The 72,089-nt window shown below is 38.1% G+C and overlaps 3 protein-coding genes across 3 annotated transcripts; all 3 read left to right on the plus strand.

The window, feature by feature from the left end:
• The first annotated feature begins 1,684 nt into the window (after positions 1 to 1,684).
• On the plus strand, positions 1,685 to 2,185 carry LOC113099753 (gamma-glutamylaminecyclotransferase C-like). The gene has a single exon (XM_026264699.1). It carries the CDS (start codon positions 1,703 to 1,705, stop codon positions 2,165 to 2,167), a length of 465 nt encoding a protein of 154 aa, XP_026120484.1. The 5' UTR covers positions 1,685 to 1,702; the 3' UTR covers positions 2,168 to 2,185.
• A 4,431-nt stretch (positions 2,186 to 6,616) lies between these two features.
• LOC113099746 (NACHT, LRR and PYD domains-containing protein 12-like) lies at positions 6,617 to 39,165 on the plus strand. The gene is made up of 8 exons (XM_026264679.1): positions 6,617 to 6,725; positions 27,704 to 27,884; positions 28,627 to 28,743; positions 34,038 to 35,858; positions 35,973 to 36,146; positions 37,415 to 37,588; positions 38,060 to 38,106; positions 38,190 to 39,165. Exons 2-8 carry the CDS (start codon positions 27,868 to 27,870, stop codon positions 38,717 to 38,719), a joined length of 2,880 nt encoding a protein of 959 aa, XP_026120464.1. The 5' UTR covers positions 6,617 to 6,725; positions 27,704 to 27,867; the 3' UTR covers positions 38,720 to 39,165.
• Positions 39,166 to 41,367: 2,202 nt separating this feature from the next.
• LOC113099755 (NLR family CARD domain-containing protein 3-like) lies at positions 41,368 to 54,752 on the plus strand. The gene is made up of 7 exons (XM_026264700.1): positions 41,368 to 41,447; positions 41,978 to 42,140; positions 46,052 to 47,914; positions 48,008 to 48,181; positions 48,271 to 48,444; positions 52,942 to 52,988; positions 53,125 to 54,752. Exons 2-7 carry the CDS (start codon positions 42,007 to 42,009, stop codon positions 53,652 to 53,654), a joined length of 2,922 nt encoding a protein of 973 aa, XP_026120485.1. The 5' UTR covers positions 41,368 to 41,447; positions 41,978 to 42,006; the 3' UTR covers positions 53,655 to 54,752.
• The last annotated feature ends 17,337 nt before the right edge of the window (positions 54,753 to 72,089 follow it).

Consider the following 72,089-nt stretch of genomic DNA (forward strand, 5'->3'; position numbering starts at 1 on the left):
TGGCTGAGCTGCCGCCTATAGGCCAGCCCTGTGTGTGCATCATAATGAAGGCTTTGTAAAACTGCACAGCGTTTTTAGCTTTTAAACAACATACACTGTCCTACACCAACTAAGCACACATTTCCTATCATGTATGTCTATGAAAGACGATCTAACCAATCAGAGTACAGTAGGTATGGGACTGGGCTGCACGTGCAGCTCCTCCCCAGGTGCAGCCCCGCCTCGAGCTGCAGACACTACTGCAATCGGGTGCTCCTCGGAAGCTTGTTTGAGCTTGTTTCAACAGTTTGTTAATGTTTCCTCTCAAACTCACGGTTTAATCTTTGGATAATGAAAGTATTCACTTTATTATCGGTAAGAGAAACAGTTTTCTTCTGGTTTAAATGTTTATTAGAATAATGTGTGTGTCTACGTGTGTTTATGTGAGATACATATTCAACACTAATTTAATATCATTTAGCAACTAATACATCATATCATCAGTGTTTTCATTTAAATTGATATAATATTTGATCATTTGCAGTTTTAAATGAACATATGACAGCGTGGCTTGAATAGAATAAAGATCTCTTGAAGCTTCACCATCTGAAAACATGAACGGCAAAACTCGTTTGATCATTAATATGCACATTTATATTTTACTTGCTTTTGTGATCAACAACGAATTGTCAGATCTATATATTAACATATCTGATATAGAATTAACTTTTTTTATATATAAATGTAAATATTTATACAAAATGTACATGTAAACACTAAAAATAATGTGTAAAAGATATGAACATTTGTGATGCTGTAATTTTACTTTTAGATAAAGTTTTTTGAGAGTGTGTTTATACACCTTACTTGACCTCAACATCTGACCCTGTAAAGACCTTTTTCAGAAATTACACTTTCATCATCAAAAATGTTTCACATATGAAATGTTTTGTTTGGCATGAGAGCAAAATGAAAAATAGCTTTTTAAATAGTACCTATTTCTGTTTTTATGACAGTTAAGTTATTTAGCTGTTTTATTTGCTTGTATATAAGTGACAAATGCATGAAAGCCTAGAAGGCCTTTTTTATTTTATTTATTTTTATTTATTTTCTTTGAAGTGCTGAGCTTCCTACAGCTTAATTTCTGCTGTGTGAAAATGAAAATGTCTGAAATGCATGTTTATTTCATAAAAAATTTGACACGGAATGTTTGTAATGTCTGCTAAGTTTGCAGATGGTTTGTCAATAGGGTTGCAAAGGAGTGGAATTTCTACTTGTCATTGTAATGAAATAGGAGTTATAATCGTGCCGATCAGTCAAGTTCATAAGGAATCATATAACTGGAAGTTTGTCCAGTACAATCACTATTATTTTTGAACAAAGACGTTCATCACAACCCTAAACAGTGCTGTATAAATACATGTATATTTGTACAGCATATTTATCTGTTACATGTAGACTGAACATTCTCAGTTGCTTTAAAAGAGCAAGAGGGAGTAATGTACGAATGTGTGGTGGTGGTGTTAGAAGAAGACAATAAAGTGCTTGTAAAAATGAACAAGCAATGGTGAATTAACTGTCAGTTTACACATTTCTGCAAAACAATATTGTTCTGTAGAAATAAAAGACCTGTAAATGTCAGTGAGTTATTTTTGAATGCTAATGAAGCATCTCGTCTCTTTCTCCATAGTTCATTATCAACGTGGTGTGTCCCGCAGTTCACATGTATCATGTCTTCATCTATGGCACGCTGAAGAAAGGCCAGCCCAACCACTCCTTAATAAACAACACTACCATCGGTCAGGCCGAGTTCCTCGCTCATGCTCGAACCGTAGAGAGATACCCTCTTGTGATCGCCACCAAAAACAACTACCCCTTCCTGCTCAACGTGCCTGGTAAGGGCAAGCGCGTCCACGGTGAGATCTACTCTGTAGACCAGAAGATGCTGGACTTCCTGGACGAGTTTGAAGAATGTCCTGAGTTGTACCAGCGCACCAAGGTCCAGCTGGAGGTGCAGGACGTGGACGGTGAAGGAGAAAACACACTGAAGCCTGGAAGCATTGAGGAAGCGTTGGTGTACAGCACAAATAAATATGAACCTGAGTGGCTCCTGAAACAAACATACGAGAGTTATGATATGAACAGTGATCACAAACTGCAATATCATGAGGACACAAGCTCTGAGTAATGACTGTGCAAAGTACGACTTACCAGAGTCCAAAATTGACATTTGAACAACCTGTCAGTGTCACATCAATTTACCATTTAGATTTTCTTATGATTATGTGATTGACACTCCAGTATCGTATATCTAGATAACAGGTGTATTTGTACATGTGTTCATTATTATGAGTTTTCTAAACTACACTTTACAAAAAAATCATTAATTCAGTGTTTTCTTTCTTTTTTATCTGTTAATATGGATTTGTTTATTCTGAACATAGTCGTGCACTCAAACATGCATTTCTTCCAACATATAATCCATATTGTGTGTGTATATATATATATGTATATATATATAGAGAGAGAGAGAGAGAACTTTGATGTATGAATTAAAAATTACAATGTTTTTTGGACCCCAGTTGATGCATTTGCACTTGGCTTCCTGTCTGTTGCTTGGCTTTGACCCACATCCTGTTACTGAGCACTGAGTCAGACGGAAACTGCTGCTGTTTCCAAACCACATCATCATTTGTATAGCTTAGTGAACACAGCATTATGTGTAGAAAACAAAGACCAAGGAGACTCCACTGATTCATCAAGATACATTAAATTACACAAATGTTGTGCATTGTTAATTATACTATATAACCAAAGATAAGGAAAAAGGCATGGCACCTAACATCTCCTTTCTGCTGTCACAAGGTAAACTGACATCAATAGGGTCACTGTAAAACACTGATAAAGTGTGTGCCAGAAGCCTGTGTCATTATTAATTTTCTTCTATCCCAATATTTTTTTATACGGTAAATTATTTGTGTTCAACCTTTTTTGCTGTCCTTGTTGATCATACTACCCACTGCTTGACTTCTCGTTTAATTTACAGCAGTAGACATGAGTGCACCTTCACCAGGGGTACATGGATTTCTTGGCTGTCTTCACCATTGTAGTGCAACACATGCTCACACACTTGTATTTAATGTTCTGTCTGCAAAACTCCATATCACTTGGGGGCAGTCGTGAGCAAAAACTGAACTCCCAACTGCTCCCCGGACATGAGGAAAATTGCGTGTAGTCCTGTTAATGCTACCGCAAGTCTGAGCCTTGTCACAAGCATTTCAATGCCTAGTTCAAAAGTGTAGCTGTGCAAATGACAAATAAAGCCTCTTGACTCTTTTTAAGTACTGATCATCATAATGGTGACATCAAACTAAACTATTATTTTAAATTAACCATCAACACCTCTGTTAATCTCAAGAAGAACTTTTTACATTCATGACAGAAATAAAGTCAATCTTGTTTATAATAAGTGAAGTTGGTAATACTGTTTTTGGAGTTATTTAGGCTAGAGTTTGACAGCAATGACACCAGAAGTTGGGTTTTCACTTTCAACCAGAATTTGACTTCTGAGCAATGTCAGTCCACATCTAATGTCATGGGAAGCTTTATTAGAATGTTAGAGAATAATGTTCTAACAATGTTATCAATAGACATTTTTAGAATGTTTTTAGAGATTGTTATCCTAAATTTTAGTAGAACATTCTGGGAACTAAAATAGAACATGCCGCTGAAAACATTCCTAGAACATTAAACGTTTCCAGGGGATACTGCTCACATCACTCCATTAAACGTTCTTCCAGAGCTTCACAGGTATACACAAATGAATTTTAGCTAGTTATTGTCTGCCTTTTGTTCTTCTTGTTCGAGAGTGGTATTCATCAAGATGTCTCAACATGAAGGCCGTACTCATCTAGTGTTCTTCTTAAACACTGCATTGAAAGGGTTTTCCTCCTTTCCTCGGGTCATCTTGCAAGTCTTTTGCTTTACATTGAAGGTTTTTCTCAGTTGCTCTGATTAAACATTTTATGATATTGTGTTTTTTCTTCAACAACCTCAAAGGTTTTCTGTTACAACACACTTTAAGCTAAGGAATAAGACTTTTAATGTCTTTGAAATCTTCATAAAGCTTTAGATTTTCTAAAGTGATGCAGTTATTTATTCTCTACAGCTTTTGCAAGATCTCCATTGACTTTGACATTTTTGTTATTCAACTTCAGCACATGCATAAACTAACTGTGTAAGCTGATTCTGTTTTCAATAAGAGTTTCTAAAGGCTTAATTGTGTTTTGAGACTGTTTTATTCCCCACCATGCAAATAAGTGACTTAAAAACAGCAATGTTGAATAGGGGTTAAATATTTATGAGATAACTATGTTGTTAAAAAATCGTATAACTAAAAGTTATTACATTATATATTGACATTATTACTTGTAATATGCCAGTGAACTGTTATAGATGCAATTTTTATTTTATCCTGGGTCTTCAGAAAAGCTTGTATTTGTAAAATACTGCAGTCTCTGAGTGGTTGAGTAATTTTAATTGCAACTGTATATACATTAGAATGGATAAACAAAAGTGCTTGACCTTTGTATTAAATAGTTGTTGTTTTTTCAGTATGTTCTGAACATGGTCCCAGAGATGCCCTTTGATTTCTCAGCTGTCAGTTGTTGTTTGAAAAGATAATTGGTACTTAATTCAGTTTGATGATATATTAATATTTGCTTTTTCTTATTTGTCAGTTTGATTTTTGTCTAATACTAAAATGCTGGTTCCTCATTCTCTTGAAAATTTTGTAAAAAAAAATAAATAATAATAAATAAATAAAAAGATTCAAAACTTGATAATGCTTGCTAAATCTTGACTAAAGCCTATGACGTTTTAGTATTATGTGATACTGAATGCAAAGTATTATTAAATGCATTTCCAGCACTTGTTTGTCCTCTTCATTCAGGAACCAAGAATAACAAAAGACCTCCACACAGTGTGATGGCTGCAGAAAAATCTCTTTGTCTTCAGGGGTTTGGTGAGAGAGCTGAGGTTCCTCCAACTGAAAGAGGAAGACCAGAAGAAAGCTCTTCTTCAGCTTTCACAGACCAAAACCAACATTTGGCCAAAGAACCTTTTGTTTCCAATTCCAACATAATACAGACAGTTTCCTCAATGAGTGCATGGACAAAAGCGGACTCAAATAAATTGCATGTTTCTTTTATCAGTTTTGATAATTATTGATAAAAGTGAGCCTGCTTTCCTTTAACATTTGTTGGTTTTATTTTATTTACTTTTTTTTTTTTTTTGCTTTTGTTACTTATGTATGATGATGCGTATTTTGTAACTGTAAAAATAAATAAATAAATATTTTTTTTTAACTAAAATTAAAGAGATAAAAAATATTCCGGCTTGATGCTGATGGCGTTGCGCTGCTGTCCTTAGACTGTTGTGACTGGGTTGTTCTCTTTCGCTCCGCCATATCACGATATTTAAAAAAATAATAATAATAATTAAAAAAAAACTTGCATGCCGTAGTTTACACGGGACTGGTGGAAAATGTATATTGATACACCTTTATCATATATGTTACATGGTTTATTTTAATAGGTTAACTGTTTTTGTGGTGGTAAGAGAAAGCACCGGCGCAGCACTTTCTTAAGAGAAAGACAGTCTTTGCTACTTTGCTACAAAAAAAAAAAAAAGTAATAATAAAATAAAATAAAATAATTCCATTCGACCTATTTTTCGAATTTCCTGAAAACATCCCAGCACGACATCTGTTGGGTTTTTTCAGATCGCATCACATATACTTTACTGTAAGATCAGTTAAAAAAGATAGACAAGTCAGCACCATGCTCTTTGCGATGGCAGAATAAAGGAGTAGTATGAAGGTGCAGACTCGGAGCATGCTGCATCTACAGTTCTGCACCCAGAGTCCCATGTACTCAGACTCCTTGCAACTCGATCTCATGGCAATTTGTACATATTTTAGGAGTTGTCTGATTCGTACGTATTGTACGAGTTGCACAATTCATATGAATTTGGACGAATTATCTAAATCTAACCCCGCCCCTAAACCTAACCGACACAGGGGTTAGACAAATTGACCAATTCGTTCGTATTTTATGAGGTGGCTAAGAATGCGGGCCTGTAGATGCAGCAGGCTCAGGCTCAGAGTCTGCAGCTTCATAATATTGGAATAAAGTGACGACTGCTTTTAGAGGGCAAATAAGTCTGAAGTAGTGCATTTAGGTAATGTTACACACTGTAAATGAACCATAATTTACACATAAAAACTTAATTATATGTTGTGATTAAAGGGGATCTTTTGCTGGGATAAATTGCTGGGATAAAGTTCTTATACACCTATGCCTCTCTTAAACTGATCTTCATTTTTCAAATGAAATGTACATAAAATCTGAAAGACTGCATTTAATGCTTTATATATTTTGCTATAGAATACCACCAATAGGCTAAGATTTGATAAGATCAGAATTTAAAGCTAGCAGTTTATATAACAGAGAGTGAAAATTGTATGCACAACAGAGTGGGTCTACTATTTCAAGAAAGCGAAACATAACTACAAAGGCCACCTACTTATCATCATAGCAAGCACAAACAGGAAGCAGGAAGCTGTACTACCAGTGGCCCAGTGGTTACCTTGTGAAATATTTACCCGTCTGATATCTGACAAATATAACATCTAATCCACTGCACTACCACTGGAAAGACTTTCCTCAACTTCTCCTCCGATTACGGTAATATATTTAATATTTTCTTAATTAACTGTATTACTTTTTAATTTGTCTTATAACCTTTTGGAAAGACGACTCCAAATCCAGAAAAGAATGAAAAACAATAAAATAAAATAAAATAAAATAACAATCTTTAATAGAACTCAAGGCTTGCTTTTAGTTACATATTGCAGTACTCCAGCACAAATTAAAGGTATAGATGTGCCAGTAGTGAAACTTCTCATCATTACTTTCTATCTTGATGTTTTAAACCTCTGTAGTGTTCTTTTTCCTCTGTGGAACTTAACCCTCTTGGCGCCACGGTCGAGTTTACTCGACAAGATGCGGCACTGAATAAAACGGCCGATTTTGTCAAATAGGGTGTCAAATTTCATGCAACCTCCCCTGCACCAGATAGCAGACATGTAATACTTCATCTCTGACTGAAAAAAACGTCATGGTCCTATACAAAATCTCCGAGATAGAGCGCATTGAATCAGTGGGAAAAAAAGCGGAGCTTGTGTGAGAGTGAGCCATTTTATCTGACCAATATTGTCAACGTCAGCGAGTATTGGCATTAGAATATTATTATTATCATTATTATTATTATCTAATGGCATCAATAAAGCTTCAATAAAGCCGCAATGAGGTGTTGGGATTTCTATTCGCGGACACTGATTCTGAAGGGGAATATCTGTATTCAGAAGATGACGGTGATACTGAAAGTGAAAGTATAGCCACCAAGCACAGACGGTGAATCCTTTGCCCAATGTAAATAAATGGTCCTTTGCCAAATGTCAGAGGTGTGAACAATGTTTGCCGGGGTCGGAGTGTTCATCGCAAAATTAGCAGGCGTGTTATTGTTGCGGGGACGAGGCGGGAGATTTTTACCGCGCTAGACATGTATATTTGTCTTCTGACCGCACCTCTCTGCAATCGCGGCGACAGTATTGTAGTGGAGACTTTGTCTAATGCCACTGGGTATGTTAGACGAGGTCGAAGTATTCATAGGACAGTTAGGAGGCAAGGTGGAGAGTAGCAATGACACTGACAGTAGTCCGAGCTGTGCACACTCGGCGCGTGCGCGAGGCAGATCTGGCCGCGCTGCTCATAGCAGAAGCAGAGGCGATGTGACACGGGGCATAGATTTTGAACTAAACAGGTCTTGTCTACTTGTGTTTGTGTGTCATATGAATAATATATATGTACCCCATATATGGAATCAGAGTGCCTGCATGTAGTAAACTGAAAATCCCAACCGCTACATACATTCGGTTTGTTTCTACCATTTATTAGTAGATGATTTACACAGTTTGTTTACTACTTACTATTTACCTGAGCATTCAGTATTGTGCAATATAGCACACAGAAGGTGAGGGACATTTTTTGGGGGAAAGAAGTGATGCATTTTATCATTTAAACATGTGACTTTCCATGAAAATTCTATAATTCAAGATGACCACCCCCATATGACGTCATAATATGCAAATTAGATGGGAAAATAAAATCCCTACATAAACATTGGGTCATCCTTAATATTTTTATAATTTACAGAAGTTCTCTATCTTTTATAAATTTTAACATATAGCCTTTTGAAATTAAGATGTCAAAATCGAACGTTTTAGGAAAAAACCTCTGGCGCCTAAAGGGTTAAAAGATAGAGATTTTCAGTAATTATTATTATTTATTTTTTTAAACATACTGAAAATAAATTATACTTTAAGATGCATACCAGACTTATACCACAGTGTTTTATTTATTGATTGATTTATTTTAAAGAGTTTCTTCAAACTGGTGGAAAGGGGCAGTTCTGTTATGGGTTGTCTCACCTGTAAGATGAAACATGTACATGTATACACACATACTCACAAATAACATTGTTCAAGGCACGCTGCATTATGATATTACATAGTCAAGTACACCTTTATTTATGTATTGCTTTATACAATACTGATTGTGTCAAAGCAGCTTTACAGTGTCAAACAGGGAAATTGTTTTTTCAATAATGCAAGAGGACAATAACAAACAGTATTTTTCAGTTAAAGTCAGTTCATCGTTGATTCAGTGATGTAAATAGCCAGCTCGAGTCTACTTGATAAGTGTTGTTATGTTAATGTTTCATAGGTGAATAAATGCAGAAATTAATGAACACAGTGCAAAAAAAATTCTGACAGTTATGAGTCTGCATGGAAGGAGATTATTTTTTACAGCATATGTTGATTTAATTTATTAGTATTATTTTCATTAGTCTTAAATGTTCTTCTATTCTATTGTCATATATATATGATTATCTATGTATGTACTAAGAGCTCCTGAAAAAATATATTAATATTAATGTATTGTTAATTTAGATAATATAAATTAACATATTTGATGCTGAACTGAGTTTGTTGCAATGTTTAATATTAAAATAAACATATGCTTATATATCTACATATGTTTTATCTAATTCAAACATAATCCTGATAGCCTAGTACCACTGTAACTGTCACGTCTCCAGTCACTTCCCTGCGTGCTTTATTCAAAATAACTTGCAGTAGACTGTGTTACTGCACGATGGCAGGTGGTAAATGTTCCTCTCCACTACAGATGAAGTGATGTATCGACACTTACTGCCGCGAGCAGTGTTCTTCGAGTTCGCACTGAACATGTTCGCTCACTTCGGATTGAATCTCACTCCAGCTGGTGGAATACACCGTGAAGTCCACTTCGCAGAGCACTGTCGAGTGGGACACGCCCCGAAGTCAGACACGGAAGAGAGACGCATCCGGAGATCTGAAACGAAACTGGCCGGTAACACACTGGATGTGTGGCGTAAGCGTCTCAGCTGCGTGGCGTGTCCGTTTTTAATTCGGCTCCCATGTTAAAAGGTTAGAGCAGTGGTTCTCAACATGCGGCCCGTCACGAATTCAAATACGGCCCACCATATGCTGAATTTAAAAAAAAAAAAAAAAAAACAACAACAACACAGTTTTACTTTCAGTTTTACTATATATATATATATATATATATATATATATATATATATATATATATATAGTATATATACATATATATATATATATATATATATATATATATATATATTTTTTTTTTTTTTTTTTTTTTTTTTACTTTAATTTAAAAAAAATAGGGCTACTAATGAAATATAAGCTATATCCTAATATTTTGTTTTTCAGACATGAGCAGACCTACTCACATAACGTTATGCATTTAACGAACACATGCTGTACCAGCGCACATTGGCAGAATTCAATTCAAATAGTCATCAACACCCATTAGTTAACGTAAAATTGAGCATGAGAATGGAAAAATGTGTTTTTAAGATAGAAAAAAAGGAAATGTGAAAAATGCCTGCGAATGAACACGTACAAACAAGAATAGTCACAGCATCAGTAGTGAAGGAGAAGTGCTGGATTTTAGGTTTGCCCCGCAACTCACTTGAAGAAGTTCAGGCAAATAGAAACACCATACACTACGAAGCAATCCTTAATTGAAGAAATGTGGCAAAACATCTCTGGAGAGAACCTCATATTATAAAAAAAAAAAAAAAAGCATGATGGGAGCCATAAATTAAATTTGATTGGTGGCACCCAGAACGCAGTGCAACATGCTTTTTGATGGTCACCATTGTTGAGGTTCTCAGGCTGATTCTTGATGTCTGTGTGCCTAAATGAATTTATTTGTTTGTTTTGACAAGGTTTTGATCAGAGGTGCTTCTAAGAATTTCTAGGATGATGCTGAAAACACCTAAACTTATATTGTACAACCACAAGACACCTGTCATTGATAAGACACACTCAACTAAGAAACCCAGAGCAAATGATGATGCAAAAACAAATAACACCATGTGATCTCATTTCCTTCTTGGCTTGTCTAGCTGCTGTATCACAACTAGCAACCAAACAAAACAAGATTAAAATTTTAAGGGTCAAGAGTCCAACTAAAGCAAACATTGACCACTACAATGGTAAGCAAATTAATTATTTATTTTTTCCTTCAGTGATACTGTTCGTGAACTTTAGGTGTCTTCAATAACTGTTTTGGGGGCCTTACAACCTTTTGAACATGCTGCCTTTATCATATCTATGTAAGCAACAAAAATGTGAATTTGTAAAAAGGCTGATGTCATGTGCATGCGTATAATGTTTTCACATAATAGAAGTGCATACACTTCTGAATCCTTGACATTCATATATAAATATTAAATTGTGAAATGTATGATTGCCTGATTGAATTTTATAAGAGTACTAATAGTAATTTGTTTTTATTAACATGTTTAGAATGTGTAAAATTACTGTGTAGATTTTATCAAGAATTACTTTTTGTATTTATTTTCATTACATTTAAATAAAATATGTTGCCATTTTTAATGTGCCCCTCTGGTTAAACACTGGCCCCTCCTTGGCCCCCCTAGTAAAATTTGTCAGAGCCGCCACTGGCGGTTCCTGTTGTGATTCAAAAGCAGCTGAGCGCTGTAGTGTATTTTTGTCTGCCATGCATCTGAAGAATCACGCAGTCTCGGGGTTTTGTTTCCAGAAGATAGACTTTATTTCAGAGAGAAACAAAGCCGAGATCCTCTGTGAAAAGATCTCCTGAATGCTAGGTTGCATCTCATTATATACCCTCTACAGGGCGGTTCCACATGGTAAAAACTTTTCCTTTAAATTACACTTTACCTAAGTCCCTAGGGAGGGGAGGTCGAGGTCCTTAATGTATGTCTAACCATATGTTATTCATTAGCCCTTTACATTCCAGCACGTAGGCAACTTAATGTATGTCTAACCATATGTTATTCATTAGATTTTAGACCCATAGGTTTATAATGGAGAAACAACCAACAATAAAAATGTCTAGATTCACATTGATTATTCTTGATTGATTAAAATCTTACTAATAAAAATCTTCCACATTCTCCCCTTTGAGACTTAATAAGTCTCACATTTGATTATTCTTATCCAGAGTGCTACTCCACAATCCAGTCATATTAGTTACACTACCTAGTGACTAAATAAGTCACATTATATTATCACCAGTGACTAGATTATGAAATTCCACTCTGAGGGATTACTGGACCAAACATCTCTCTCCTAATTTGACAAGGAGTGAGTAAAAGATCCAGTCTCCCTAACCCCTCTTTAATAGTACACAATGTTAAAAGCATGAATGTGCAAATGGTTCAGCATTTGCCTGGTTATTCCAGTTATGTATAAAAGGCATACAAATACATACATCACATCACACATTGAATATCACAAGATTATAAGAGTTGATCTTCAGCTTAGATACCTTATGTATCCATTTCCCATTATCTTGACATCTTTGAATTTAATTTGCTTAGTTGTGACTTTGTCTAGTGACCTCAGTATGGGAAGTATACAGTATAATAGTAAATCTCCTGTCATTCATGCAATTCCTAAAAACTTTCCCAATTTAGTTATAAACTATGCTCCCCATGCTCCTAACTGTAAATCAAACCATTCTTACATTTTATCATCTTTTCCAACATCTTTTCTTTATCTACCATTCTTAGCCTTTTCAATTTAATCAGTTATTCATTAAATGCTCCCTTCTATAAATACAGCATTGTCCCCCAAACATAACACATACTTTTCCTTCTTCAGTTTACAAATCTTGAGCTTTTCTATTTTGCTCCTTTCATTCTATTCTCCCTTCAAATCTTCCTACATCTATATTTCCCTTCTAATAACCTCCAAATTCTTGATCTGACATTACTTGACATTATCTTTCCACTTTTTCTTGTCTATTTGTTGACTCATATCTGCTCCAGAGTATTTTGATCTCAGTAGCAATCCCATCACTCTCTCATTCCATCTTCACCAGGGAGACTCTTTGCGAGTCGTTGCAATGGTCTTTCCCTCGTTGGCAAGGGTGGGTCGTTACCAGCACGCCCTTCATCCCTCACTTCATGCTGTGTTGAGTTGTTGAAGCTGGTTGGCATATTTTAAGGTTAGAGATGTGAACTCAGGTGTCACTCTGTAACCGTTTTGCTGATTAATGCAAGGCTCTCTTGAGATCATTACTGCACCCCTCACTGGTTCTCTTTGACGGAGCGAAGCATTCCTTGGCCTTACTAGAACTGCTGTCATCTGTAAATGGAAAACTTAAGAATTTTTTGTTAGTGTTATCAAGCATGCTTATTTGTTCATCTGCTAGTCGTCCTTCTTGGTGTGACCTGTGGAAATGTAATGTGGGTTGAGGGCTGTCTTGGCCCCTTTTTGAGTTTTCACAATTTCAGTGCTGTCTTTACTATTTTTTAATTCCTTTCAATTTTATTCTCAGCAATTTGCTTATTTAGTTATCTTCTTTGTTTTGTAAACTGAGTTCCATTATATCACTGGATATTTTCCTATTTTGCTCAGTAGTATATGCCTTTTGACCTGGAAAACACTCAACCCACTTTATTTTAACATTTAGAAAGACGATATTTCATCCTTTTGACACAATCAGCTCCATCATGATATGCTGAAAAGAAAGTTAGATGTGGGGTGGACAGAGCAAGCTTGCTTTGCTCTGCTCTGTCTTCCCATGTTATACGCTGCGCATGTGTGGCACTGTTTTTCTTTCTGCCACAACAAAGACCTAGGTACTGACCAGGAAACTTAACCAAATTCATCCATGGTCATTATTTTTCTGGGCATAAGTTTGCCCTGTGGGCCCACATTCATATTTGTATACAGCTGTTTGGGCAAATTGATTGAATTGCCTCAGTGTCTCGTCAGACACTCTCTTTCATGCCATACAACACCATCATTCATACTTTTTCACACTTTTCACACATACTTTTTCACACTTTCACACCCCTTTTTTGCCAAAAACTTTTCTTTTCTTTCTTTCTTTTTTTCAAAATCTAATAGATTGATTTGTTTAGAATATTAGGCCTAGGCATTGGGCATTTGAGGGAGCCAATTATAATTTCTCAAATGTCACGTGTTTGTCTAATTAAAGTTTAGTCAAATACTTTTTTGTTATTGCTCATGAGCAGCTCTGAGAAGAGGATTGGAGATCTCTGTAAATCTTGGATCCATGGCCATCAACATTTCCATCTTGTTATCCCCAGTGATGACAGTATATGTGATTTCATGATTTTGGATCTTTGGAATAACTTTTTAGTCATTATTATTTTAGTTCGGTTTTACCTTAGAAAATTACCTTTAAACAAAATGGAGTGACCAATATTTCTATTTTTTCAACCATATATATTTTTCTATTGTTCATCAAGATACCTTTTTTTTTTTTTTTTTCAAAGCACTCAGAATTGTTGTCAAGTATTAATTTATGCCCTTTCCCCTAGTTGTTTAATGAAACAGCCTTACTATGCCAAATCCAGCTCCATGTTTATCTGATTGGTGAGTAAAGTACTCACTTCTGTCTGTCAAAATTATTATTTCTTTAAGACATAAGGCTGGACTGGAACCTATTGAAAAGCAGATTGAGAGAGTTAGTTAAAACACAGAATTTAAAGAAATGCTGTGAGACCAGTGAATAATCAAGATTAAAACATAGTAAATAAGATAATGAAATAAAATAATTAACATTTGAAGCAGTCTCTATAGTGTTCATTGAATATGCAGGACCTGTGCACTGAAGGCATGGAAGTCCTTCTGGTTACAGCATCAGCCTGGGCTGTTGTACTGGGTCGTCAGTCTGTGATGGCACTCAAAGACCTGATGTTGTGGCGTAACGGTCTCCGTTGTTTTTCTGCTTCTTCTCAGTCTGGCTTCTGGTTGCTTTCTGCCAGAGTTTTGCATTTCATAATGTTCTTTTCACCCTCAGGAAAAGTCTCAAGTGAAAGATTCACCTTTTCCTGCTTTAATTTCAGTCTTCTCCTTGCTGAAGTGTGTTCTCCTCTTTCAGGAGGGGAGGGGAACATCCGTCAGCCCGTCCCTCTTCTTCTCTCTGCAGCTGTGTTTGCTGCTTTGCCATTTCTCCAGACTCCAGTTCATTGCTCTCCTTTGTCAAGGCACTGTTCCAGAAATCATCTGAAAGTTTAACACTCAGAGACTGCATTAATCAAATGAACCTATGTGACTTCTGACCAAACTGTGTCTGAGCAATCAGCTTTTTTCTAATTTTCACTCTTCAACCTCTTTCAGTAGTCCCTTAATAAAAACAAAATCATCTGGTTGATAACAGCAGTTCTCTTATTCTTTGTTAGTAAAGCAAGTTCTTCATTGCAGGAAAAAGCAAGCATTTTTTTCTTCGTTGCAAGATGCAGAAATCAGCTACCTTTATTATCTAAGTATACTGCAGTAAAATAAAATAAACCTTCCTTTTATAACAGCATGACATGCGTATGGTAAAATAAAGACTTCAATCATAATTTTTCTTCTATATTTGCATACATGATTCAGAATAATTTGGTATTGATGAATTAATGTTTCCTAACCAGCATAAAATAATCCCTATTATTGTAAATAAAATAATTAAATTTAATTCTTTAAGCAGCTAGTTCCCTTCCTATTATAAAATGCCTATGGCTTTTAAATCAAAATGTCTATTAATTTGGTCACCCAATCTTGCTTTCATTCCACATTGCACAAGTTATTTCTTTTATTTTTTACATTTACACAAGCCCAATTTCTGAAACTCTGTAATGGATTAACTTTCATACTGTCTCCCAGGGATAAAAATTTTAGATGTCTTCATATTAGATATAAAGTTTTAAGCACGTGCATCTTTTAAATTCATCTATTAATATAAGTTATTAAATAATAAATGCATATCTTATTTTAATTAATTTATTATTATATCTATATTCCACCATATCTGCCATCTCTATATTAGTCAATTTCTTGGAACATTTGTATTTATTTTTCTCTAAAACAACCTTCCTTCATTTAATTTCATTGTTTTAGGGCTCCTGCACTTATCCTTTCTCAACACCAGTCTCTGTAACCTGATCACTTCCCATGTGATGGTCCAGGAGGGGAGAGCACCTCTTGCTCCACCCATGTAATACAACTTTACTGTGGAAACGTCCTCCTTTGTTCTCACTCCCACGGCACTGGGCTCAGAAAATTTTCTCCCCTTTGCCCCAGACATCCTAAATGCAAAAATCTATTATAGATCTTGGTTCAAACTTTATTGATGCTATTTTCCTAAATTCATTCACACTTGCTACACTCTTTATTGAGCCAGAGTGCTTATTCTTGCATACTTTTTCCCTTTATCTAAGGGATAATCACACATTAATTGTCCTTTTATTATCAAGGCTCATAATACATTCATCCCTCTCAAGTGGATACTAGTTGCGTCCAACTCCACCCAGCCACCCTGAAGTGACGGTCCAAGAATGGTGCGCAACCTTTTACCCACCCAGCACGGAATTTCTTTGTTCACACATTCATTCAGTCCGGACACAAATACATCCACACAACAAAACACAGCTCACCTAGAGCTCCTTAAGGGCCCACCTATTCTGACCTTCGAAAATTTCACTTATACATTCTCAAAGCGGTATCCGTGGGACTTTTCCTCGCGATTCCTTAATCTGCTTATCCGTTTATCACTGTCCTAAACCGGCACAGCTATCCAATAAACACAGACCATTGCATACAATGTCTTTCTGCCTACACTATCCAGATTAAAATCAGGCCTTTTCTAAAAGACCTTTCAGTAAACCAAACATGTGTATGCAGTTTTCTTCTGGAAACAAAACCCCCCATTTTTATTTATTTAATTAGTTCTAAATTTGGTAGAGCAGATTTTAAGTGACCTTACCGCTCAGAACTGACCAGTCAACAACACACACTAATTATATAAGCAAAAATGCTTACCTTATTCTATGGTGGCCACCACTGTGTGTGTGTGTTGCTCATCAGTCAGCTCAAAAGCAGTCGTCCACTCTGCTCCTTTCCAGTCCCATCTGGGGTGCCAAATGTAGTGTATTTTTGTCTGCCATGCATCTGAAGAATCACGCAGTCTCGGGGTTTTGTTTCCAGAAGATAGACTTTATTTCAGAGAGAAACAAAGCCGAGATCCTCTGTGAAAAGATCTCCTGAATGCTAGGTTGCATCTCATTATATACCCTCTACAGGGCGGTTCCACATGGTAAAACTTTTCCTTTAAATTACACTTTACCTAAGTCCCTAGGGAGGGGAGGTCGAGGTCCTTAATGTATGTCTAACCATATGTTATTCATTAGCCCTTTACATTCCAGCACGTAGGCAACTTAATGTATGTCTAACCATATGTTATTCATTAGATTTTAGACCCATAGGTTTATAATGGAGAAACAACCAACAATAAAAATGTCTAGATTCACATTGATTATTCTTGATTGATTAAAATCTTACTAATAAAAATCTTCCACAGCGCACGCTGCCCTCCTGGAAACACGATTGGTATAGTTTTGAGAAGCAAGTGGGCAGGACAATGTGCTGGAGATATACTTATAATCACAGGAGCATTTTTACTGACGAGATGTGCATGGAAATCGCATTTGTTATTTATTGCACAGCCATAACATCTAGTTAACAAAGCTAAACAGCCTTGCCCTTTGTGTAATAAGTTACATAAACTGTTAAATACACCAACTTAAATAATAAAATACACTTACCGGTTGTGGTCCATAAACAACGCCTTCTCCAGACAAAGAGGGAACTGCTCCATCTTTCAAGAATAATCTTTGTGCGAATCCAGCATTAAACTGATTGAGATTGAGGAAGTTGTCCTCAGCAAAATGTGCTGCACGTAGTTTTACATGTGGATTATAATTTTCGGGAACCGAGTTAAACATAAATTGTAACCATTAATCTCCAAGTACAGCGTCCCTGGGAAGCCCAAACAAAGATGATTGGACTCCGAGATGAAAATAACAGTGTTTCAACGACATGGCGACAAACACAAACGCAACTCTTCCTTCTTACGTCGGAGTGCAACAAGACCAAGCCCCCCTTTTTGTGTATTCATGTGGGTGGAGGTTAGTCAAAAAACTGTTTTAGTGACGTCATTACTGCAGGAACTAGAGGGGTGTAGTCCAAATGGGTCGTTTTTTGTAGGCGAATTCTGTTAAATAAAATATCTCGCTTGGCATTGAACTTTGAGCTTTAGAATTTTACAGATATTATTTATACCCTAACAACAAAATTACACACTAACTAACGTTTAAAACATGGAATCACGAAGAAAAGTTAATGAGATAATTAAGAGACTAATTAAATGAAGATTGTGCATTAGTGATGAACACATACTGTTAACAATCAACATCACTGAAGAAAAGAGAAACACAAGAACTACAACTGACTTTAAGCACAGCTTTGGATGGAATCAGTTGGAAGGAAAAAAATAACTGTGTCACCATAATTGTGGCCAGTATTTGCTTCATTTGGGCTCTTGAGTCTTTTAACAGTTATAATGTTTCACAACAAACATTTGTGCAATGCAAAAACAAACTAGCAGATAACTTATGCTTTTGATGACTGTATGATCTTGATTCAAATATATTATTTAAAGAAATAAAACAGTGATATTTTATTATATATTACCAACATAGTACTTAAATATTAAGAGGACCAAACAAAAACTGTTTAGGATTATGCATTTAGTCAAGATCATTTATCTTATGATCCTCAACAGGTTGTGACAAATAATTATTCATACTGCAGTGCATTATGGGAGTTTTTCATGTATTAAACCATGAAGCATTTTGTTGATTGTCACCATTCATAGATTCATATGCTGGTTCTTGATATCTGTGTGTGTCTAAAAAGCAGTTCAAGAGTTCAAGTATGTGTTACGCAGATATAAAATATATTCCCTGTAAATGCTGTAGTACCTTTTTTGCATGCTATAGTTTCACTGGGACAATTATTCAAAATTTAAACATGAAAAAACACATTATTTTGAATATAATCGCCAGCTCATTGTGCCTATATGTTTATTGCATACCACTGATCTCTCGTGTCTACAACACCACATATAGGGCTACAGAGAAAGACCTAGCACAACAAATCAAGGGTCATAAGCACAACTAAATCAAACATCATAAGTTCATGAGTGGAGCAAAAATATGGCAGCACTTTTACTCTTTAGCCCATGGATTACCCACCTCTGTTGTTAAGTGATGTTTTCTAATTAAAATCATAAAATTTCCTATTAATTCAATAGAATGTTTACGCACAATAGGGATTACCAATATGGGGGCGCGGCGGCTTCACTTTCATGACGTCATGAGCAATACAGTTCTATATTACAAGTTCTATATTATAGATCAGTGATCTCAACTGAAAAAAAACACAGCCTACTAAAAGCGCTCTCAAGTGCTCACAGCTGGGCGTTTTCAGCAGAGCGCCTGGCATTTTCAGCTGGCTAAAAAAACGCTTTGGTGGACAAAAACACACTGCTCAAAAACAGTGTTAATTTAATTAAGGACATTATTACTGATGAAAATGTTCATCAAGTGAAGGTTTTTTTTGTGTCAATTATGACAAAGCAGGGTTGCTAACTCTCACAAATTGTGCGTGAGACACACATGCATTGATTATTATGCTGAAGACAAACACTCACATCAACTGTTTTTGTTATGAATTGTATCCTATTTTCCATTATACCATATAGCCTAATACAATTAGTGTAGTATTTAAGGTTACATAGAGAAAAGGGTTTTAAATTCAATGCAAAGAGGCAAATTAAATTCATTTTGTGGCCAGAAAAATAATAATTTCCATTTGCAACGCCACTGTTTACCCACTCTAATATATATATTTTTTTTTTTCACCTTTATTTAACCAGGAAAGTACTCGTTGAGATTAAAAATCTCTTTTTCAAGAGTGTCCTGGCCAAGATAGGCAGCAGTACAACCATACATACAACACAGAATACACAATAACATAAGACAACTAAAATACAGATACAACAACCACAAATCCTTAGCATATCATGCAGAACAACTACAGTCAGATGTGGCTGTTTCCAAGTCAGTTAATATCCTCTTAAAAGTAACCAATGAGACAAGCTTATTAAGTTTCAAATTTTTCTGTAACTTGTTCCATGCAAAGGGAGCAGCAAAGTTAAATGCCTTTTTCCCCAGCTCAGTTCTAACACTTGGTACAGACAAAAGAACAAGATCCTGGGACCGAAGATTGTAAGTCCCTATATCATTTACACTGATGTAGGTCAGAAGGTAGGATGGAAGAAGACCTAAAATAGCCTTATATATAAAAACATACCAGTGTTGAAGTCTCCGTGTTGACAGAGAAGACCATCCAACACGTTCATACAGTTCACAGTGGTGAGTGAGGACTTTAAGACTAGTGATGAACCTCAAAGCTCCATGGTATATAGTATCCAGTGCATGTAAACTTTGAGACGAAGCGTGCATATATAAAACATCACCATAGTCAATAATAGACATAAAAGTACCAGCAACTAACCTCTTTTTAGATTTGAACGAGAGACAGGATATGATTCTAAAATAAAACCCTAGTTTAAGTTTTAATCTTTTTGCCAGCTGCTGAATATGAGAAGTAAAAGAAAGAGATTAATCTATTAAAATACAGAGATATCTGTATTTAGAAACACATTCAATCTTCTTACCCTGAGAAGTAATGATTGAAGGCAGATTTAATTTAGATTTTGAATTTGAAAAAAACATTACTTTTGTTTTTTCAGCATTTAAAACAAGTTTCAGATCATAAATGTTTTTTTGAAGCATATTAAAATCAAATTGTAATTGAGAGAGGGCCTGGACTGCTGTAGGTGCTGAGCAATACAGTACAGTGTCATCCGCATAAAAATGAAAATTTCCTTTCAATATGTTATGATTCATGTCATTTATATATAGAATGAAAAGCAGTGGACCCAGCACTGATCCCTGTGGCACGCCTCTTGTTATTTTGAGATAGCTAGAGGTATTTCCCTCTGCCTGCACACACTGAGTTCTGTCTGTAAGGTAATTACCAAACCAACTTACAGTTTGTTCAAAAAGTCCTGCCCTCCACAGTCTGTGCTTAAGCACTGTGTGGTCCACTGTATCAAAAGCCTTAGAAAGGTCAATAAAAAGGGCTGCACAATGCTGCTTTTTATCTATGGATTCAATGAAGTCATTTAAAACCTTAAGAGCTGCAGATGTTGTACTATGCCTTTTTCTAAAACCGGATTGAAAGTCAGATAGAACATTTTTGCTGTCTAAAAAATTCTTTAATTGATCACTGACAAGAGACTCTAAAACCTTGGCCAGGACAGACAATTTAGAAATCGGTCTATAGTTATTTAATATAGCAGGGTCACCACCTTTTAACAGGGGAACCACAAAAGCTGTTTTCCAGATGGACGGAATGACATTTGTGTTCAAGCACCGATTAAAAATATTAGTTAAAGGCATTGAAATAAAATTAGCTGCTAACTTTAAAAAGTAAGGATCCAATTTGTCAGGGCCTGCAGATTTTGTTGTGTCCAAGTGTTTGAGGGCTTTATCTACGTCTGAAACTGCAATAGGACTAAAACTAAAACACTGAGTAGAAGGTTCGGAACCAACAGTCTCCACTATAGGGGAACACTTATGTTGGGTATTTAGTGACTCAAATAAAAATCTGGAGGCTATGAAATGTTCATTGAAACAATCAAGAATTTTGGTTTTGTCAGTAATTGTTTTAGAGTCTATCACAACGCTTGAAGGAAGCTCCTGACCTTTACTGTTTTCTGATAGTGATTTGATAGTTTTCCAAAATTTTGATGGGTTATTCAGGTTATGAGTAGTGTGAGAAAGAAAATAATCGGCTTTGGCTTTTCTAATTTTGAGAGTACATGCATTGCGCAGCTGCCTAAAAACCAGCCAGTCAGAGTTCTCATTAGATTTTCTGGCTTTTGCCCATGCCACATTGCGGTCATGGAGGATCTTTACTAAATCCAGAGAAAACCAAGCATTGTTTCGGCCTTTAACTCTGTATTTCTTTAAAGGAGCGTACTTATTAATTATATTTACAAAGCCTTCATGAAAGAGATTCCAGGCACTATCAACATCTGCACTGTTATAAATTTTTTCCCAGTCAAAATTAGATAAATCATGAAGAAAGTCTTGTTCTGAGAAGTGCTTCATATTACGCTTGACTATAATACATGGTTTGGTTTTTGATATTTTAGTATTTCTAACTGTAGCTATGACACAGTGGTCACTGATGTCGTTTGCAAATATGGAAGCAGTTGAATACTTATGAGGAACGTTAGTTAAAATTACATCTAATAGAGATGATTTTTCCGGGTTTTTAAAATTTGGCCGTGTGGGACTGTCAATAATCTGGAAGAGATTTAGTGAATCACAATTAGCTCTAAAGTCATCAGATATTGGTTGTAACCAATTCCAATTTAGGTCTCCGAAGGCTACTAATTCCTTAGAGTTAAAATCCGAAAGGAGTTGCATTAAGGAGGGCAGAGCACCGTTAACAGCTGAAGGAGTCCTGTAACAACCAATGACCGTTATACGAAGTGATTTAGAGATTTCAAGCTCCAATGCTAAAAATTCAAACTGTTTAACTAATGATATTGACCGCAATACATTAACATGATACTGATTTTTGATATAGATTGCTACACCCCCACCTCTATTAGGGCGGTCAGTCCTAAAAACATTATAACCGCTTATATTGATTACTTTATCTGAAACCGATTTACTTAACCAGGTTTCAGACAAGACAATTACATCGGAATCTGTAGAATGAGCCCAGATACGCAACATGTCCATTTTAGGAACAAGACTGTGTACATTCAAGTGAAAGAAACCAAGACCTGATCTTTCTTTAAATTCTGCCGGGGTGTTAAAGCCTATAGGGGTGTCTGGGCCTGGGTTTGGCTGCACATTTCCTGACATCAACAGTAATAAAGCAATTAGACATTTTATCTTAACTGATTTCTTGTACGATTCATTGCTTCTACTTTTAAAATGGGAGTCATCATGGAGCACACAAGAGACAGTGGTAAAATTGTCATATAACGTCATGAGACTAGACAAACAAACCAAGTCAACGGTGTCAGAAGGGAAGAATAGGCAACATGTGACATTTAGTGAACAGTCAAATGCACACGTTCCCTTTTGTGATTTACATGACATTGGGAACGCTGGACTGGAATATCCATTCCAGTAATAGGTATCCCCAGAGATAAATAAGGACAATGAAAAAATAAAACCGAGAGAGGCAAGGAGCAACCACTTCTTTCTCTCCATATCCGTAGCACCACTCAGACGTATAAAAGACAAAATATTGCTTAAGAAACAGAACAAAAATAATAAAACAGTTCAGGTCAGCAATGAAGAAGTCCAATATGGGTTATCTGTTTTCTCTGCAGCGACCAATGATGTTACATTTTGTCACTTGTAAACAGGAAGCCCAGTGAATGAAGCAATGCTGCGGGTAAAAGAGTTTAATCAAAACCAGACGTCTCTATAACATCAAGCTATATCTGAAAAACCAGCAGTAAGAACAAAGAAGCACTTTCCTTCATTGTAGGGAGATCAAGCCCATCAAACTCAGTGACACGTCTGCACTCGAGCTCCAGTAGATAAGTAGGCTCCCGGCACCGACCAGTCAGCATGAAACAGATCCTCCAAAAGCAGTGCAGTTCTAGGTAGATTTCCGTGCCAGCTTGGTGGTTCAGACTGGGGTTTTATGGGTACCGTGTGTTTGCAGACAGCACTGCTAGCGTTAGCACAATGCCAGTACACTGAGGATATCAGACCCGATCGAAACTATACGGATTTGTGTCATCAAACAACCGTCGAGTATGACCAATACCGACTCTACATTATAGTTTATTGTAAAAAAAGCTCATAAAATGATCAATTTGCTATTTTCCCATAAACAAACAAATATCTATCACAGACAGAGAGACATGCTGCCATCTTGGAAGTAGTTTTGGAGTTCAATATATATGTATCTTGTCCAGTTGCTCAAAAGAGTATTGCAGGTCATAACTGCTTATTTATTTTTTAAGTTTTGCATTTGAATAAATATTTAGACATGATCAAACACTAGATTTTCAAATGATACATTTAAAAAAGGCATACTTGTATAAGCACACACAAGTGAATATTAATTCATGCAAGAAAATAGTGAATTTAACCCAAGAAAAGTAAGTACACTAGGTCTATTCATATGAATTGATAGTGAATCAAGAGATCGAAATTTATAAATGGTCATCATCACCGTAATTGTATCAAATTCTTTCAAATTTTTCCCTCTTGTAGAAACACTATTGTGACAAAACATATATTTAATGTAGTCTCTCATTTACCACTATAGAAGTTTATCCAGCTATGACAACTTCCGCTAGAAAATATGAAAGGGTTATGTAACTACATTCAAGATAAATTCGTTTTTTAATTAAATAAAATGCATACATGTGCACTGTTCAATGTATACAGATTTTAATTTAATTTTACATATAGTAAATGCTCAGCTACAAAAACATGTTCTGAAACAAACAAAGTAAATATGAAATTATATAATTGTATGAAATAAATAAATACAATTATGTATTATTAGTTGTTGTTTTTTGGGGTGGGGAGGGTTGGGGGTCCCCAAGAGCTTTGACACAATTCGAACACTGTATGCATGCGTAACACTGTCGATATCCTTGTTTCCTCAACACACAAGAGAACTGAGGTTGATTCAACACACTCCTAAAACTAAAATTAATTATTATGCTGTGCATAATATCACCAAATAAAAATAAAAATTACAACTATTCTCAGTCACGTTGTGTTCTCCATGCGTTTTCCGTGTGCGTTTGCGATCACGTAAGGTGACTGCAAACACAACTGGGTTTGATACGATTGAGAGAGTTTTACACTGGGCTTGTTTGCTGTGGTCCGAGCCTGAGCCCGATTGTTCCCGGAGCTGCCTGTAATGTTGGTCTGCACACTCAATAATTGTATCAAGTCCAGGTACGTTTACAGTCACCTTACGTAATCGCAAACACACATGGAAAATGCAACTGACTGAGCATAGTTATAATTTTTTTATAATTGCATTTTTGGTGCTATTACACACAGCATAATATTTAATTTTAATTATTAAATTAATTAATTAAATTTTTACTTTTAGGAGTGTATGGAATCAACCTCGGCTCTCTCGTGTGTTGAGGAAACAAGGATATCGACAGTGTTACACATGCGCGGGATACTTTACTTTCTGAACAAGTTTGCACCCGTGTCCGTGTTGCTTGCACATTCACGCGAACTGCAACACAGTTCGGGAGCAACCAAACTCAGACCACCTTCTCCAGGTAGTCTCGGGTCGGTTCACACCAGGGTCTAATGACAGTGTTCTAGTGGTGGAAATTATGATTCTTTCTAGAGATTCGTTCATTTTCAGTTCGTTCACCAAAATGATTCGTTCAGAATCGTTCACTGATTCGTTCAGTTATCATTTCTTCGTATTACACAAAATATGCCAGCAGGTGGCAAAAAAAGAATGTATTACATGTTATGTATTTAGTCAACGAACGTATTCACTTGTTACAAAAACTGATCTGGCTTTATTAAAATGTGTGTATAATCGCATTCAATATATAAAGTCTAATTAAGTTGTTTAGATGATCAAAGCACAAGGTTTTCTTGCCTAATTAGCATTTTAATTGTTTGGTCAGACAGTTTGTATATTATATATTCACATTCATAAATCGGGGATTAAACGTGGAGTTGCTAAATATCAAAACAAGCGTATGTGCACAGTACTGTACCTTTGAATTTTCAGAGATTGACATGCTAAATGGCAGACTAACCCAGTTTACTCTCATTCATTACGTTCACGAACGAGATAAGCTATGTAACAGTTCATTTCATTCACGAACGACATGTATCCGTTCATTCAGCTCGTTCACAAATGACATGTGTTTCAGTTCAGTCATTTCATTCACGAATGATAAGATCTCTAGATCTAGTTCAGACTCATATGAAACTCGTTCATTGAAGGGCGTATTCGTTCACTACATTCAACAAATCACATGCTCTGTCACATCTCATACTCGAAGGCTATTGGCTCGAGGTTGAGTAATTCTTTGACAGGATGAAATGGTTAAGTTACCCGGTTCACCGAGCTGCGCATGCGCTGCTTATAGCGCCGCGCTGCTGTGGAGGGAGGAACTTCACTGAACGAGAAATATGAGTCAGTGGATTACTTGAACGAGAACGATTCGTTCACCTAAAAGATTCTTTCAAAAAGAACGATTCGTTCACGAATGACACATCACTACAGTGTTCACATTAGCAATTTTTCATGCAAATTGTGCCCTGTTCCACACTAAACTGCCAGTGTGAATGCCCCCTCAGTGTGAACGCAGACCAACGTTGCGGGCGGCGCCTGGAACAATTGCGGTCGGGATCGGACTGCAGCAAACGAGCCCAGTGTAAAAGCCCTCTTTGTCACTTTATCATCTCATTGACTAACTCTTTGAGGACTTTGGATTTGACTCAAGACCCGTTTGTGACTTCCTCCTCTGGTGAAATCAGCTGCTGAGTTCATGGGTAGAGCAAAAATATGGCAGGACTTTTACTTTCTGACCCCTGGACTTTACACCTCTGCTCATCACCGACAGAGATAGATAAACTGTACATGTGGCAAGAGGTGCAAATAACAATAGCAGCAGAAGCCATCACTCACCGTGCTTGAAAAGAAAACTGCTATAGGCACTAATGGAAACGCTAATGACATGCTAACGAGTGCTAACGCAATGCAGGTGCACTACACTCACGGATTTAAAATGAAAGTGAACGGTCAAATTAATTTTATTAATTCAGATTTGATTGATAGATAATATCAGAAATATGGTGGGAATTAAGTTATAGTTTATCACTTTAAACAACAGAGAGTGAAAGTAAGATAAAGATCTCTCTGTGGTCATTAAAAATACCAGTATGTCTTTCGAAAAAGAGTAGAGGTGTAACCCCAGCATCCTGACAAATTTCGCCCATTGGCCTCTGATCATCCACATATCTGCTGATTGGCTTAATCACTGTGTCTTCTCTCCACCAGTAAGATGGTGTGTGGTAGGCGTTCTGGTGCAATATGGCTGCCGTTGTATCATCCAAGTGATTGCTGCACACTGGTGTTGCTTGAGGTAAATCCCCCTTCTATGTAAAGTGCTTTGAGCATCCAGAAAAGTGCTGTGTAAATGTAAAGAGTTATTATTATGGTTTGTGATGGTTTTTGTAGTGGAAACCAATAACAATTTCTGTGATGAGTCAAAGTTTTTTGTTTTTGTTTTTCAGTAGGGCTGTCACCTACATCACAGCTGCTCTAGTGTGATGAACGAAGTGTGATGATGCTCTATGCCCAATATATTCAGTGTTGATTCTGGAAACATAAAAATGTCTAGTTTTCTTGACATTAGAGAAACGTTTTTAAAGGGTATGATTTTCCTCAAACATTCTATATTTGTAATGTACAGTGGCATGTGAAAGTTTGGGAGCCCCTTGCAGAATATGTGAAAATGTGAATAATTTTAACAAAATAAGAGAGATTATACTAAATGCATGTTATTTTCATGTAGTACTGTCCTAAGTAAGATATTGTACATAACAGATATTATATTTATGCATTTAAAAGGCACTTTTATCCTTATTAAGTGACTTACAGTGCATTCAGGCTACAACCCACAACTTTTTGCATTGTTAACACAATGCTCTACCACTGAGCCACAGGAACACTATTGTGTTAAGTGTACATTTAGTCCATGACACAAATAAATTGCGGAAATTATTGAAATAACCTCATTCAAATGTTTGGGAACCCTTGGTTCTTAATGCTGTGTGTGGTAACCTGGATGATCACAGACTGTCTTTCTGTTTTGTGATGATTGTGCATGAGTCCCTTGTTTGGGCGTCTTCATTGTGTTCAAAAGCTCTTAATGCATCTTGTTTCCTTCTGGAGCATCAGTGAATGTTTGAAACTTTTATAATAGTTGTGTTTGAGTGCCTCAATTGTCCTCAGTGTGAAAAGATGTATCTCAAAATCCTACAGTCACTGCTATATCTTTTAAACTAGGTTTCCAACACTCTTTGACAGATGAAAGGACATGAAGAGACAGAAGATTAGGACATTTCCCTTTAAAATTTGTCAACAATTTAAGAGAGAGGAGGACATTTCCTCTAAAATAAGCTGTGATCAACCCACAAAGAGTCAGCCCCCTGCCTTCAGGCGAAGTAGAAATGACCTCTGACCCCAAGTAAGACATTCACAATTGTAGCATTTGGCAGACATTTTTATTCACGTCTTAGCAACAAAGATGCCTGAACATCTATCTATCTATCTATCTATCTATCTATCTATCTATCTATCTATCTATCTATCTATCTATGTTTTTCTCAAAATAATATTGGAATTGTGTTTTATAGCACTTTGCTACGGCTTGCTTAGAATACAATTCTGAATTTGAATAAAAACATCTGTTGAATTAATAAATGTCAGATTCAATGCAGGTTGGTCTAAAATGACGTTGTATTTGTCTAGTGTCAGTAGCAGGAAGAAAAGACAGCAATCAGAGTCTCCAGAACCCAGCAGTGTCTGTGAAAAGTAACATCCATGAGGCACTTTTACATTTGTCACTAGTCAAAAGACACTAGCCCCTTTCACATTTGTCAGATGCTTTTATCCTAAAGTGTGCTTCAGTTTTGGCTCAAATGGATGTTTATTCTTATAGCCTTGCAAAGTAACTCCTAAACTTCATCCCAAGTTAATACATGTAAATATAACTTTGTAGTGCATTAAACTATACAGTATGTTTGTGAAAAATTTAAGTAGTTCACTTTCAGAATGAAAATTATGTCATCATTTACTCACTCCCCATGTGTTCCAAACCCTTATGAGTTTGGGATCTGAACAGTTAATGAGCACCACTGACTTCCATAGTATTTTTTTCCTATTATGAATGTGGACTACTCCTTTAAGTTTTGTTTGTTGTTTATCAGCATCACAGGGAGGAAGAAACAGAGATCTCCAGAACCCAGCAGTGTATCTTTGAAGAGTGACACATCTATGGAAACCCCCCCAGTATTCGATGATTCAGGAGTGACTTCTGACTCTCTGTTAGTATAAACATTTACTTGCTACTTTATATTGTGCATCTCAGATTTAGTTAATAAAAATGGGTTAATCAAATTAAAATAGGTTAATCAAAATATGTACTGTGACGAGCACTCCCAGAGGAATCAGCGTCGCCCTGGAAACCAAAACAAAACACCTGCACGTCCTCGTCACCGGCTGATCGGTCACAGCTGCTCCCCATCAGCCAGCTCATTTAAAAGGAGCACGTTTCACTCAGAAGAGGTTCTCGAACCGAATGCAACACTGGTCTAATCCCCCTCTCCTTCCTTCACAGAAAGCAGCGAGTGACCGACAGCCCACACACTTTGGAGCATGTCAGGACACCCACTTTCACCTTGATTGCCACAGAAGAGCACGGAGAGCACACGGGAAGCACCAACCAGCAGAAAGCGGATCAGGACACTTCACCAGTCACCCTTCACTTATCAATAAACCCACCCTCCGGGGCATTTAATTCACACACCTCTTGTCGAGTGATTCTTCACCCCGTGACAGTGGTGGAGAATGCAGGCAGAACAGTGAGGAATCACCGACAAGATCACCGCCCCAACGCCTAATTTTTTTTCCTTTCACCAAGGAAGGCGGCACGCGCGCCCCCGCGATGGAGGACGTCTTACAACGCCTCGCTGAAGTAAGCATCCGCCAGCAGCAAATAGCGGAACACCTCGCCACTCGCCTGGGCAGGACGGAGAATGAACTCGCCGCCGTCCGGGCAGCCGCGGCCCAGCGCGTTCTGCTACCTGAGCCTCGGGCACAAGCCACCCGTCTGTTACCTAAGATGACGGCCGATGACGATGTGGAAGCCTTCCTTCAGGTCTTTGAAAACACCGCCCACCGAGAGGGATGGCCAGAGGACGAGTGGGCACGGGCGCTGGCACCCCTCCTCACCGGTGAAGCACAGAGGGCTTACTTCTCGCTCCCCCTGACGAGTGCCGACAGTTATATCGAAGTGAAGCGAGAGATCCTGGCGAGGCTGGGCCTCTCCCCCGTGAGCGCCGCCCAGCAGTTCCACGAGTGGGAATACAAGCCCCGGGTGCCAGCCCGTGCCCAGGCGGCCGAACTCAGCCGCATCGCCCAGCACTGGCTGTCGGCAGGAAACCCCACCCCAACGCAGGTAGCGGAATGAGTGGTGGTCGATCGCTGGCGGATGCTGTCCATCACAGCGGGGCAGGGGACCGGCTGCCGCCATTCCCCCGGAGGGTGGTGCAGGAGCGACGCCCGCTCGAAGGCACTGCGCGACCAGTCAGCAGGCCGACGGTTCCCCCACCGCAAGATGAGCCCATGCCCAGTGCAGAACCACCGTCGCCTCCGCGAGCCTGGCTGGCAGGCTGCATCCTTCACCAACGGGTGCCGGCGGGAGCCCCCGAAGCAGAGGTGAAGGTGGATGGAAGACGGTTCCGGGCCCTATTGGACTCAGGCAGTGCGGTCACCCTCATCCAGTCGCGACTGTGCGCCCCTTGAAGTGGACGGAAAAACTTCCTACCGATAACCTGTGTGCACGGAGACACTCGCCAAGTACCGGCCCGTGAGATGGTCATTTCTTCCCCCCAGGGCACCTGGCCGGTGGAGGTAGGCCTGGTGAAGGACCTGCCGGTGGCCGTACTGCTCGGAAGGGATTGGCCCGGCTTCGAGAAGCTGCTGTCCGCCGCCACTCAGCCTGCCAGTCCCAACCGTCGAAGACCAAGGCGGCCGCCTGGACCCTGCCGCCGACCGGCCCTGCTCGTCTCCGACAGTGGGAGAGAAGGTGAGGCCCCCTCCCAGTCCACTAATCTGTTTTATGATGTCTACCAACAGGCCGCTGGAGGGGGCTCTTTCGCCAAGGAACAGCGGGAGGACGACCGACTCAAGCACTGTTGGAGCCAGGTGCGAGTCGTGGATGGAGAGGACGTCCTCCCCCAGCCCCACCCTCTCCCACATTTTGTTGTAGAGAATGGCCTGCTGTATTGTGTCGCCCAGCGTAGGGGGGAGGAGAAAAAGTTACTAGTTGTGCCTCGAGCCAAGACCGAGACCATTCTAGAGCTGGCCCATTCCCACCCCATGGCAGGACACCTCGCGGCAGCCAATACTGCTCAACACATCCGCGACCGCTTCCATTGGCCGGGCCTGGACGCCGAGGTAAAGCGGTTCTGCCAAGCCTGCCCGACCTGTCAGGCTACGTCGCCCAGGACTCCTCCCCCCAGCCCGCTCATCCCGCTGCCTATCATCGAGGTGCCCTTCGAGCGGATTGGAATGGACATAGTGGGGCCGTTGCCGAAGTCTGCCCGAGGGCATGAGCACATCCTGGTCATCATCGACTATGCCACCCGGTACCCAGAAGCAGTCCCCCTGCGGAAGGCCACCGCGAAGTCCATCGCCCAGGAGCTGTTTCTGCTGGCCAGCCGAGTCGGCCTCCCCTTGGAGATCCTGACTGACCAGGGAACCCCCTTCATGTCCCGGCTAATGGCTGACCTCTGCCGGCTGCTGCGGGTGAAGCAGTTGAGGACCACTGTTTATCACCCCCAAACTGATGGCCTCGTAGAGAGATTTAACCAAACTCTCAAGCAAATGCTCAGACGTGTGGCGGCGGAGGACAAGCGGGATTGGGACCTCATGATCCCCTACGTGCTCTTTGGGATCCGCGAAGTTCCCCAGGCCTCAACTGGCTTCACCCCCTTCGAGCTCCTGTTTGGCCGTCAACCCCGGGGCCTCTTGGACGTGGCCCGGGAAGCGTGGGAGCAGCAGCCGGCCCCGCATCGTACCGTCATCGAACATGTCCGGCAAATGAGGGAACGGATCGACCGAGTGATGCCGTTAGTCCGGGAACACCTCACCAGGGCCCGACAGGCGCAGCAACGTCATTATGACCGGGCAGCCCAACCACGGGAGTTCCAACCGGGAGACCGCGTCATGGTCCTGGTCCCCAGCTCCGCCTGCAAATTTCTGGCCTCCTGGAAGGGACCCTACTCGGTCGTGGAGAGGATTGGACCGGTCACTTACCGCCTGAGACAGCCGGGACGACGGCAGGCGGAGCAACTCTACCACATCAACCTCCTAAAGAAATGGGTGGGGACCCGGGACCAAGTAGCTGCCCTGAGCTTTACCGAGCCCGTGGTTGTGGATGTCAACCCCCACCTTTCGGCTGCCCAGAAGACGGAGCTGCAGCACCTGGTCAGTCAGTTCCAGGATGTGTTCTCCTCTCAGCCCGGGCAGACCAACGTGATTCAACATCATATCCGGACGCCCCCAGGAGTCATTGTTAGGCAACGGCCCTACCGAGTCCCGGAGGCTCGTCGGCAGGCTATTGAGGAAGAGGTCCAACAGATGCTAAAGTTGGGGGTAATAGAACCATCCCGGAGTCCATGGTCCAGCCCCATTGTGATGGTCCCAAAGCCGGATGGCACCCTCAGCTTTTGTAACGACTTCCGCCGCCTGAACGAAGTCTCCGAATTCGACGGGTACCCCATGCCTCGGGTGGACGAACTGCTGGACCGGCTAGGAAGGGCCCGGTATATCAGCACCCTAGACCTCACCTATTGGCAGGTACCGCACTCCAAGGCCGCCAAGCCGAAAACCGCCTTCTCCACCCCCAGTGGCCACTGGCAGTACCGGACCCTTCCCTTCGGCCTACATGGGGCCCCCGCGACGTTCCAGCGGATGATGGACATCCTCCTGCTGCCTCACCAAGCTTACGCGGCCGCCTACCTGGATGACGTCGTGGTCCACTCCGAGGCGTGGTACGAACATCTGGATCGTCTGCGGAGGGTGCTTTCGGAGCTCCGGCGGGCTGGACTTACCGCCAACCCCCGCAAATGCCACCTAGCGCTCTCTGAGGCCAAGTACCTGGGCTACCAAGTCGGCCGAGGACTCATCCGGCTGCAAGACAAGAAAGTTGAGGCCATCCACGCCACACCAAGACCCGAGGATGTAGATTGCGAGCCTTCTTGGGGTTGGCGAGGTATTACCGTTGTTTTATCCCCAACTTCTCCTCTTTAACCGCCCCCCTGGCAGACCTGACCAGGAAGGGGCAGCCGGAGAAAGTATGCTGGACCCCGTCGGCGGAAGAAGCCTTCTCCCAGGTGAAAGCAGCACTCACGTCCTCGCCGGTACTCCGCGCCCCGGACTTTAGCTGCCCCTTCCTGCTGCAGACGGATGCTTCCGACACAGGACTAGGAGCGGTCCTCTCCCAAATCCAGGAAGGTGAGGAGCATCCGATCATCTACATCAGCAGGAAGCTGTCCCCCGCCGAGAGGAAGTACGCCGCCGTGGAGAAGGAAGCCCTGGCCATCAGGTGGGAAGTCCTGGAGCTCCGGTAATACCTCCTGGGCTGCAAGTTCACCCTGGTAACTGACCACGCGCCCCTACAGTGGATGGCCCGCGCCAAGGACACCAACGCCAGGGTGACTCGCTGGTTCCTAGCGCTCCAGGACTTCCACATCGAAGTCCGCCATCGAGCTGGGGCCGCCAACGCGAACGCCGATGGCCTCTCCCGGATCTGGACAGCTTATGCAGGTCTGTCAGGGGTCATTCCCCACCCTCCCCTAATTTCACCCCTACTTTCTACATGTCTTCGCAGGACCAGAATGACGCTTGGGGGGGGGGGGGGTGACGAGCACTCCCAGAGGAATCAGCGTCGCTCTGGAAACCAAAACAAAACACCTGCCTGTCCTCGTCACCGGCTGATCAGTCACAGCTGCTCCCCATCAGCCAGCACATTTAAAAGGAGCACATGTTTCACTCAGAAGAGGTTCTCGAACCGAATGCAACACTGGTCTAATCCCACTCTCCTTCCTTCACAGAAAGCAGCGAGTGACCGACAGCCCACACACTTTGGAGCATGTCAGGACACCCACTTTCACCTTGATTGGCACAGAAGAGCACGGAGAGCACACGGGAAGCACCAACCAGCAGAAAGTGGATCAGGACACTTCACCAGGCACCCTTCACTTATCAATAAACCCACCCTCCGGGGCATTTAATTCACACACCTCTTGTCGAGTGATTCTTCACCCCGTGACAGTACTTAATAATCATATTCAATATTCTAAACCCTGTGTCAGCTTATAATAATTATAGATCTTTCTCAATTAATGAACATACTTTTATATAAAAGCCTGCTTTTGAACATATTCATCTTGCATTACCCATAATGCATTTTCATATCTCAGGGTGGAATGCATATCAAGTGGTCTTTTAAGCATCGCTGATCTAAGCTGAATTGTCTTTTTTGCAGGGGAAAAATGCATGGCACCGATGCCATCAGATCATCTTCTACATCCCACTCTCAAACCCACACCAGACATGAAAGAACTAAAGCAGACCTACAGAAACACACACTGGAGACTGGAGACCTGCAAAGAGTCAAAGACCAGCACAAGACCAGCATGAAGAAAAAGTATGAGAGATTATTTGAGGGAAACAAATTCCAAGAGAATGAAACCCTGCTGAACAGAATCTACACACAGCTCTTCATCATACAGAGAGAGAGAGAAGGAGTGAATGAAGCACATGAGGTTTTACAGATGGAGAAAACAGCTCGAACAAAACACTCACAAGACCCTCCAATCGACTGCAATGACATCTTTAAAGCCTCAGTTGAACCAGGATGTGAGGAGAAAGAGCAGATCAAGACTGTTCTTACTAAAGGCATCGCTGGAATCGGAAAAACTGTCTCTGTGCAGAAGTTCATTTTGGACTGGGCCGAGGGAAAAGCCAATCAGGATGTAGATTTCATGTTTGTACTTCCATTTCGAGAGCTAAACTTGATCCGAGATCATCAGTACAGTCTTCAACGACTTCTGCTAGACTTTCATCCTGAACTTCAAGATCTGGACTCACAGATTTATGAGGAGTGTAAAGTTGTGTTCATCTTTGATGGTCTGGATGAAAGCAGAATCACACTGATGTTTTCAGGTGTTCAGAAAGTTTGTGATGTGACTGAGACTTCATCAGTGGCTGTGTTGATGTCAAACCTCATGAAAGGAGAGCTGCTTCCCTCTGCTCTCATCTGGATCACCTCCAGACCAGCAGCAGCCAATCAGATCCCCTCCGAATACATCCACCGTCTGACAGAAATTCAGGGATTCACTGAGCCTCAGAAGGAGGAATATTTCAGGAAGAGAATCAGTGATGAGCATCAAGCCAGCAGAATCATCTCACACATCAGAAGAGCAAGAAGCCTCCACATCATGTGCCACATCCCCGTCTTCTGCTGGATCTCATCCACTGTGCTTCAGAAGCTCCTGGAAGAAGATCTGAGTGCAGAAATCCCTCAAACTCTGACTGAAATGTACATCCACTTCTTGCTGATTCAGATCAATATGAGGAACCAGAAGTATGAAGAGAGAGATCCAGAGAAACTCCTGCAGTCCAACAGAGAAGTGATTGTGAAACTTGCTGAAGTGGCTTTCAAAGAGCTGATGAAGGGTAATGTGATGTTCTATGAGGAGGACCTGATTGAGAGTGGCATACACATCACTGATGCCTCAGTGTATTCTGGGATTTGCACTGAGATCTTTAATGTGGAATCTGTGGTTCATCAGAGTAAAGTCTACAGCTTCATTCATTTAAGTGTTCAGGAGTTTCTCGCTGCATTATACGTGTTTTACCATTATGTAATAATGCATAAAGATACATTGCAGTTTTGTGATATAATGCATAATCTGCATAGAGATGCAGTAGATAAAGCTCTAGAGAGTGTGAATGGACAGCTCGATCTGTTCCTGCGGTTCCTGTTGGGCGTCTCACTAGAGTCCAATCAGAGACTCTTACAGGATCTACTGACACACACAGAGAACAGCTCAGAGAGCATCGGGAGAACCACACAGTACATTAAAGAGAAGATCAAAGATGGACATGAACTCTCCACTGAAAGATCCATCAATCTGTTTCTCTGTCTGCTGGAAGTGAAAGATCAGACTCTGTCCAGAGAGATTCAGGAGTTTGTGAAATCAGACAAACACTCAGAGAAGAAACTCTCTCCTGCTCACTGCTCAACAATCGCCTACATGCTTCAGATGTCAGAGGAGCCGCTGGATGAGCTGGACCTCAAGAAATACAACACATCAGATGAGGGAAGAAGAAGACTGATACCAGCTGTGATCAACTGCAGAAAAGTTCTGTGAGTGTTTAATCACATTTAGTGTCTTTTAGCGGAATTAAGCTAATATTATTGAAATGCCAGTTGTACAGTGAGGTTAATAATTTATTTTTCATTTGTTTTAATCTATTTTAGTCTTGCAGGCTGTAATCCTACTGCTCAGGATTGTGAAATTGTAGCTTCATCTTTAAAATCCTCAAACGTTGTCCTGAGAGAGCTGGATCTGAGTAACAATGACCTGCAGGACTCAGGAGTGAAGCTGCTCTCTGATGGATTGAAGAGTCCAAACTGTCAGCTGGAGATACTGAGGTGTGTTTGTGTTTGTGAAGCTGCTCTCAGATGGCATGAAACTTTGTGTAGTGAGATTCAAGAAAACAAGCATATATGTACAAAGCAACACAGCAAACACTGGGGCTTAAATTCGCAAAATAACTCAATAACCAAGATCAAGGTGAGAATAGTGAGGGACTAATGAGGAAAGACAAAATAACTACAACATTTTTATTATTAGGAGTGAAGCTGCTCTCTGATGGATTGAAGAGTCCAAACTGTCAGCTTTAGATACTGAGGTGTGGAAAAAAAATTGATGTTTTAGCACTAATAGTGGTACTAACACTGTTTGATGGGGTTTCATAAGTTCCACTCTGTTTACTTCAAAAACCAAAAGGCAAAAAATATGGTGGACTAGATTTTCTCATTAAAGCATACGTTCAAACATTGTTGTAATGAGGATATTTTTTGTGGATTTAGATACATTAACAGATGGACATGAGTTTCCCTTTTTTATCAGACTGTTTTGTGAGTTTATAGGGTGTCTGGCTGTATGGTGACAGAGGAAGGCTGTGGTTATTTGAAAACAAGCATATATGTACAACTACTCAAACACAAAGTGGAGGATCCAAATTATAAACTGCAGATACTCAAGTATGTCAGGCAGTTACGCAATTTGGGTCAACTTAGAGTGGTCTTAGGTCACACAGAAACCACACACCACTTTTTTGCCTCTTGACCAAAGGCCTTTTTGTTTGTGCATCTCATTAGCATTGTGTTGTTTAGTTTGAGTGTTGCTTGTGAAAAGAACACAACAGATGGCATGAAACTTTGTGTAGTGAGATTCAAGAAAACAAGCATATATGTACAAAGCAACACAGCAAACACTGGGGCTTAAATTCGCAAAATAACTCAATAACCAAGATCAAGGTGAGAATAGTGAGGGACTAATGAGGAAAGACAAAATAACTACAACATTATTATTATTAGGAGTGAAGCTGCTCTCTGATGGATTGAACTGCCTGACATACTGTCAGCTGGACAAACTGTCAGCTGGAGATACTGAGGTGTGGAAAAAAAAAAGATGTTTTAGCACTAATAGTGGTACTAACACTGTTTGATGGGGTTCCATAAGTTCCACTCTGTTTACTTCAAAAACCAAAAGGCAAAAAATATGGTGGACTAGATTTTCTCATTAAAGCATACATTCAAACATTGTTGTAATGAGGATATTTTTTGTGGATTTAGATACATTAACAGATGGACATGAGTTTCCCTTTTTATCAGACTGTTTTGTGAGTTTATAGGTTGTCTGGCTGTATGGTGACAGAGGAAGGCTGTGGTTATTTGTCTTCAGCCCTGAGTTCAAACCCCTCACACCTGAGAGAGCTGGATCTGAGCTACAATCACCCAGGACCATCGGGAGTACAGCTACTCAAACACAAACTAGAGGATCCAAATTATAAACTGCAGATACTCAAGTATGTCAGGCAGTTACGCAATTTGGGTCAACTTAGAGTGGTCTTAGGTCACACAGAAACCACACACCACTTTTTTGCCTCTTGACCAAAGGCCTTTTTGTTTGTGCATCTCATTAGCATTGTGTTGTTTAGTTTGAGTGTTGCTTGTGAAAAGAACACAACAGATGGCATGAAACTTTGTGTAGTGAGATTCAAGAAAACAAGCATATATGTACAAAGCAACACAGCAAACACTGGGGCTTAAATTCGCAAAATAACTCAATAACCAAGATCAAGGTGAGAATAGTGAGGGACTAATGAGGAAAGACAAAATAACTACAACATTTGTATTTTATGTCTTTCTTCATACTGTACCATATATATATATATATATATATATATATATATATATATATATATATATATATATATATATAATTTTTTTTGATGATCAGTGTGTGTGTGTGTGTGTGTGTGTTTGTCTCTCTTCAGTTTTGACCATGAGGGACATTTCAGAATCAGACCAGGACTGAGAAAATGTAAGTCCTCACACACACACACACACACACCTGTGCATATTTTATGATGTCATAGATGATGTAATATCTCTTCTTGTGTTCAGATGCCTGTGATCTCACACTGGATCCAAACACAGCACACACTCAACTCATCCTGTCTGAAAACTATAAAGAAACAAAATATGTGAAAGATCATCAGCAGTATCCTGATCATCCAGACAGATTTGCACAACAGGAGCAGGTTATGTGTAAAGAGAGTCTGACTGGGCGCTGTTACTGGGAGGTTAAATGGGAAGGCTCAGGTAATGTAGCGATTACATATAAAGGAATCGACAGGAAAGGTGGGATTGACTGTTCTTTTGGATTCAATGAAAAGTCCTGGAGTTTGAATTGTTCTGATATGACTTATTCTGTCTGGTACAATAATAATAGCACTGATGTAATTGGCCCTTCAGCCCGCTCTAATAGAGTAGGAGTGTATGTAGATGTGTCGGCAGGCACTCTGTCCTTCTACAGTGTCTCTGACACACACACATTCACACACTTATACACATTCAACACCACATTCACTGAACCCCTCTACGCTGGATTTGGGGTTTATCCCGAATCTTCAGTGTCTTTGTGTCAGATTTGACAACTCTTTTGAAGAACCACAGACACATACAGAAGCCCATTTTCACATCAGAGAAAAACAATTAAAAGGTATTTGCAATTGTATATTTTGCATTGGCAACTTTCAGTCTCACAATTATTACATAGTCACAATTGCAAGACATGAAGCTGCAAATGTAAGCTGTAGTCACATTGTAATGTATGAAGTTGGGTTGTGAGATGAAGTCAGATTGTAATATAAAGTTGCAGTTATGTCACAATTAAAAGAAAATGAATGGATAAAATTATATATGTACAGTACACATGGATTTCAATAATCATCAATTAAATATAGAGTACTGTGAGTTTGAAGCTGTAGGAATTTCTTGGCTGTGTTTGACTAAAAACTGTGAGAAAAAAAGTTGTCTTCAGTGCATTAGGGTCCCCTTCATCAAGCTATAGAGGACAACTTCCATAAGTGCAACTAAAAGAAAATTCACAATTGTATCACAGACAATTTTAATGAAGTGTCAAACGAGGAAATATTCATATTCATAACAAATAAAATTGTAAAACTTAATTTAATCGTTTTGCTGTTTGATTTTTGTCACTTATTTTCTGAATGGTTTGAGGGTTTTGACCTGTACTCTACTGCATCAGCATCATCTCTTGTTGTGTAAGAGTCAGTGGAGGTTCATTATTCTTCATTTGGTGCATTAATTTGTTGTGATCTTATATAAATGCTACTATAGATGCCATCATTGCTTCAGCAGGCCACAGGCAGTTTCATCCTGCTGTATATGGCTATGATTCAACTACAACTATGGAGGAATTTATTAAATTTGTTTCAAGATGCAAAATTTCATTTTGAAGCAAGTTTCTGTTATTGCATGCCATGATAGCAAACTGTCACAGTGTTGTCTTTCTGACATTATTTCAACTAACATGATTACAAATAATTAGATTTGACATTTATTATTAACTATAGTACTGTAGTGCTGCAGTGTAACTGTATATGGTTGTAATTATCTATTTTATATTTATTTTGCACTTATGGGGTTAATGCTGAGGGATTCAAGGAAATGGAAGAGAGCACATAGAGATCACTGCTGTTTGGTCTATGAAGGTGCAACATCTCAGTATTGCTGTGTTCTTTCTATGCATTGTTTCCCTTTGAAAACATACAATGTGTAAACATATGTTGATAATTTAGCTGCATGGACAGAAGGTGAAAAACAATGACATATTTATTCCTGAGAAGGACTATTTTTTTCATTAGATATGATGAGAATGTGTTCAGTATTGATATATGATGAAGGAGAACACCCTTTATGGTTCAATTTATAAGATCACAACAAATTAATGCACCAAATGAAGACTAATGAACCTCAATGAATCATTTGGCATGTGGGTTGTCATGGGAAAACACTGGGGAACATCAAAAATAAAACTGAAGAGGCTGAACTGAGCGATGCCCTTGCAGCTGGAACTGCAATCACCTGCTCCTGTGATAGTTGATATTACCACTTATCCACACTGGATGAGGTTTTTCTGGCCACGCTTAACGCTACATGCACTGCCTTGCCACCTTCCTTCCTCACAACCAGTCCTGAAGGCTCAAACCCCTTATACTCAGGTAATGGGCACATATTTCTGTATTCTATAGCATGTAAGTAACAATGTATCCGTCTAGTTGCAAATTGTAATCTACAAGATTCCGTGTACTGTTTTTTGGTCCAATAATTACTATCTCTGTCTTATCCAAATTTAATAAGAGAAAATTGGGTATTATGACTCCGACCCCACAAACGAAAATATTCCAATCAAATTCTCCAACTGTCTTCTCTGTTTTCCTAAGTTTTATAACTACTGTAATTTAGTTTAAACACATTGTGTTTTTACTGTAACAATTATGGTCACTTGCAGTTCATCTGTTTTCAGTGTAGTGTAAGATGTGTTTATTATTATTATTATTATTACTCAAAAACAATTAAAACTGCTAAATTGTGGAAATTATTCTTCATTATTCTACAGTGGTTTGTTTGTATATGTTGTTATTTTGCTTAAAATACAAAATTCAACACACAAAATTCTGGTTGAGGTATTATTTTAATAATTTATTTAATATATCATTTAATTTTCACTGCTAAATATCACAAACATAAGGTTAACTTTCTAAAATGTATGGAATGCTACATTGGCAGTTGTTCATTGGCAAAACAAACATGAACAAAAGGCAGAAGCCCTCAAAATATGGATTGTGGATGTCTGTTGTGCAAATTGCTAAAAGATTACAATATATTATTTATTATTATTATTATTATTACTACTACTAGTTAAAAGTAACAAAGATAAAAGTACAAAACATATTAACATTTAGTACGAAGAGGTGACATAACTTGCAAAGCACCCTGTATACATGTATATAACAATTAACAATACAAAACGAAAGTATGGTGGCGTTGATGTATTTCCGCTCTTGAGTGGAGCGCCACTCGCCCCGATAGAGGTGACGTAATTTTTCGGGAAAGTGTTGCCCGGACCAACATGGCGGCCGCGTCGTTAGTGGATGTGACGTATTTCCTTTCTTGAGTGGAGCTCCACTCGCCCCTATGTCTGCAGCCAGACCGTCTTGCAATGTGCGGAATACACTGTGAAGTCCACTTCGCAGCGCACTAACTGTCGAGTTGAACACGCCCCAAAGTCACACACGGAAAAGATCTGAAACGAAACTAACCCTGTGTGTTTAAATCCGAAGACTGTATTCTGTGGTAAGTTTAGAAGTTATTATTTATGTTGTAATGCATATATACAGGAACTTATCTGCCATTTAGGTTTCTCCGCTTTCTTCCAAACTAGAACATTCACAGTGTGCAAACGTAGTTACCAAAATGGAAACGTAGTAAGACTGATCAGTTGATTAACTATTTAGACTGAATGCATGGCGTAACGTTGTTTTAAAAAAGGAGGAGGAGCAGGACTTTTGGTTTAATTGATCAAGAGAGAACTAATGATGTTTTTGTCTTTACATCTATTGTAACTCAGTAATTTATTAATCCTGAGATTCCAATATCAGAGATCCGCGTTAATGTGGTTGAACAATTAAGCGTATCAGATGATTCTAATTCGAAATTCTTGAATAGCTTTAAAAAATATATTAACTAATATAATAGTTTGGAGTGAGCTGCAAATTTCTGTTTTACTTCGTGTATCTGAAAGTTAAAATGTATATTTGCCAGTTTTACTGCAAATTTGTTGTTGTCCTGTTGAAGATATTTACCATATAAAGGTCTTAAATCAGGAGAAAGAGGTGGAGAACACAGCTCCAAAATGAGTCACTGCAAGGAGAGGAAGGAGAAGAAAGAAGAGTATGGTGCAGGACCCAGCTGTGTGTCAGTGAAGAGTGATCAGTCTATGCGCAACCCCAATAATTTCAGTGATGGAGCAGTGACCTCTGACCTCAGGTAAAATAAGAGTACCATTTACATGTATGCATTTGGCAGATGCTTTTATTCAAAACAATTTCCAATGCAGTCAAGCTACTCAGTGCAACACTAGCTGGTATTTGGGACAAGAAATTGATAGACAAACAGTAGCTAGGTACAGAATTTGTAAATAAAATAATAATAAGAAAGAAAATAGTTGTTTTCACAAAACAGTACATACTGTTTAAAAGCAGCTTATCAGAAAGGTATCTTATTGTCTAAAGAGAAATGCCTAAATTAAATGTTTCTTAATTCCAGTGCAAGGGACCCATATCCCAAAATGCTGTACATCTCATGTTAAATAGGCAGACAAGACTGAAATCTAAAACATCCTGGGAGGTGGTTCCTGAAGAGTGGGGTCAATATGTATTTGGTAAATTGGATCACAAGTAAACAACAGAAACACATTCCTGTTCACATCTGGTGTATTTGTCTGCCTCTCTTGTCCTCTTATGACCACTCCTTAGCTGATTTATTTGATTTATTTATTTGGTCTATTTGCGGGATACTCTTAATTTCATCAGTACAACTGTGGGAGGTTTAGAGGTCACTACACACTAATGTTATCAGTTTTAATTATTGTGTTGTTGTTAGCAAACAGATAATGCTGTATGTATTGTAAGCATTTTCATATTTTTCAGTCTAAATGATAAAATGAGCTCACACAACTTACATATTAAAGGATGTGACTGAAAAATATAAGGAAAGCAACACATTTGACTAGTGCAATTTAACAACTTGTTGCACAGTCATTATCGGTAGATGGAGAGGACTTGGTCTTTTGCGGCAGATCAAACACATCTGATCAAATGTGTTTTTGGCTATCTCTTGAAGTGGTCAAAAGAGGACATTCTCAAAACCAGGTTTAAAAATGGAAAAAATTCAGTCGTTTCACTCCGAACAGAACTGGTATTATAACGTTTCCGTTCCTACGTTCCTCATTAAACATTACCGTTCCTAAACTGGTTTAATTTGTAAAAAAATTAAGGGTTAATAATTTTATTTGCATACACTTTAAACAAGTGTATAAACACTCATTTTCACTCAAAAATAACATAGTCTAGCACACTTAAACATTTAATGCATAACATGGTTAAAACCACAACAGAAATGTATCTCCATTAATTATAAAGCATAAACAGCTGGAAAAGTATTGACCCATTTTACTGAACTGTTCGTACTGAACAAACAAAGGTCTTCTTTTCAGAATAGTGATAACGTTCTGTGTACATAACTTTCTTGCAACACTACATGTTTTAGAAATTAAATGAATAAAAAAAAAATAAACTGGATAACCATTGTTCTTTTAATGCACCATCAACTGCTAATTTCAAAGTAGGCTATAACGCTAAAAACCCAACGCGACACATCCTTGCATTACAGAATCAAATTCAGTTAGCTAATTAAGCTTGACCATTTAATGCAATATAACATTGTAAAATAAAACCACAATAACAATTCTACAATTTAATAAAAATAATTATAGAATAATAAGCTAAAAAAAAAAATCTGTATCTAGGATCAAGAAATAAAGCAGCCACAAAAGCGTCATTGTCAAAGAGTGCTGTTTGTCATGATTTGAGACACTGAACAAGGTGTTTTGCAAAGGGATTGTCAACTCTGTTGGTACACAGTACACACTGAAGCCAAACACCGTAGAAGTCACCCGCTGTGAGCTGGTCGGATAGGAGGCTTTCCGTAGCAGTTTTCGCTGGTTTCAGTGCATGCACCAAGCTGGATATTGCCTTCCATTCACTCTCACCTAAATGCAGTTCTTTAATATTCGGTGACATGTCCTCACAAAAATTCCTGAGCTCTAAAAGCCGCTCCAGCATATCATGTGTAGAATGCCAGAGCGTTGGACAGTCAACAACTGCCCTTTTGTGCCCCATTCTCTTAAGAAGAGGGACAACATTTTGTGTGCGCAACTTTTTTGGGTCTCCTTTGCATATCAGATAGTAAAGACACTACCTTTAACATTTTAGCTCCATTATTTGACGTCATTGAGTGAATTGAGCATCTGGCGCGAATGGTGCTTTTTGTGCATTTATTCGCGTCTGCCGCCCGAATTTTTGAACTTTGACGTCAATTCGCACCACGTTAACCAATCAGGAGCCTGCTCCGGAGTCACTCATTCAACATGGAGGAATGACTGATGTTGTCAGTGAGCAGTCAACCAGAGCTATATGACACAAGACAGGAATAAAAACGACCTCGCTTGGAAGAGTGTGTTGTAAATACACATTTAACTTTTGAGTCACGTACACGTTTATTGACCCGCTGCCTTTCCGCCGTTTTTCACAACAATTTTACCCCTAATATAGCCTACAGCTACTCTTCACTAACAAGATAATGTATTTATTCAGAGGAAGTGTGCAGGAAAAGTGGAAAAGACCCGAGTGCTCGATCAACATCAGCCATCTTGCAAACAGACAACCGTAAGCATTAGTAAGCATTAGTAACCTTCCCTTTAACTCATTCTTGAGCTTTTCCCTTCCCACCTGAGCAAAATTTGACACCATATCATGGATATTTGATGAGTTGATGGCAAACTAATTTCCTATAGCCTCTTGTATTGGCTTGACAGTTTTTCTGAAGCTGGTGTCTTCCATTAATGTTAATGATGGTCTCCCGTTGACAGTTACTAGTTCTAGGCATGCAACTTTTAGAACATCAGGATTCATTTGAATATGCAGGTCTGTTGTCTTTGGCTTTTTCACTATGACCGCGTCAAGAGTTGTCTGTCCATCTGCTGTAGATGCTGATCTTTTAATGCTGCTTGAAATAGCATACTCAGCTGGATGTTTACGTTGAATATTCCTCTGCAAGTTTTCCTCCGTGATTGCCACCTATTTCTGCCCTGCATCCCTCAATATTGCAGACAGGTTTGTTAGCCGATTTTTCATAGGAGAAATACTGCCGAAAAGTATTGTCTTGGTGGCAACCCATCTAAAAAAAAGTCATTGACAGTGGTATAAGTTAATAGGCCAATTTGGACTTTTTTACGTTCTAAAAATTAGCTCACATTAATTACAGAAAATAAATCATAACAGTTTTCATTACTACGTAAAGCTAATCTTAATGTTTCTAAGCATGTCTTATTTAAACATACCTCTGAAAATTTGATGGGTAGCCAACTTTGTTGTTAAAGACAAATCTAATTGGGAGAAATGGACTGCCTATGACTGCTGCGCGGCATTTTTACTCACGCTCAATGCTTCATCGTCACATGCTCAACTATTCTATTGTGATTTGTCACTGTCTAATTAAAATATTAAAGTGAACGATAAAATAACGTTATTAACCGGTTAATGGTAATTTCAAATAAGTGTTTCTGTTCCAAACGATTAAAATGTATTTAGTTTTCGTTTCTGTTTTTGTTCCTGTAAAAATTTTGTTCTTTCCGGTTTCTGTTTTCGTTCCTTGAACCGGTCCGGAGCCCTGCTCAAAACCTTGTTTACATCTGTATTTAACAATATCCCATCTGAATTTTCATAATAATATCCAGTGTAAACAGGACCTACTGTAAATGTTTAGACAGTGAAGAAAAAAGCATTGAGAAGAAGTCAGAGCTGTGGGAGTCTGTCCTCATTTGGCATTAAATAATTGTGCATCTAGTTAAATCATATGTGTAATGCAAGAATGAAATAAATTATTCATAACTGTTTAAGTATTTAAAGACTGGTACATTGCTTAAGTACACAAGAGATGTATAGACCATTGTAAAGACCACCCAATATCCCGTGACTGAATCCACTGGAATGTTCCAGTCTTTCTCAACCTTTAAATTGAAATTGATTTTACTATCTTTAAATTATAATGCTGTTTGACATTTTTTAAAGCTTAAATTTAGTTGATGTTTGTTGGTGTCTTTTGTATGTTGTGATCAGATCTGTGCCGTCCTCTACATCCCACTATCAGACCCACATCATGGAGGACAAAACTGAAGCAGTCCTTCAGACACACACACTGGAGACAGGAGACCTGCAGAGAGTCAAAGACCAGCATAAAACCAGCATGAAGAACAAGTATGAGAGATTATTTGAGGGAATGAAACTCCAGGAGAATGAAACCCTCCTACACAGGATCTACACACAGCTCTACATCATAGCGGGAGAGAGAGAAGGAGTGAATGAAGAACATGAGGTTTTACAGATGGAGAAAACAGCCAGAACACAACACTCACAAGAAACTGCAATCTACTGCAATGACATCTTTAAAGCCTCAGTTGAACCAGGATGTGAGGAGAAAGAGCAGATCAAGACAGTTCTTACTAAAGGCATCTCTGGAATCGGAAAAACAGTCTCTGTGCAGAAGTTCATTCTGGACTGGGCCGAGGGAAAAGCCAATCAGGATGTAGATTTCATGTTTGTGCTTCCATTTCGAGAGTTGAACTTAATCCGAAATAATCAGTACAGTCTTCACAGACTTCTTCTGGACTTTCATCCTGAACTTCAAGATCTGGACTCACAGATTTATGAGGAGTGTAAAGTTGTGTTCATCTTTGATGGTCTGGATGAAAGCAGAATCACACTGATGTTTTCAGATGATCAGAAAGTTTGTGATGTGACTGAGACTTCATCAGTGGCTGTGTTGATGTCAAACCTCATGAAAGGAGAGCTGCTTCCCTCTGCTCTCATCTGGATCACCTCCAGACCAGCAGCAGCCAATCAGATCCCCTCCGAATACATCCACCGTCTGACAGAAATTCAGGGATTCACTGAGCCTCAGAAGGAGGAATATTTCAGGAAGAGAATCAGTGATGAGCATCAAGCCAGCAGAATCATCTCACACATCAGAAGAGCAAGAAGCCTCCACATCATGTGCCACATCCCCATCTTCTGCTGGATCTCATCCACTGTGCTTCAGAAGCTCCTGGAAGAAGATCTGAGAGCAGAAATCCCTCAAACACTGACAGAAATGTACATCCACTTCCTGCTGATTCAGATGAACATGAGGAAGCAGAAGTATGAAGAGAGAGATCCAGAGAAACTCCTGCAGTCCAACAGAGAAGTGATTCTAAAACTTGCTGAAGTGGCTTTCAAACAGCTGATGAAGGGTAATGTGATGTTCTATGAGGAGGACCTGATTGAGAGCAGCATAGACGTCACTGATGCCTCTGTGTATTCTGGGATTTGCACTGAGATCTTTAAGGAGGAATCTGTGATTCATCAGAAGAAAGTCTACAGCTTCATTCATCTGAGCGTTCAGGAGTTTCTCTCTGCTTTCTATGCATTTTACTATTATGTAATTATGCATATTGATACATTGCAGTTTTGTGATGTGATGCACAATCTGCATAGAGATGCAATAAATAAGGCCCTTGAGAGTAAAAATGGCCATCTGGATCTGTTCCTGCGGTTCCTGCTGGGCGTCTCACTGGAGTCCAATCAGAGACTCTTACAGGATCTACTGACACACACAGAGAACAGCTCAGAGAGCATCAGGAGAACCACACAGTACATTAAAGAGAAGATCAAAGATGGACATGAACTCTCCACTGAAAGATCCATCAATCTATTCCTCTGTCTGCTGGAAGTGAAAGATCAGACTCTGTCCAGAGAGATTCAGGAGTTTGTGAAATCAGACAAACACTCAGAGAAGAACCTCTCTCCTGCTCACTGCTCAACAATCGCCTACATGCTTCAGATGTCAGAGGAGCCACTGGATGAGCTGGACCTCAAGAAATACAACACATCAGATGAGGGAAGAAGAAGACTGATACCAGCTGTGATCAACTGCAGAAAAGCGCTGTAAGTGTTTTCTAATGTCTCGATCATTTCAATTGCATTGAATTGAACAAAAATAAACTGATATTAGTTATCATGTGTTCTGCTCTCTTTCAGTCTTGCTTGCTGTAATGTCACTGCTCAGTCCTGTACCATTGTGGCATCAGCCCTACAATCCTCAAACTGTGTCCTGAGAGACCTGGATCTGAGTAACAATGACCTGCAGGATTTAGGAGTGAAGCTGATCTCTGATGGTCTAAAAAATGCCAACTGTCAACTGGAGATACTGAGGTATTACGAACATATACGAGATGATGTACAGACAGCCAGTCGTAATGTTGATGGGTTTCTGTAGATGATCTGACTGTGTGTGTCTGTAGGTTATCTGGCTGTATGGTGACAGAGGAAGGCTGTGGTTATTTGTCTTCAGCTCTGAGTTCAAACCCCTCACATATGAGAGAGCTGGATCTGAGCTACAATCACCCAGGACCATCAGGAGTCCAGCTGCTCAAACACAAACTGGAGGATCCAGAATATAAACTGCAGATACTCAAGTATGTGGAGCAGTTATGACTCATATGTGTATCTGTATGTGATCTGGGTTACCTAAGAGGGAATTTGTGCAGCCTGTTTAGAGAAGTCTTTGTAAAAAGGGACCCATGAAGGAAGGTGCAGACAAGGATCTAAGTGCAGGGTGATTTAATAAACAAAACCATCAGGAACCAAGGAATATGCATGGCAGGAACACAAACATCTAACATCTAACAAACATTATACAGTCATGCCCACAAATATTGGCACCCTTGGCAAATATGACCAAATAAGGCTGTGAAAATTAATCTGCATTGTTAATCCTTTTGATTTTTTATTTAAAAAAAATCACAAAAATGTATCCTTTCATTGGATAATAAGAATTTAAAACGGAGGGGAAATATCATTATGAAATAAATGTTTTTCTCTAATACACATTGGCCACAATTAAGGACACCCTTTTATTGAATTAATTTTTAAACCTCCATTTGCCAGTTTAACAGCTCAAAACTGTCTCCTATAATGCCTGATGAGGTTAGAGAACACCTGACAAGAGATCAGAGACCATTCCTTCATCCAGAATCACTCCAGACCCTTCAGATTCCCAGCTTCTCCTCTTCAGTTCACTGCTCTCATTTTCTGTACACTGTAAAACCCGATAAGTAAACTTTACTCAAACCGTTTGAGTAAACAGATTGCCTTGATTTAAACCATGTAAGTTTTAAAACTTTGCATTTAAGTAATTAAGTGATTAACTAAGTGCTGATTGAGAATTAGTGATGAACAGCTGCTGTTAACAAACAGAATCACTGAAGAAAAGAGAAACACAAGAACTACTCCAACTGACTTCAGACACAGCCTTGGATGAAATCAACTGAAATAAAATACATGAAATCTCTCAAGATCTGATTAAACAACCCCACAAACAGCATCAGCAACTCCACTTATTAATAACCAGACTGACTTTATTTCTGTCAGACGTCTACAGAAGATCTTATTGAGAATGAACTAAGGTTTAGATGTTGATTTATTGTTTCATTTGAAGTAACCATGTTAGAGATCAGTGTCTGCTTTAGTTGGGCTCTTGACCCTTGACTTCTGTCTCAGTCTTTTCTCTGGCTGTTATAACTGTGTGTTTCTAAAACAATACCTGTACCTAGGTGTAGGTTGTTATACTTTATATTGGTGATAATAATCATCAATTATTGATCCGTATGGAGTCTAATCTCTGTTGAAATAGGTATTGTGTAATTTGATTGATTATCATAAAAGTGATTCTAAGAGCAAGTGGTTCTGTAATAATCAGTTAACATGAAGGACTTTTCAAACAGTGTGGTCTTCTACGGTGTTAAACAGTCACACAAAGACATCAATAATCAGAATATGAACCTCAACAATGGTGACCATAAAATAAAAAAATAAATTCCTGCAGAGCATGCTGGGAGCCATGGATGAGTTCTGTACTACAATAGTACCCAGAATGCATTGCAGCATGTTTTTTTCGTCACCATTGTAGAGGTTAATATTCTGATTATTAATGTCTGTGTTTGACCAATTACTGGCATAGAAGAAAAATGTATGTGTACAAAAGTTTAGAAAGTCATTTTTATATTAACTGATTATCACAGAATCACTGGCTCTTAATGTCACTTTTACTAGAATCACTTCTACTAATTACACAACATCTACTTCATCAGAGATGAGACTCCATACAGAGCAATAATTGATGATACTCATCACCGATATAAAGTATAAAAACCTACACCTAGGTACAGGTTAACACCTGACGATATTTCTTCTGGGCTATTGAGTTACAACAAATGTGTTTTAGAAACACACGGTTATAACAGCCAGAGAAAAGACTAAGACAGAAATCAAGGGTCAAGAGCCCAACCAAAGCAAACACTGATCTCTAACATGGTTACTTCAAATGAAACAATAAATGTAATTATCAATGAAGATTCGGGAGGAGCGCGTCAGATACTTAGCCTAATCATCACAGGTGGACCACAATCAAGTAATCAATCCCATAGTATAAATATCGCTGACTTACCTCTATCCATTGACGGTTTATCAGCATCCCTCCTCCACCCCATCTCCTCACATCAAGTTCACTTTATAATATACGGGGAAGGGGGGGTACTCTAGGTTCGGAGCCCTTCCCCGGACAGCACGCCAAATACGCATACCATACTTCAGCTAATTATATGTAAGCGTGAACTCAACATCTAAACCTAAGTTCATTCTCAATAAGATCTTCTGTAGACGTCTGACAGAAATAACGTCAGTCTGGATGTCTGAAGTCAGTTGTAGTTCTTGTGTTTCTCTTTTCTTCAGTGATTCTGTTTGTTAGCAGCAGCTGTTCATCACTAATTCTCAATCAGCACTTAGTTAATCACTCAATCACTTAATTGCAATGTTTAGCTTCTTTTCTGAACTCAACTGAATTAAGTAAAGAGTATTTATAACTGTTAGTTTTAAAACTTAAATGGTTTAAGGCAATCGGTTTCCTCAAATGGTTTGAGTTAACATAACTTGTCAGGTTTGAGTGAGGCTGTGTCTGAAGTCAGCTGTAGTTCCTTTCTCTCTTTTCTTCATTAATTCTGTTTGTTAACAGCAGGTGTTCATCACTAATGCTCAATTATCACTCATTTAATCACTTCATTATTTAATTGTAATGTATATCTTCTTTCAGTGAACTCAACTGAATTAAGTTCAAAGTACTTAAATGATTTAAGGCAATCGGTTTCCTCAAACGGTTTGAGTAAACCTAATTTGTCAGGTTTTTAAGGATATCTGTTTACTCAAACAGTTTGAGTTATGTTACTTGTCAGGTTTTACAGGGTTCAGGTCAGAGGACTGGAATGGCTATAGCAGAAGCTTGGTTTTGAGCTCAGTGACCCATTTCGGTGTTGTTTTTGAGGTTTGTGTTTGGATTATTGTACGGTTGAATGATCCAAACATGACCCATTATAAGATTTCTAACAGAGTCAGTCACTTTTTGATTTTTTATCTGTTGGTATTTAATAGAATCCATGATGCCATGTATTTAAACAAGATGTCCAGGACTTCCAGCAGAAATATAGGCCCACAACATCAAAAATAGAGCAGTATATTTCATTGTACACATGGGGTACTTTTTATCCCTGTTTTCACCAAACCCATCTTGAGTGTTTACTGCTAAAAAGCTCATTTTTAGTTTCATCTGATCATAAAAGCCAGTCCCATTTGAAGTTCCAGTCGTGTCTGATAACTGAATATGCTCTAGTTTGTTTTTGGATGAGCTAGGAGAATTTTTCTTGAAACCCTCCCAAACAACATGTGGTGATGTAGGTTCTGTTTGACAATTTTTTTTAAGGTTTTCTGAATCAGAAACTCAACTATTTTCTGCAATTCTCCAGCTGTGATCCTTGGAGAGTCTTTAGCCACTCAAACTGACCTCCTCACCATGCATTAGGACGATATAGACACACGTCCTCTTCCAGGCAGTTTTCTAACATTTTCTGTTGATTGGAAATTCGTAATTATTGTCCTGATGGTGGAAATGGGAATTGTCACTGCTCTAGTTCTTTTCTTAAAGCCACTTCACCAATTTGTGAAGCTCAATCATCTTTTGCTGCACATCAGAAATATATTCTTTGGTTTTTCTGATTGTGATGGATGATTAAGGGCATTTGGGCTTTGTTTTCCCTCCACTTTATATTTCTGTGAAACAGTAAGCAATGGCTGGATAATTTCATGTTTATAACCATGCTGGAGTGCTCAAAATTGTGAATATGAATGGGAATATACTTCAGAGATATTTTACTCATAAGAATTTCTAGGGGTGCCAATAATTGTGTCCAACGAGTATTTGAGAAAAACATTAATTTCATAATGATATTTCCCCTCCATTTAAATTCTTATTATCCAGTGAAAGGATACATTCTTGTGATTTTTTTTAATAAAAAATCAAAAGGATTAACAATGCAGATGAATTTTCACAGCTTTTTTGATCATATTTGCCAAGGGTGCCAATATTTGTGGACATGACTGTATATCTAACTACTGACAGACCAACACAGTAAACACAGGATCTTAAATATACAGGATAACAAACTTAAATGAAATTAATGAAATCAAAAAGCACACACAGGTAGACTATGTGCTTACTATATTTCATGCACACTACTCACATTATGTGTGTTTTGATCAAATGTTCATAAAATAAAATTTGAATAAAAACATTATGTGTATTCATCATGTAAAGTGATTGTGTCTTTTCATGAGGCTTGGATTAAACCACTTAAATTGTATTAATTACTTTTATAATTCCTTTATGTCCTTTTTGGACCTTGAAACAATGGACACAATCTTTATTTGTGTTTGGAAGATGAATCTGATAATCTGGAGGGGTTGGAACGACACAATGGAGAGAAATGATAACAGAAAAGCTACAAATCTAATTCAATAAGTAGTTTTAACAATCTGCCTTCATATAAAATCTTTTTTGTTTGTATGTCTTTTTTTGTCTCTGTTAGTTTGGACCACGGAGGACATTTCAGAATCAAACCAGGACTGAGAAAATGTAGGTTCTCTCTCTCTCTCTCTCTCTCTCTCTCTCTCTCTCTTTCTCTCTCTCAAAAAAACTAAACAAAAACATGACACTCCAGTGTATATTTAACGATGCCATAGATGATTTTTATCACTCTTCTTGTGTTCAGATGCCTGTGATCTCACACTGGATCCAATCACAGCACACACTCAACTCGTCCTGTCTGCAGACTACAAAAAAACAACATGTGTGAAAGATCATCAGCCGTATCCTGATCATCCAGACAGATTTGCACAACAGGAGCAGGTTATGTGTAAAGAGAGTCTGACTGGACGCTGTTACTGGGAGGTTAAATGGAAAGGCTCAGGTCATGTAGCAGTGACATATAAAGGAATCAGCAGGAAAGGTGGGATTGAATGTTGGTTTGGACTCAATGAAAAGTCCTGGAGTATGTATTGTTCTGATATTAATTATACTGTCTGGTACAATAACAACAGCACTGATGTAATTGGCCCTTCAGCCCGCTCTAATAGAGTAGGAGTGTATGTAGATGTGTCGGCAGGCACTCTGTCCTTCTACAGTGTCTCTGACACACACACATTCACACACATATACACATTCAACACCACGTTCACTGAACCCCTCTACGCTGGATTTGGGGTTTATCCTAAATCTTCTGTGTCTCTGTGTCAGATTTAACAACCTATTGTTAAGAACCACAGACACACAGGAAAGAAAAGAAAAAGTTATTGCTATTTTATATCTTAAAATTGCAACTTTCTTGATATTGTGTCATTTAATAGTCAGAAGTACGAGAAATAGATTTGCAATTGTGAGATGAAGTCAGCTTGTAATATAAGTTTACAGTGTGAGATACAAAGTTGCAGTTATGAGTAGTTGCATTTCCAATACTTAGATTTTTATTGTAATATATAGTCATATTTACCAAAGAATCCCACTTTTCAGAAAGTCACCATTGCACGAAAATGAATTAATCAAATTTGACATACAGTTTACATTGATATTAATAATCAAATAGCTAATTAAATGCAGAGTGCTGTGAATTTGAAGTTGCAAGATATTCTGGGTTTCAGTGTCATTCAGTGTATCAACAAGGCTTTACTTTAATGAGCAATAACTTCCCTTTAATGTGGAATTACTTCCACAAGTGCAAATAAAAGATGTGATTGGTTGGACTTTCTGTCACATTGTCAATGTAACTGATATGGAAATCATATTGTTAAATTGAGTAGAATTAACTTAACATTTGGTCAAACCTGTATAGGAGTGTTTTTACCTTTGAGTCATAAAGTTTTTATTTGCTGTGTTGGCTCTTCACTTTTGCACCATAATTGCATGGGATTTGGTTTTATTTGAGCACTCAACAGTCTTAGTTTATATTTGTTTTAATTCTCATGATCAAAGCTGGTCTGTAGAAACACTCTGGGATATTAATTTGGTGTGATCTTATTCAAGCTCTTGTAAATGTCACTGTATCAGAGGATCCACAGACTCAGTTTCATCCTGCTGGATTTTAGATCAGCGTTTTCTCTTTGTTCAATATCATAGTTAAAATAATTGTTAAATGAGTTATGTGCAACACTGATACTATGCATTTCTGAATTAGTTTTATTGCCATTTTTTTAAACATGATTGAGTTTTATGTAATGAATTATGTTAGCTAAAGCTATAATCTAAAATGTGCATAGTAACATCTAAATTAAATATCCAAATTAATAATTATTGAATCAAGCTTATTTGATGAGGTTGGAAGTGAAAGTTACTTTTAAGCATCAGATCAGGTGAAAATGCACAGTTTAATACTGGGCTACTGGTTTTCTTCAATAAATCTTTATACATGGTCACTCTCTGTCATGTTATATCATTATATTTCAGAGTTAGGAATGAGAGATGCAGATTACAATATTTATTTAGCTGATCGTACATTCAGACAACAGTGATTAAGTGTGTGATTACAGCATGTGTTCAGACAGATGTCTCTCACACATGGTCTGCTCTCCTCTTTCATGTATCATTCCGATTTCTCCTCATCTCTCAGTCTTTTTTCATTCTTCCTCTTTATTGGCTGCTCTCTCATGTATAAATGGATGTTGTTGGTATCTCTGCTACTGGACGGGGGTCTCTGTGAGTCTGTTTGTCCATGACAGTCTTTGTGGGACACAGCTGGTGTCTGCTCCTATTCTGTCTGATTTATCAGACTGCTGTGAGCCGGGAGTGAGAGACAATGGATACGCATGAAGAACAGTTTATACTTCATTTAGGACACACTACACCACTGCAAGGTAAGATACAAACACACATGCATTTGTTTCATTATATTAGTGAGGACATTGCATAGATGTATACTGATTTTCTATCAAGTTAATGATATTTTCTATCCCCTCTACCCCTACCCCTAAACTTACCCATTACAGAAACGTATGCCACACACACTAGGCTTAGAGTAAACACATGATTTGGTTGATTTGTAAGCTTTTTTAACCAGTGTGGACCAGTATAATGTCATTATTTGTATGTTGGCATATTATTTAAGTGTGGACATTTAACCCGCACATGTATAATTAAAGTACACACACACACAAACACCGACCACTTTACCCACTGACCAAAAGGGTGAAACTTTGACGATTACAGTGCTTAAGTAAATTATAGGCTATTTGATAGATTAGGTTTTTATATCCTCATACTTTTGTTACATTCCTACCACATCTTTAAAAATTGTAGTGTTCCTTTTATTGTATGATATTTAAATTAACAATAAATAACATTTTATAATAGATTGCGTTTCAGTACTGCCTAGACCTTGCACAACCCCAAATCAAGCCCTTACAACAATGCAAAAACAGAAACAACAGCATGTTGATATAGATATGCACATGCTCAGTAGCCACAGCTGTATCTCTTCTAGCCTTAACCATTTAGTGTGGTATACTTGACACAGTACAAAATAAATGCTGAATAAGGTATCCAAATGATCACATCAATATCAAACTATTAAAAGAACTGAAGTTGACACGGTAATGCTTTAGATTACAACCTGCAAAGAACTACATAAGTATACAGAATTTATGTGTAGGTTTCTGTAATCATAGTGTACCTATAAAGAACATACGTGTAAGTATAAGGGAAATGAAAGTATTTATTTTTTCTAACACTGTAAAACCTGATAAGTAAACTTTACTCAAACCGTTTGAGTAAACAGATTGCCTTGATTTAAACCATGTAAGTTTTAAAACTTTGCAATTAAGTAATGATTAACTAAGTGCTGATTGAGAATTAGTGATGAACAGCTGCTGTTAACAAACAGAATCACTGAAGAAAAGAGAAACACAAGAACTACTACAACTGACTTCAGACACAGCCTTAGATGAAATCAACTGAAATAAAATACATGAAATCTCTCAAGATCTGTGTCTGTCAGAGGTGGGACTTTCAAGTAACAAGCAAGTCTTCAAGTCATATCCCAAGTCCTCAAAGGGTTAAAGTTAATTAGATAATTAAGTGACTAATTAAATGATGATTGTACATTAGTGATGAACAGCTGCTGTTAACAATCAACATCACTGAAGAAAAGAGAAACACAAGAACTACAACTGACTTTAAGCACAGCCAGGGCCGTAGCTGGGGTTTGTGGGGCACTGGTGCAGGTTGTACCAGTGGGTACACAGTTTGAAATTGTTTAATTTGCATGTTCATTCTTATTATTTATTTGTACTATTTACACAATGTTTAAGCTTGTTTAAGTTTGTAAGTGTAGGTGTAGGTGTAGGTCTAAGTACAGAAACCGAATAATCAAATGTAAAATAGCACTGCATAGTCTTCAGTGTAAAATAAAATATACAGTTAAACCAAAATGTATTCAGATACCTTCAACATTTCTCACATTATCAGTTTATTTGCTATAGTTTAGAACATGGTAATAAAATATAGAACAAGAACTCCTAGTTAAACTGTCAGAACAAATTTATCTTGATAATGCCAGAAAACTTTGATAAAAAGGTGTGTAATGGATTACAATCAAACAAAACTTCAGACAACTGTAAGTATGCCAATATTTACACAACTATCATTACTTTGTTGACCAATTACCCCGACAACCATCTGAGGGTTAATTTTGTTCACTCTGTGGTTAATTAGCAATTAAAGAAGAAATACTTATGCAAAACACGGTCAGGTCAAAGTGTCTGAATAATTGTTGGTCCCAAATAGTTTATCATTTTCACTGATAGTCCACAGTATGAAGAAATTTTGGGTATAATATTTCACAGCTCACTTTATTTTGCTGAAGGTTACATAAATGAATAGTGCCCTGCACCCACAAATAAAAAATGTCAAAAGAAAAATATATCTGGTGTCTGAATCATTTTCGGTTTGGCTGTGGATTAAATTTTGTTAAAACTACAAAGTAATTCAGTCAAGAGCAGTAAGTGATTTTCTGCCTTTAATTTTCTTGGATTAACGTTAAATTTAAAATTAGGTGCAGTCACTTTAAGAGACAATGCATCCATTATAATAATACACATCTGATTTTTTTTCTGCACTTTTAACTTTCACTTAAGACATAACCGACAGTTTTTTCGAACATACTTTCCAAGACAGGTATTTAGACATCATTTTGTATGTATTTGTTGTTACAAAGCAAGAAGAGGCAAATTCAGTGTTCAATGGCTTTGAGACGCGTCTCTCTGCATGTGCCCTGTGTGCACAGAACACCGCGCGCCGGTGCTGAATTGGGCTCCTTCAAATCTTTTTCTGTTCGCATGTTTAAACTGCGATTTGTATTCGTTCGTTCAGATGCAGGAGGATGCGAAGGAGAGCTTGGGTTAGGTATTGCTGTCCGTGATACCCGGCTCTCTGATTGCGCACCGAACACAGCGCGCGATTAACCGGCCATTCTGTTCAGCTTTTCCACGTCTTGTGTTTGAATGCTTTAAACTCTTTTGAATGTTCAAATTGGCAAGGCTTAAAACACGTGAAAATGATAAGCTATCATGACTAGGGGTGTAACGGTTCACAAAATTCACGGTTCGGTTCGATACGATACACTGATGTCACGGTTCGGTTTGGTTCGGTACGTTTTAGATACAGCAAAATGTAAAAACATCTCAACTTTTCAGAATGCCGCAAGCGCACCGCGGGTCATGTGACAAGAACTAACCAATCAGCTTCATCCTTTCCCGTAACAACGTTGAGAGCTCAGCCAAGATGAAGGAACAGCTGATCATAGTTGTATATGGATTGCAATTTTGAAATAAATTTAGTAGCAGAGTTACTGCAAGCGATTTTTAGAGTTGCAAATCCATTTATCCTTCGCTGAAATTTCCGCGTCTCATGGAGAGAGCACGTCATTGTTGCTTAGCAAAGACAGACGCCTCATGAGCGCTTCTGCCCGAGCGCTTTGGAAAGGAGGAGAAAGAAGCGCCTAGCGTTTTCCATGCGTTTTTAGGCACGATATGTGAACGGTCCCTAAGGCGCTCGCTCACTCAGCACGCGCTGAAGGCTCATTGCAAAATGTCTAATGCATTTAACAGACCAGAAATATAAGATCCTAAAATAACCAACAGCTCTGGTGTTTGGGTGCACTTTGGATTCCCTGTAAGCTATAATACCGGTGTCTAAATGCTGCAGGGATAGTTTGTTGCATGCGTGTTTCTCCTTTTTTTTGTCTTTTCCCAGATACTGACACATATATTCCAGATATTCCCGCTGGTGTTTTTTTTTTTTTTTTTTGTATTCCCGCTGGTGTACCCTGTCATGTTGCAGATGCAACATACCGTTGTTTTTTTTATCCACCACTCTCTTGCCATCACCATTATAGCTTAAAGGGAATCCAAAGTGCACCCAAACACCAGACCTGTTGGTTATTGGAGGATCTTCTCATTTCTAGTCTGTTAAACGCATTAGCCATTTTGCAACGAGCCTTCAGCGCGTACTGAGTGAGCGAGCGCCTGCTGAGTAGCCTAACATAAACATATAAGATGGTGTTTTTTTCTTCTTCGGGGGTGTCAGGGGCGTTGCCTGTTACGTCGTTTGGGTTGTTGGGCTACCTTGTTGAACGCATATCATTATATTTCTCTCTCTTTTTTTTTTTTTCCAAATATAATTCATTACTCCAACGAACCGTTCGGTATACGTAATGCGTACCGAACCGAAAGCGTCGTACCGAACGGTTCAATACGAATACGCGTATCGTTACACCCCTAATCATGACTAAACGCAGCAGTGGCCCAACTCTTTTAAATGTCTTTTTAGGCTGGCCTCAGCCAGTCAGTTGAGATCATTTGGGGCCCCCCTTCACCCATGAGCCCCTATAATTGTCACCACCTTTCACCCCACTAGTGACGGTCCTGAGCACAGCTTTTGATTGTTTCTTTGAATGTTTGCTGTAAAACAATAATAAAATTGTTTAAAAGCAAATTCATAGAAACTGCTTAAAGGCTCAAGAGCTCCACTGAAGCAAATACTCACCACAGTTATGGTGGCACAGTTTTTTTTTTTTTTTCTTCCAGTTGATTTCATCCAAGGCTGTGCTTAAAATCAGTTGTAGTTCTTGTGTTTCTCTTTTCTTCAGTGATGTTGATTGTTAACAGCAGGTGTTCATCACTAATGCACAATCTTCATTTAATTAGTCACTTAATTATCTCATTAACTTTAACTCTTTGAGGACTTGGGATTTGACTCAAGACTAGTTTGTGACTTGGAAGGAATGACTTGGTTCCTCCTCTGATGAAATCAGCTGCTGAGTTCATGGGTGGAGCAAAACATGGCAGGACTTTTACTCTTTGGCCCCTGGACTACCCAAATCTGGGCCTGACCTGTGTTAACCACACAGATCATGCCCATATGTGAGTATAGCAAACAGCATAGATGGGTAGATGTTCCATTTTGCAACCTGCCTTCTTCCACTTGTAGCCCTTTAATGATGAGATCACCAAAGTCAACGTTTATGTTACCTTCTTCACAATTCCCTATAGATCTCGGCCCAGTCGGGAATTCATCCGAAAACCACATATCTGTCTCCTTACTGGGAAACACCACAGTTTCTAACGGCAGCTGCAGTGATGCAATGACTTTACAGCGATTGGCTCTTTCCTTTAGAAGGTGGGACATAATCTGTTATATTGTGCTTTGCAGTTTTCCCCATTAATAAGTGATATGTGAATGGTATTTGTATATCTTTAGTCTTTGGTTTTGAATGTAAGTTTAATCGGTTAGAAATGATATAGCACAATAAAGGCTGGGATACCCCACATGACAAAATCTGAAGAGGTTTTAAAGTCTGGTAGTGTGTGACCCTCATTTTGTGTGTGATGGCCAGTTTTTCCTTCATGACTGTTCACAGTTTTGGTAAATGTATGATTTATTGTGTTTTAAAGTCACTCCGATCACAACCAACTGATGCAGAAAGGTGTGGCTTGTTGCCAGGAGACGCTTGACAAATTAAATCAATGTGTTTTAAAATCATCTTTAAATATCAAACATGTTTGATCTCCTCGAACTGGATGGAATTAAAGTCTGAAGCTAAAAAAAAAATGTAGTCTGTGACCATCATAAACTACACAGTTTTCTATGAAATCTGTCAACTCAGATCTACAGACTGGATCTGACTTTTGGCAACTAGCGTTGACTTCTCCAGAGAGAAAATCGATAGAAAACTGGGGTAAAAATCATGTAGTGAATTCTAGGCTGAAATCAGACTGGTTTGGAGATCTGAGATTATTTAAGATATTATAGCTTGAAAACTCTAGGAAGAAATACATTTACAAATTTTAGTCTCAAAATAATAATAATAATCTTAAATAGAATATCAGAATGGTTGCTTTCTCAAGTCAACATAAATATGATATACTTTGTGCAGCATTGTCAGGTTCATTTATTTTAATAGCAGCTTCACAGGATAAAAAAATAAAAAATAAAAATAAACTGTAATAAAAACATAATTTAAACAATTTCAAGAAATTCTGTAGTAAACTATTTGACAGTAAACTGACAGATGCTTTTATGCTGTTAAGAAGATTGAAGACACATCACTACATTCCCTTCGCTTGTACTCTTGTATCACTGTATGAGTGAACACTTTCATACTGTCAGTGATCTTACAGAACATTTGAATATATTCTAGCCAACATCGAAATATGTCTGTATTGTCATCTTTGTGTATTGTCAAATGTCTGAAAATTCGCTTCTTAAAGCATTTTTTATGTCTAACGTACACAATGAAAACGAAACAAATTACAAATTACTTGAATTTGAGATACTTAGACAGAATGAAACTGCAGACATGTCAGTCCTTGAGTCTATGCCATCAATCAAACCATGACGTGATGAGTTCTCAAACACACACTGATCAAATATGATAACTTCACTCTAGCTGATATTTACATGAAATGCATAGAAATGTGCTGTCATCCTGATGGGAGACTTCTATATCCGCACTATAGTTCATTTCTGTAAGTGAGGATGGCAAAATAAAGTAAACTGTAACATATTATACCCAAAAACCCTTCATACAGTGGAATACTAGTAAAATTGAATAAATAAATAAAATAAAATTGGGGCCATAGATTATTCAGAAACTTTGACCTGAGCATGTTTGGCTCTAGTGTTTTTTCTTTAATTGCTAATGTGAACTTTTTACTCTACAGACTGAACTAAACATTGCTTAGAAATTGATCAACAAAGTATTCATTTTGTCATTTTTGGTTGACTTGTCCATTACAAACCTTTCTATCAAAGTTATCCATCATTATCAAGATGAATTTGTTCTGACACAGTTTAACTCTGAGTACTTGTCAATGACAAGTACTCAGAGTTAAACTGTGTCAGAACAAATTTAATCAGACATCTTCAACATTTCTCACATTATCACAGTTTATTTACTATAGTTTAGAAAATGGTAATAAAATATGACAAGTTGTCATATTTTATTACCATTTTCTAAACTATAGTAAATAAACTGTGATAATGTGAGAAATGTTGAAGATGTCTGATTAAATTTTGTTTGACTGTATATATAATCTGTACAGTATAGACTATGCAGTGCTATCTTACATTTGATTATTCAGTTTCTGTACCTGGACACCTAAACACTTGAAAAAACTTGAACATTGTGTAAATAGCACAAGTAAATAAACAGAACAAACATACAAATTAAACAACTTCAAACAGGTCCCACTGGTACAACCTGCACCCGGCCCTGTTTATGACAATTTCACATGCAACTACATTAAATATTTTTGCTCATTCATATTTGCCATTTAGAAAAGAACAACACATTACCACGTACTGGACACATAAGTTCACTTCCACCATTTATTTCGAGAATTCAACACAGTGCTGTACTCTAAGAAGGGTTTCCTGTTGGTACTTATCTAGAAAAATCTGTCTATCTATCTAGCCTTTGATTTATTTCTAAAAACAGACAGAACAGTATAGTGAACTGAGACAAATTACGACTCCAGGGTGGGGATGAGATGCAGATCAGTCGTCTGGTTTCTAGGGAAGGGAGTTTTTGACTTTCGTTCCTCTGATATGGGTGAGTGGGTGTTTTAGAGGGTGTTGTGAACAATATATCCACTACAGTCATAGCAAGGTTAATGTGAAGAACAATATCAACCACTTTCTGGAGTTTAACCTGGAATCTGGAGAATACAGGACAAAGTGAAGGAGAAAATGAAAGAATACTATCAGTCGTCAGAGAGTTTGTTCATGTGAGCTGCTGTTCTCATTCTCACTTCACAGATTCTTCAGAAGGTGTAGTTTTGTCATGTTTCCTGCAGGAGGAGCTGCAGACCTCTGTCAATGTGCTGGGACAGGATCTGGAAATGACCTCATCAAATAAACCTGTACAAATACTGTTCCCAAATCAATCCATACATCTTATTATATCCAGGGCCGGATTAACCATACGGGCAACTGGGCAATTGCCCAGGGGCCCAAGACCTCTAAAGGGCCCAGGGCAGCAAGGGCACGAGCAAAATACAGTATCTTGTAATCTCCGGCTTTATATTAAACGAACTTTCCACACGGGCTTTTGCGCTGCACAGAGAGACGCTGCGCTGCCTATGACTTTGAACGTGAGTTGAGAGCGGCTGAGAGTCAGTCTCATGCGGACTGACCAATGAAGAGAGGGCCTCAAGTTAAGGCCCTCTCCTCATTGGTCAGTCTGCATGAGGTGGGTCAAATGTTACGCCGGAGCGGGTTACGTCATGGAGAAGCCAAGTGGGAGCGCGAAGCGGAAATTAAAAAAGGAGAGGACATCAGAAACATAGAAGATTTAATGTAGATACCTAAAATAGGTAATTTCTTCACTCCTGTTAATGTTGCCGACAGATCTGTTAAGTCAGTCTCCGTCAACGACGAGGACAACTCAGGTAGCCAGGACTTTTCTACACCGCCAGTTTACGTTTACAGCCCGGAGAGCGAAGAGCATTTCAAATTCAAACATGCACTTCGTCATTATTTAGGACTAAAAATGTGTGTTTTGCCAGATTATGTAGCATTTATTTCTGTCTTGTCTTCTTCAGAGAAATTGACAGATTTTTAAATGTAGCAAAAATGTTTAACTGGTTAATTGTGCTGTGATATGTTATTGTTCTATTTTAAAACAAGTTAAAATGAGTTTAGGATAAAAATGTTTATAAGCAGATAATCGTGATACTGCATTTTATTTATTTATTTTTCCTTGAGGTGCCAGCTTCATTAAAATGCTGTAAATTGTTATGGAGGGATAACTGGCAGATTTCAAATTGTTTGTGTTGGACTAATAACTTGATTGCCTTGTTGAATTCTGAGGAAACAGGGTCACCCTGTCAGGGTGATTTCTGCTTAAAATGAGCTGAGAACCAAATTGTTTCTTGATGTGTTGTCTGTGGTCTTCTGTTTTAGCTCTATCAATTCAATACATTTCTATTGGGAATAAATGTTGTTTAATAAACAATGGTTCGAAAGTGGTTGCTTATTTATTCATTTTTGTGAAAATGGAGGATATTTCCCTCCCTCTCAATGTAGTGGTCAATTTTACCAGATTATACAAATGCTGATGTGTTTTGTTTTCATAGCATCATATATGAGTGAATGTCTTTGATAGGGGACATAGTAGTGCATTTGTAGTTCTATGAGCATTTAAATATTTGTAAATCAAAATACACCTGATGCCAGTTAGAATTTGAAGTATTGAGTATATTTACTGTTAATTACAGTAATACATTCTGTATATGACCATATTATGGTGATCCTGGGGTCGTGATGATGGGGCCCTTGAATATTGTTGCCCAGGGTACAACAAAGTGTTAATCTGGCCCTGATTATATCATTATATCTATACATATCATTCAATAAATGATTATGTCACACATCAAGATCTTAAACAGGACATGCTTTATCGACACAACTATCAATACACAGACAGAAGTTAAGACCTTCTGGGTAACTGCCAGCACAACAATACAAATTAAAAGAGTAAAACATTGACCTGATCAGTGAAAGAATAACAAAGCATTTTAGATGTAAAAGAATAAAAAGGTTATTAAGGTATATTCAAATTGATCCAGACAGATTCAAAGATTTTATTATTATTATCAGTAGTAGTAGTATTTTTAATCTTAATATAGCCTTCAAATGAGAAGTAACAAATCACCCTCCAGCTTTTATTCATTTACTTTATTTACCTCACATCAAGCTATTTGTCAGAAAAGAGCAAAACCCTGCAAAAACACAGAACTGTAAAAGTTATTACAGAGTTTGCACACTTCCATTTTTACCTCCACAGATTTATGTTCTTCTTCTTCATCATCTTTTTCAATCATCATCTCAACAAGCTGCAGACTGTAAACATTTTGGACATTTGTACCAACAATAGTTTAAAAATCCGGAGCATGTACAAAATCTACACTATATAGTCAACATCTGAAGTGGGTCAAAAGCTTTCATCAAAGTTGTTCTTATATCAAAATGTGTTCTTGTCTTAACTTTTTTGATCCACTTAAAATGTTGACTACTGTATTAACTTACAGAGACTGTTTTGTGTGGAAACTGCTGTTCTATTGAGCAATTTTTATTTTCATATTTAATCAATTATTGCAATTTTGTAAAATGATGATAGCTGTATATACAAACAAATAAAATATATTCAGCACATTTTGGTTCACACGATCTTATTTTGATTTTTGTTCAAATCTGTCCAGCTGGTTTTATTAGTCTTTAGAAACTTTGATTAGTGTATCAAAACAGATTAATTAGTGATACATTAATCACAGACACATCTATGAATCAGAGGAATTAATACTCTAAATACTTGCTCCACCATTGTTGTTGATGCATTACAGTTTATTTTTTGTCAGTTTTTGAGAATAACAAGCTGAAATGCATTACATTTTTTCCCCAATAATAACCTGTTTTCCCATTAATCACACAAGAAATGTATAACTTAACTCCTGCATCCTAAAAAATTAAAGATTAGATGTAGAAACAGACTGATTCCATATCAAATTCAATCTCTAAAAATTAGCACCTCCCCAAAATATCTCACAAGAACTGTACCCAGATCTCTACTCTACACACATACACAGTAAATTACCAAAAAATAAAAAATGGTCCATCAGTTACCTATATTTATCCATCAGCAAACAAACCTGTCCTAATATAACACAACCCTTCACCATTATCTTCTGTTAACTAGTGTCTATTCACCCAACATCCAGCACCACATTGTGAATATAATAATAATAACAGCGACATGCATATAGAAAGCTGCTCAAACACTAACATAAATCAGCTATTAGCCCCAAATATCAGTCTACTGCATTCGTGAAGAAGTAAAATCAAGGTGAAATCCTTCCCCACTATAGTTTAATAGCGGTTTCTTTAAACTGATTTACTCATCACTGATATTTCATTGCACTGCTCTTTTTCAGCAGCATCTGCCACACCCTTTATTCACAAAATGATCTAATTTAGGCACATGTGGCTTCAATAGCTGTCAATCAGTTGTAAGCATTCAATCCTGGAGTTACTCCTTTTCTAGACGCTTTGGATAAAAGCATCTGCGAAATCAAATCAATTGCATGACATGCTATCATGACAGGATACATAATTAATCAAGTTATTCCCAATGTATAGTGTATATATTGCCATTTGCAGAGAAAACAATTAAAATAAAGTAAAACATTTTTAAAACATAAAACATATAAAAACATATTTTTTGAGAGCAGAGTAAATCCCTGATTAGACTGTTTTTGTTTAGAAATTATAATTAAACATCAAATTAATGATTTACATTGACAGTCCTACTTTAAAGATGAATGAGGGCAAAAGATGGATGCAGTTATAGAATTTACTCTGTCACAAGTTTAACAGACCGAGCAGGAGCAGTGGGGTCACTGGCACACCACGACCCAGGATTGGGATACTCCCCCACTTTCAGTTGGTAACGGGGTTCAGCATAGTCACGACCCTCAGAGAGGTCCCAAACGCCTCGGATCACCTTACAGGAGCGAACCTCTGTTATACTGCAGCGGTCCAATGATGAACAGTTCCCTGTGACCACACACTTGGTACCTTTAAACTCATTCTGATCGTATAGCTCAATTACACACTTGAAGAAAAAGAGAGAAGAGAGAGGGTGTTTTTTCTTTGAATCAAGGTAATTGTGCTGTTTTGAGCCATCATCAAAACACCTTGACTATAGCTGTGTTTCCATCCAAAGTTCAGAAAAAAAAAAAAAAACCTAATGCGCAAATTTAATATCACATGAAACACTTGTGAATAAGCACCTTTCTATCCAACGAGTCAAAGAGAACAAGATCGTCACTTCCTGGTAAACTGGAAATATATATCACTAGAAAAGTGTGAGAAACCACTGAATATAATAATTGTAATATATAATAAATTATTTGTGCCTCAGAGCGAGCAGACGAAACACAATAAATGCTGTCAATGCTTTCGGAGGAAGATTGTGTTGTTTGGGAACGCAGTCACGTAAGACAATTACCATCTCCCACTATTCGCATTAACCCTTTTTTCCCACAAGTCAAAAAAAAAATTATGAATTATGAAATTGTGAATTAAATGATATTTATTTGAAATGTGGCATTTCCATCACTCGTTTCTGATGTGATACTTCAAATGTGCATAAAAACAGGGTGATGGAAACAGCTCATGTGCTCACTGAACTGTTTTTTTGTGTGGCTTATTCACTCTGTCTGTGTGTGTCAGTTCTGCAGGGATGTAAAGTAAACCATAAACACTCACCTTGCCAAGGCACCACCATTTAAAGCACTCCTTAGCGTACTTCTCCTCCTCGTCAGAGTTTTTTGTGTAGTAAACCCTACCAACATATTCAGTATAGTCCTCCGGCAGCAGACTGGAGACCTGTGATATACATAAAGTTGAACACAGTATGTTGATATTATAGATCTAGCAAACTGGCTTTGTCCCAGAATTACTGCATTGTCTTTTTCTGAGTACCTCTGTATGCAACTTCGAAAAACTAAAAACACTGTAAAAACACTGTACAAAGTTTGATCCTTAAATAAGTTTTATGAATATTTGAATACCACTCACCTTAACCTGACTATCATTGCACAATTGCATTTGAAGGTTGACTCAAAGTATGGTAAAAAAAATTTTAAGTGGCATAAGCTGTTTTCCAGTCTTGGGTCGAGCGGTTCAAAGAATGGTAAAGAACGGTTCCAGTAATGTTTCCACTTGAGCTTGGCTCGGCACGGAACAGTTAGGAACCGTTCTCGGCCCAGAACATTTTGTTTCATTAAAAATATTCTCTTGCTCCTTTCTCTCCAGATTAAATGTAATTACAGGGGAATTTGATAGGGTTTTTGGTAATTTGGTCACATAATCGTACAATAAAAAAAAATAATAATAATAATAATATTGCAATTCAAATATGAGAATTGTGAAATGCTAAATCACTGTGAAGTGGTTTGGGTACCTCATATTTCTTAATCTTGAAGGCTTCAGTGAGATTCCACTTTCTGTAGACATAGACATTGTCGAAGGGGGTTTTATCTTTTCTGTGAGTGCAATCCAGCAGAATCACCTGTGAGAGGAGATGCACAATATTACACTCACTTAAATCTGATGAGATAAAACCTAAAGAGTTTTGAACATGACATACATCAGTGCTGTAATCCTTCTTATCCAAGAACACAGCGGGATGAAGTTTGTTCCACTCCTCCACTGCTTTATTCCAGTTACGCTGTAGAAATGGGGATTGAAGTCAAACAAATGAAAACAATTTGTCCACAAGAGCATTCGTATTATGATCTGCACCTGGGCCCGGTTTTTCAAAAGTAATCCAGTAGGATTTTGGATAACGGATTGGATCAAATCTTGAAAATGTGTTTTTCAAAAGAAAAAATGGATTACATAATCCGATTTGATCACGTAATCCAATCTTGGTCCGGATCAAACCTTTAGTTTGGGTTTTTTTAGAACTCTTTGTAGGATTTGGATCACTTTGATCCACAAAATCTGGATTAAACTGATCCCATCAGAAGGGTGGATTCAGCGTGGATTTCATGGCCAAAATGTAATGAAAACTTTAAAAATGTATCAAATAATACTATCTTTGAATCATGCAGTATCTTACAAGATATCCCATTTATTCATATGGTTTTAATTTTATTTGTTCATCCGTCAGGCTACCTGACATCGTCAGGCTTTAACGTATTCAGCCTTTCAGTATAGGCCTACTGCAAAGTAGAAAGAGTTTGGCCTCATAAAATAATACCCCAAACAGCTGTCAAAATTGACCAAAAACAATACATTTTATTCTGTCACTAATTGATATATATATATATATATATATATATATATATATATATATATATATTCATCACAATCAAAGATATTGTTTTACATTAAGTCTTTTTTTTAATTCAATACATCTATACTTGATAGTTGTTATAAATATCCTCAATATACAGTGTTTGTGTTGTAGGTCTCAGATGAGCGGACTGCTGGAAGAGGATGGGGTGGGGTTTTTCCTTGTTTTTTTTTTTTTTTTTTTAAATGTGTGGGTTTTCATTTCAAATAAAAATAAACTTATATTGACCCCTCACTGGCTATTCTACTTGTTGCTCTTTACATATCTAGTTCTTCTACATTGTGATTTCCTATCCTGTTTCAGCACTGGTTATCCAGCACTGGTTATCCAGATTTGGTGATCCTGAAAAGTTCCTATCCGGATCAGATTGATCCAATCCGATGTTGCTTTAAAAAACTGGCTCCAAAAGTAAACTGGATTAAGCGATCACAGATTGCAAAAAAAGGATTACTAAATCCGGATCAATTTTATCCGGATTAAACCTTTTGAAAAACTGGGCCCAGCTGCTCAACAATAAAGCCATTACTTGTTTAGAAAATTATATTTCATTTATTTATTTTAAATGAAACTGCAGTGATCAGATGGAAGAGATACATTATTGGCATACATATAAATATGAAAATGAAATTGTATTGAAGTGATATGAAAGTGTAATTTAAACAAAACATGGTACTGCTTTAGCCGTGAAGTTATAAATAAAAAAAAAAACAAATCAGCCACCCAATTAGAATCAAGCATACAAGTTAATTAAATAAAGGTGTCATTAACCCCTTTACGTGTAAACATCGCCGACGGCCCCAGTTTATTATTGTTTCACTTTCACAGCTCATTAAACATCACTGTCTTACTTCATCTGGACAAACTGTGCATCAATTGAAAGTTTAAAGACTCAAGCTTCGATATTTGACCAATATTTTGATAAAACATTGTTATTTAGTAATTTATGTCAGTAGTGTAAAATAATAAATCCGTATTATGCCACATTTTGAATAGAAATTCACCACTCATTCATATTCAGTCAAGTCAGCAGCGATTTATTTGTGTTCACATAGACTCACTGAACAACATCAATAAGGATTTATAGACCAAAGATGCATATCTGCGGAGATATATGGATATATTTACTGATATTTACTTCATATTTCTTCAGACAGAATCATTTCTATTCATTTTCCACTGATTTACGCGATCTGATGATAAATAGCCTCTCCCATTGCCGTCTTTTTTGTTTGCTTCCGTGTACTCGAGCTGTGACCCAGACAGTCTCTGATTGGACGTTCGGCTTGTCAATCTAAAAAGTCCCAAAACCGGACAGCGTCAGATCGCGTCACATGGTTCGTCAACAGTTCCTGGTTCATATATATACAGACGGCTGGTCTGGGAACGCCCCTGGTAACGCCCCGTCACGTGATGTGAATTTAGCCCGTGGGGGAAGACATTGCCTTGGCGCCAATTGAAATACACGGGACAATCACGCCGAAGAGTTGTTGTGTCGTTTTCTGTACCTACAATAAACTAATAAATTATGAATTGAAGTTCTACATCCTTCCTAATAAACATACAGAGCCGGAAACGATGACAAAATGGCTACAAGCAATAAGTTGTGAGGATGATCAGGGGAAGTTGTGGAATCCCAAGACTAAGCATGTGTATGTGCGCAGTCGGCATTTCATCACAGGCAGGCTATATTAACATCTTGTTCATTATTAACGTTATCAAAACTGTGTAAGGTTGTTTCAGAAAGTAGCATGTATTTATAATTAGCCTTATCATTCTACCTGAAGCAAAACTATGTAACGTTAGCCTTGTGTCGAACATAAACCCACTTAAAAAAGCATGTGGACACGTAACAACTTAGTTTTGTGTCAGAACTTTTACACTTTCATTCATAAATTCACCCCGTCTTTGTTTGCGAAGTGATTGAATCGCGGAATCCAGTCAAAAATAGAACTTGCTGAATAAAGCAGAACGTCACGGGATTTGGCTTTTTTTGAATGAATACATCTATATTAGGGCTGTAAAATGAACCAAATATCGATATGGACTAGTGTATATGAATATTAAAGTTAAAAGAGACTACAATTGTACTACGTGTCTCTGGGAATGAGCGCTCAATATGTGCATTTTTGTCATTCAAATACACACGATGTTCGCAGTGTTTTCCCCCACGCCGACTCCGCCCTCGCCACGCCCCCAGCTATGACCAGATGCCGACTGTATCTATCTGCTCACAACAACACTCGAAATATCCAAATAATAAACCTGCGATTACGATAGAAAAGCTTGGTATGAGATTTTCTTGAGATCTGGGGCATTTTATATATATAAAAAATAAAAAATTTAAAAAAAGTACATCGGAAATGCTAACTTGTGCAGCGATGAAAAAGGCTACAAATAGCATATTTTTACAATAGTAAACGACCAAATTCCACCAGTGATGCGTTTGATAAGGAATTAATTTTCCCCATTAATTCCTTTCTTTCACTGTTCCATTATACTGATATACAATATTTATCAAACTGGGACAGTGTATTATTGGTAAACTATTATTTAAGTAATTTGAATGGAGTAATAATGGTAATGCTACATTGTATTTGCCCATCATAAAAGTATAGTTTAGTTTTTAAGGGTTAAACTGTGTTGTGTAATTTATGCTGTAAATAATGTATGCTGACCTATACACTGTAATTCTAGTCACTAGTGAATTACTCACAATAATAAATCAATCCAATGGCTGTGAAGAAAAACAGGGCAGGAACATGAAAGAACAGGAAGTCAAAGGACTAAATGTAAATACAGTGCCCTCCATGTTTGGGACAAATACTATTTTGATGATCATATAACTGTGGATGGCAAATTAATTTGGGGAAAAAATTTTTTTGAGTATTGTAAGTATTGTAATTTGTAAGTGTAAAAACTCTTTATCCAGTGCTTATAGGTATTTGCAACTTATTTTATTTTTATTTACTAAACACAATAAGTTGCAAAAAATGTTTTAGGAAAAACATTAGATATGAGTTTCATAGCTCAATTAAGCTATGAAAGGACAACCACTGAACATCATTTTACTGCCAAATTATTTAATACCCTGTTTTACAGAAAATTTGCAATACATGCGCTTTGACTGATTTGCAGAGTAACATTATATTGTCATGTGACCAAATAACAATGCAAATAACACATAACATGTTTTGGTTATTGTAAACTGCTTTGGTAAGAGAGAATTTTGCCAAATTAATAGATTCTGTATGTCTGTATTACAGCAGTGC

Source organism: Carassius auratus, unplaced genomic scaffold (genome assembly GCF_003368295.1).
Source record: "Carassius auratus strain Wakin unplaced genomic scaffold, ASM336829v1 scaf_tig00217029, whole genome shotgun sequence".
In the NCBI taxonomy this organism is placed as follows: Eukaryota; Metazoa; Chordata; class Actinopteri; order Cypriniformes; family Cyprinidae; genus Carassius; species Carassius auratus.

Bases quoted from the DNA above. Each gene is read 5' to 3' on its own strand.
- LOC113099753 (XM_026264699.1), top strand. From the start codon at position 1,703: ATGTATCATGTCTTCATCTATGGCACGCTGAAGAAAGGCCAGCCCAAC.
- LOC113099746 (XM_026264679.1), top strand. The intron at 36,147-37,414 runs GTGTGTTTGTGT...GTGAGTTTATAG, and splicing joins TGTCAGCTGGAGATACTGAG to GTTGTCTGGCTGTATGGTGA. The intron at 38,107-38,189 runs GTAAGTCCTCAC...TCTTGTGTTCAG, and splicing joins CAGACCAGGACTGAGAAAAT to ATGCCTGTGATCTCACACTG.
- LOC113099755 (XM_026264700.1), top strand. From the start codon at position 42,007: ATGAGTCACTGCAAGGAGAGGAAGGAGAAGAAAGAAGAGTATGGTGCA. The intron at 48,182-48,270 runs GTATTACGAACA...GTGTGTCTGTAG, and splicing joins TGTCAACTGGAGATACTGAG to GTTATCTGGCTGTATGGTGA. The intron at 52,989-53,124 runs GTAGGTTCTCTC...TCTTGTGTTCAG, and splicing joins CAAACCAGGACTGAGAAAAT to ATGCCTGTGATCTCACACTG.